Raw genomic sequence first — 72,089 nt, forward strand, 5'->3', positions numbered from 1 at the left:
GTGCATGAGAAAGAGATCTTTTTTTTTTTTTTACCCCTTGAAATTAGTAAAAAAATTGAAATTTTGACATTGAATAAAGTGGAATCAGTGAGGGATGTGCACGAGTTATAAATAATGCAACAATAAAGTGCGTTATTAAAAGGCTCTCGATTTGAATTATGCTTTGGAGTGGTCCTTTACACCACTTTTTACCTTTTCCTTTTTAGAGTTTGATGGTTTTGTGGACTGTTTTCCAATGGCCAACATAGGTCCTATCGTACCCAACGGTTGGCTTGAATTGGGTTTGGGAAGAGGATTATAACTTTACCTATTTTACTTTACAAAATATTTTACATTTATCAAGTGTTCATTACTTTAGCTGCAGATTCATAATTTTTACTAAAAAGTTTAAAATATGAAGTAGGATGGGTGGGGGATATTAACATCTATTATATATATAAAAAGATAGTTTGATGTATTAAAACTTTTGCTATGCGCAATATTCGGGGAAATTTATTATATTATGTATATATTAAAATAATTTAAATAATATAATTTTTTGCCGAATTGAATTCTAATGAACCCCTGAGCCTTTATTAGCTCGGCCTGTGCATTACTCTATTTACTTTGTTGGCGTTTGGACATGCGATGTGACGTCGCGATATGAAATCATGAGATGAAATCAGCATTTGGACATGCGCTTTCACGCTGATTTCATCTCATGATTTCATATCATGAGATGAAATCTCAAATTCTCCAAAAATCATGATTTGAAAATTTTCAAATACAAAAATTGACCCACAAATTTATATTTTATAAAAACAACCCCACATTTATATCTACTTATCATTTGTTTCATATGTAAATAAAATTAATTACTATTTTACCATTTAATTCACCAAAGTCATTATTTTTTATCAAATTTATTTACCAATCAATTTTTTTACTACTTCATTCAAATCAACGTTTAATAAAAAAATATTAAAAACTAATACACTACAACTTATGTTTAATTCTATTTTTTGTTGAATTAATTAAGGTTTGATAAATAAATGCTATATTTTTTTTAAGAATAGTTTTCTGATAGAATATTATACGATTTTATAAACTTTTGTTTATTTGGTAATATTGAATAAAGAATTGGGACAATTTTAATAGTTATACAACTTATGAGATTTTTATGTTAATGAGAAAATATACACATAAAAAGTACAAATTGCATGTCCAAACAAAATTTTAAATTTTATCTCATGATTTCAAATTATGATTTCATATCGCATGATCAAGCGAGCCCTTTATATCATTTACAAAATATTTTACTTCTTTTTCTTTTTGAGCCTGACCTGACCTAAGGATCTATTAAATATAAGTCTCTTTACCCCATAATTTTACATTCTATTTTTTCTAGATCTCATTTTTGAATTTGTCCGGGATATGTTTTTATTCTAGTGTGGGTAAGTAAATTCTATGTGTTGAAATACTTTGGATAAAAAGTTAAACAAAGCTCACTAGTATAGATAGTAATTAGTTAATGCATCCATAATTTTAATAATTACACATCTTGATCAAGTTAACTTTAGATACACTGCATTAGTATCTGGATACAATATATTTGCCCCTAATACATTATATCTAGGGAATGTATCTCTTCTCTTTCCTCTCTCACTCGTCTCTCTTCTTTCTTATTCGTCTCTCTCCTTCCTTTACTTCTCTTTACTGTATTTAATAATATATCTATGTTTCACACTTTCATGTATCTGTGTATCCATTATCAAATAGCACTAATGTATTTAGTGTATATTTGTGTATATCAACTTCATACAATATATCCAATATCAGTTTCATGTATACCATTTATATGTGATATTTTCAAGTATATACAATAAAATAATTAGTTTACAACAAGTAAAGTCATATTTTATTTACATAAAAAAATAACCAAAAATCATAAAAAGTATACACTAGGAGAGTCAATGGTTTTTCAAAAATCGACTTAACTGACCAAATCGAATTGAACTGTTTTGAATCGATTTTTAGGTTTCTTTTAGTAAATTGATGGTTTTTATATAAATATGTAACCATGCCGAATAATTGGGTAGATTTTTTTATTTTATAAAAATTAATCGAAAAATATCGAATAATAATGTGTAAAATATATTTTATATATTAAGTTTAGAAATAATAAAATATTAATTTTTTTTGTTTTAGACCCAAGATAATGGAAGTTACTACAAGCGACAACATAACTAACACTCAAAGTCCTAACACTAAAACTTCGTACACTACTGCGATAGCAACTAAATTATTTCTAACATCTACACTGTCGAATAGTAACTAGTAAATTACAAGGTATTACAACGATCTTGGATAATAAGCTACAAGTTATTAGATTATTTTCTTCTCTTATGATTTAAATTTCTCTTATTGGATACATAAATTAAGTAAACTCAATTCTTGAGTTTCATCTTATTGATTTCTTTTCACTCATGTATGCAAATTATATATATTTTTTTGCTTAATATTGTTATACACTACCATAATATAATGGGATAAATCTTTGTTCTTGTTTTCCTGATTCATCACCTTTTACACAACAAAAATGTCTAGAGAGTTTTTGCCAAAGTCATACCTAAGTATACATGTAGCAAGTATACATGGTAGTGTATTCTAAATTTTATGTACATATTTTTTTTAAAATTAAACATTAGCCGAATCATACCGATATCGAATATAAATTGAGATAATGGACCGGTTTTGAAAAGTCTAATTTTGGTTATATAAAATAAAATAACTAGAAAAATGATATGGTATAGATTTTATAAAATAATCGCTCAAACCGTACCATTGACACCTTCAGTATACACTAACTATACATTATGATACACTCAAAAAGCTGAATATAGCTTGCCTATACATGAGATATAGGCTGACTATACATTATGATACACTCAAAAAACTGAGTATAATTTAACAATACATGAATTATACACTTATTATTCAATTTCGGCCAACAAATCTCCTCTAAACAGTCCTAAATTTTAGATATAAAATTCTCTCGATGTTTTAAGTCTTTTGATATATAATTTAATCGAAACGATTCATGTTTACGATACATCAAAATTTAAAGAAAAAGAAGAAAATGAAGAAGGGACGAAGCAGTAACAGTCGTAGAAGAAGACGGCGCAACGCAACCATTTTTTTTGAAAAAAATAGAGCCGAATGACCATTTAGGTAATTTAAATAAAATGGGCTAAAAAGATAATAAGTAAATCTTATGAGTTGACATTTTGCATAATTTATTTTATAAAAATGCATTGATGTATTTAGTGTATTTGTGCATAGTTACCAACTGGTTTAATGTATCTAGTGTATTGGTGCATAATTACATCTATCTTATATCAATTTTGTGATATATCCAATATATATGTGCATAGATAAATAGTTAGAACAAGATGAATATGTAATTATTCGGATACAAGTATATGTGCATAGATTCATGTATCTTGTGTAATTTTGACCTAACTACATACGTAGAAAAAGATGACATATATATATATATATATATTTATATATTACTCAATTGGATAAAATCATAGACCCATTTTTAAGGACTTGTTCCGGAGGCTACTACTGCATGTATTGAGGGAGGTAAACTCCTCCTTTCGCATCAATTAAACATACATAAACCTAAGCATATATATGAATTCAATATTTTTTGGAGTAGGGAATTGAGTTGGATTATGAAATCAATATTAGGCATGGAATTAGAAAGAGGGGGAGATAGTAGAAAATTTTGGAAATCTTAGGGAAAAATACTTTACCACGAACACTTGAAGGAAATTCTCGAGAGCTTGAGACATGTCAAAAGACATTGTTTTTACGGATATTTCACCCGGTATGGGTGGTATCACCAGAATTCAACAAGCTCTTCTAGTATAAAACTAGGAGCACAAAAACTGACAAATTTCAATAAGATAGAAAATCCAGCACCATATGATTTGGGAAGAGGACCGTTTTCTACATTCTCCTCTATAATAGGAGCTACCAGGCTATATATAGGTGAACAAAAAAGGACTGATTAGCCTTCCATGTCAAGACCAAAACAACGGTTCATAGGAGATTAATGTCAATAATGACCTAAGACTAAATAAAGAGGAGTAATGGCAATAAGGAGAAAATGGCTTTTATAAACCAAATGAAGGGCACGAATCTTATAAAGAGAAATAATAAAGATTAATGTCCAATTAATGGCAATTCAAGGTATGGAAATAAATATCAGCCATTAAGGCTATAGAATCAATTGTCTTTTAATTTATAAATAGGCAAAATAATTCTTTTTGAGATATCGAATAATATTTTTTCCAACAGAAAAAGGAGAAAGATAGAGAGAAAGAGGGAGAGAGTGAGGGGAGGAGAGAAGGGAGAAGAAATGAATGATTATGTAATTATTTTAAAGTATAATTTTTATGATAAAAATATTTCTCTAATTAGATAATTTCCCCAAAATTATCCTCTAATCATGCTGCAGGTTGAAGATCCAATAGTGTCGAAAGTAAATACTTGCAAATTTATTAATGCTAAGAATATGTATGGCGACAAAGTATAACGAATACCTACTAAATAGTAATAATAATATATTACATCCTTGTTAAACATTGTGATGATCGGTCGTTATGGATATATCAATGGTGAAGAAATTGGGTTAGAATTCTTTTTTAGGAATGACTTAAAATTTTTGAGACTAGGCTAGATTTAGACGAAATCCGAGTCAGATAAGGTCTAGGGGAATTCGATAATGGATTGGGGATGATTTTTGAGTGTGATTTGATTTTTTTAATAGCCAAGATATTAAGGAGTTTACGGAAATGATTTCGGGTGAGAAGAACTCCCGAAAATTGATTTGGCATGAAAGGAATGGTTTGGAACGTCAAGAATTGAAATTGTGTAGTAAAATAGACTCTTTTATGAGATTTTCAGAGTTGCAGTACTGTGTAATCCGCTATAGGAGGAGGACACCACTATAGCGAATGGCAGACGCTATAGCGAGATGCTTCAAGCGCTATAGCAAAGTCGCTATAGCAGGGTAGGGGCGCTATAGCAGGTAAGTCGGAATTTAGTGCAAAAAATCTCCAAAACTAATCATTATCTGACTATTTCATTTTTGGGAACTGCAAGGTCGACTTAAGGCATTTTTCATAAGTTTTCCACCGTATTCTTAATCTTTTCCAATTGGTAAATTAGATGCTTAAGCATTAGAATCCATAATGATAACCTTGGAGAGGGGTTTTAGCTTGAGATTCATAATTGTGCATGTGTTTGTGATTGTTGATTGGCTCGGGTACCACGCCTGGTATGATTGATTGATGGTTGGATCGGGTACCACGCCGGTACACTAACATTATAGATGATTGGCCCGGGTACCACGTGTGGTATGATTTATTATGGTTAGCTCGGGTACCACTTCTGTAGCATCCTCTTTGGGAGGATGCCACTTATGAAGCAAAAGATAGTTTTTTTATAATCTCAAAGAGTCAACACATTTAGAAAACTTATTTTGAAATTCTATTTCCAAATCAACACCATTGTGGGTCCATAAGATACACAAAACTCAAACTAGTAATTATCATAGAACTATTATCTTCCTTTGTGCATAATGGCAAGTCAATGTATAAACCCAACACATGGCATGACTTGAGTTAAAAGCACACTCCAAAAATAGCAAAACTAGTCACCCTGTTCAAGTTACAAGCATCTGGTTTTGTTTTCACAAGCTTTCAAATTTTCATACTTAAGTGCCACATGTATTCTATACAAGTCCCCAAAATATTTACAAGACTAGATGCATATGCAGATGTGATCTTCACAAGGGCTCCAAAAGTCTACTCCAAATGACCATCTTTACATCTCGTCCCCCACATTACCTATGATAGAAAACAACTATCGCTAAGCATAAAGCTTAGTGGTGTATAAACTTTGGGCTTGGAGCCATTAAATTCTTCAACTCCCTGGTTCGTCGCAGGTGGCTCAATAAGGTAAAAGTAAGCCCAAGTGAACAAGTATATCAAAGTATCGAATACAAACCTAAAAAAGAGTTTCAAATTATCAACATTAATATTCGAAGGCTCAAGTATCAAGAAAGCTTATAATTCAATTCAAAAGAGCTGTCAAATAATCAATATCGCCCAATAGGTATGTCATGCCTTGACACTAAGCACAATCAATATCAGACGGACTGAAGCCCCAAAATCAAGAAAGACTGAAACCCATATCAAGAAGGGTCGTCACCCAATATCAAGAGAATCAAGAACCATGTTGAAAGTGGCTTTCCACTTGTACTCGAGAATGGATGAAACCCCATCGTCAAAAAGAAATATAAATCCAAAGTCAAGATGGGCAAGATCCGAATCGAGAGGAATGCCAATATCGATGACAAGTCATCATAACAAGAAGGACAAAGTCCCAACAAGAATGCAAAATGATCAAGCAATTCGTACAAGTGGACGGTTTAGCGAAAGTCTTGCAATACTTGATCTAATAGTCATACCATAATACAAGACAAGGAGTAAGGAAACAACCCATAAAAATACTTCAAATTTCAGAAAAATAAAATATTCCAAGTTCAAGTTTATACACAAACCTAGGTGTTTTAGCACATAATAAGTTCGACCACAACTTGAGGAGTTCAATTCATCTACGCCATAGACCAACCAAAATCCATTTTATCAAACAGTTCCTCTTAGCTTGTATAAGCGCATATACACCTTAAATACACAATCAAATATCTAATTAAGTTTAAGAGTCTTATCATATCGAAACTAAACATGAAATCAATAAAAATCAGCTCAAACTATCAAAATAGAAATTCTGGACAGCCTACTGTCTTGTATTGTTGCTCATTTTTGAAGGGGTAAATCGGGGAAGTAGGCTTTGTGGTCTCTGTAAAAGTTATATACATGTGTCTTAGGGTCGCATACAATTTTGAATCACTCCTACAACAATTCTGTACAAAAAGATATGCCCAAAATACCAATAGCAGTCCATATAGGATTTCCAAAATAAAATCTGGACAACACCTCCCCTATACTTTATCACCCTTTTTCGAGAAGATAAAAGTAAAACTGAGTTTTAGATCCTAAATGAAAGTTATATCCCTATGAAATAGATTTCTAAAATATCTTAAATTACTCAAAACGAAGCTTTACACAAGGAGTTATACTAATATTACTAACAACTGTCCTATCCAAAAATGGATTTGCAAAACAAGATTTATTCCCCCACTTTCGACAACAACAACGTATCAACAACATCAACAACAATATCATTAACTTCAACTCGAAAGGAAAAACCTTACCTTGCCAAAACTCGACCTCGAAAGCTCTTTAATCACGACTGAAAATTGGTGGTTGCTTGTTACCCTTGCTTGCTGCCCCAATCAGTTTATTTACGTTATTAAACACCTTCATTTGATCGAAAAACACCTTAGATAATTAATTTACGGAGCAAAATCAGAGGGCTTACCTTTTTTCCTTGTTGCTGCCGTAGGTACTCTCTCTTATTCTCTAAGTTTCCTCTCAAACTCTAAATGTAATTTTGCTGAAGAAATGACTTCTTAGTCATCTTAACATACATATATATGCTCCCTTAAAGTGTGACACGTGTCATCCCCTAGGAGTGACACATATCCAACCCCTAGGGCGCCACCTCATCCATGCGCCCAATCTAAAGCTGCCACATGGCAACGTGGGGTCCACCCCAAGTAGGTGTGTCACCTACTTGGTCCAAGTAGCTGCATCACCTACTTGTTTCAAGTAGTTGCTACGCCTCCTTTTCCCTCTTCTGTGGGTTCGTAATCTCGTCTCACTTCAAGAACCTATGTAATCCTTGATACTTAAGCTCGACGTGTACTCAAGTAGCTTAATTATGTAAGACATCCCAATCAATAGATTACGCAAACAGGTTGATTACCACGACCCATTATTTGGCCTCCAACTCCTTCCAAATCCCTCGACCTATTTTCAACCATCGCTACTCACATAGAACTTCATAGATAACATGGATCACATGGCAATCTTTTAGAAGAAAACATAAAAAGAAAATTGGGGTGTTACAACTTCGGCATACTAACAAGTTATATGTGGGTTCCATGAAAGGAATGGTCCGTACATATTATCATCATGTGGGGCAGTTGTTATTCTTTGTTGATTCAAGATAATGAGATTTGAATTGATATTATGTTGTGACTGTTATATATGTGTGTTGACTGGTTTTACTAGATGGTTGAAGTTTGTTTACATTCATGTTTTGGGCTAGCTGCGTGATCATGATACCAGTACACGGTCTTTTTGTGTACTGATACTGCACTTGCTTTTTTCTTGTTGTAAATAAGGCATATTTCGGCGGCTGATCCAAGACCTCAGTTAAGGGACGCGTGACTTCGAATCCAAGGGTGAGCTGTTCTTATCAGGCTGCCATGGATTACTCTTAATTTCTCAGTCCTTTCTTTTTCGGACTTAGACATTCCTATATTATAGTTTATGTTGACTATTTTGGGGTTGCATCCCCTGAATTTGAATTTTTATTTAGAGTTTTGGTACTATGATTTTCAGACTCTAGAGGGTGTTTTCTGCAAATGATTTTATTTAATGATTGAGTTTATGGGAACTCAATTTTTGTTTGTTTTAAACTGATTTTATTTGTTAATTTTGCATGTTTTCTCTTAAATGCTGATGATCGTTCTTGCTCCCTAAGCCTTCCCCTCTTCTGTTGAAATTGAGAATAAATAAGGGTGTTTTTCTGGTGGAAAAAATCATCTAGTTTTTCTAAAAAACCTTACAAGTCATTAGTTGAAAAAAGATTAATCACCAATTAGTAGAAGATCGAAGTTCTGAATTTGTATTTATATTTTCTGTTATAATGTAAGTTTTTGTGATTCGTAATTATGCTTATACTCTGTATATGAATTGGATACTCTAACAAAGTAATATTTTAAAAAATATTTTGAATCCATCTTCAAAATTAAGAGAATTTTTGTCATTTTCTCGATGTAAAGTTATGGGGCTGTGTAGATTGATGAAATTAATGGACTGAACTCCTGAATTGGAACATGATATTAGCTTACGTGATTCATTTACTTACTTTATGCTTCGATTAAGTACAATCCATTTAATTTACCCAATAGACTCTGTATATCATCAAAACCTCATTAAGTCCAACATATAATTACTTGAAAAATAAGTAGACAAATAGATGTCTTTGTGATGACAAATTAATTAATTACTTGAGAAATAAGTATATATCATGGGCAAATCCCTATAGTCCATTGACCATATTTCATGACAATAGATAGATCTCAAATACTTCAGGAGTACTTATCTAATTATGAAACGCTATTATATTCTTGTTTAATTCTATTTGCATATATTTTAGATGAATGTGTGTTTCTTCAAGTTAGGAACTTTCTTCATCGTTTCCCTTTCTTACAAAATGATTTTTATAAATCCAACAGATCTATAATAGTACCATAGTAATGAATAATGATGTTCCACGTAATAATAATAATAAAATACAACCATGTGTTTCAGTAGGAAAGGATAAAGCTAGGAAAAGTCCCAACCGTTTTTAATGATTAAAATTATTGACCTTTAATAAGTTACAATTTCCTAATTGGCTAATGAGTATATGATAATGATGTCCCTTTTATTTTATTTAATATAATATGCGAGCAATTCAGATATAATCTGCCATCATACGCGGAACTTCATTATTATTTTACTCTTTGTTTCTTTGGGGGAAAAAAATCATTGATTAATATCTTGTATTTTGTTGATGTTTTATAAATGATATTACGGTTTGAAAACTAACTCTTCTCCACAATTCAAAATAGCATTCAACGTATTAACATATATATTTTTTCACAAGTTTCCAAAAAAAAAAAAATTAAAAAAAATTACCTAAATACACAACTTATTTTATTATATTTTCTAAAATTCCTTATCATTTGAATAAATTATGAAAACTTCTATTCTCTCTTATTCTCGAATACATCATTAACTTTATGTGATGTATCAGGACATCAGATACATCACTATATGCGATATATCGATATGATACATCACTTTATAAGATGTATCAGGATGTTTTGGGATGTCTGATAGAGTGCATAAAATTAATATTAAATATGATGTATTAGTAATGTTGGGATTAATAATATTGTTGATATTAGTTATACTGGACTATTTCCTATCTTCACTATTTGATTTGTATTAAGGGTAGTTCTAGCTTTACCCAAGCTTATCCATGTATTAATAGTTCACGTATTGCTAATATCCTGGTTTGTTAGTAATTAGTTATACACCTAGGATACTGCAAAAGGTGTATAACTAAAACATTTATTAGCTATACATAGGCTACAAATCCGATCAAATAGAAGATTATATAAATATTGACATAACTAATACATGCATTAAATTCTCTAATACATTCTACCAAATGATCCTTAAGAACCCATAGACTTTAAGTCCTGGATCCGCCGTTGAGAGCAAAACATATTAAAAGAGAAATCAATCTTTTTCCTTTTCCAAAGCTCGAACTCAAGATCAGTAGTTCAGGATGAAGGATTTCTATCCATCCCACAACACAAACTATTGTACTCCTATTTCAATCTATTTTTTTACTTTTTTTTTATAGTTCATTTAAAAATAATATCTATTTCCTTTTTTTCTGGACAACTTTTTTCTTCTAATTTTTCTCGTGGAATGCTTAAGACCACATGATTAGATGTCATTTTGATATATTTTACATATCTTTAGTTTAAAACCACAAAATTCAATAAATTTCGTTACTTTTTTAAATTTCGTACCAAATCAAAATGACCCAAAAAAATTAAATTTGAGAGAGTATACAACAACAACAACAACAACAACCCAGTGAAATCCCACAACGTGGGGTCTGGAGAGGGTAGAGTGTACGCAGACCTTACTCCTACCAAAGTAGGACGGCTGTTTTCGAGAGACCCTCGGCTCAAAAAAGACATAAAAAGGGGGTCAGATAAGGTTAAGAAATTCAAAGCGCTATAGGAAAATAAATAACGAAGGCATCACAGATAAAATAGAGTAATCACAAGTACTGAAAGTAATAAATAGTAACAGAAATAGCAGAAATGAGAGCACAAGGAATTGTAATGTGCTAATGCGCCTACGAATAGGGAAGAATAACGAGACTATGTACTAGCCTTCTACCCTAATGTGGGTCCTCCACACCCTCCTATCTAAGGTCATGTCCTCGGTAAGCTGTAACTGAGTCATGTCCTGTCTAATCACCTCTCCCCAATACTTCTTCGGCCTACCCCTACCTCTTCTGTAACCATCCATGGCCAACCTCTCACACCTCCTCACTGGGTCATCTGTGTCTCTCCTCTTCACATGCCCAAACCATCTCAGTCGCATTTTCCGCATCTTGTCTTCCACCGAGGCCACTCCTACCTTGTCCCGAATAGATCTATTAGTATATATCTCTTCTCACCATATGGATTTTAAATCAAAGAAAACTAGGTTATCTAGAATATCCTTTTATTCCAACATCGGGATATAGAAGCTTCCTCTGCCGGCCTTCCTGGATAAGTTCATATTTTAATCTTAAAAATACAACAGTGAAAGAAACAGGTCACAAGAAGCCAAACATGAAATATCAAATGAAAGACCTAAATAAGTCTTTGAAAGTTACATTATCTACACTTTTTTGTACATTTTTTTTCTTCCCACCTAGTCATTGGATATTTGATTAAATGTGGATTGTGCACTGAAGGGTCTATTCAGGGTGACGCTTCTAATAAGATTTTCTCTAATAATCAGGACTCGAACTTGAGACCTCTAATTAAGAATGGAGCAGTTCAACCACTGCAACGCAACCCATGTTGATTTTTGTACATGATAAGTTGTACGAGGAAAATGAGTGTATATATATGGATCTACTCGATACAATTCTTTAATTATTCAGTGGAGTATATACTTTATAGGATATTTGCATATTAACAATATGAATGCAGGCATTACTATTGCCGCAATAATTTTGGGTTTTGCTGTTTTTTTTTCTTTCTTATCGTGTTTACTCCGTAGCAGGAGTTTACAGCCAAAAAGTGATCAATCTCGAAGCAGAACAAGAGACGGGAATATGGTCGTTTTAGCAGGAGCCGGTGCTGGTGTTGCTGACGTTGCAGCAAACAACACCAGTACGGACGATGAACGTAAGCGTGCTGAGGTAAGTATTGACCTAGGAGCTTCTGCTGAGGCAACTGCTAACGCTTCACAAGGTTGTTGCTGTGGTGGTGGTGGTGATGGTGATGGTGATGGTGGTGGTTGTGGCGGTTGTGGCGGAGATTAATTGCCTTGTCATGATCACCTTGTTATTTTTTAGTGTTTAATTTCACATATATATGGTCACTGAATTTTATATATAACAGTATAGTCTAAATTTTTAAAAATACTTCAGTTATTTTACTGTGTGATAATGAATAAAGTTTGATGAGCATGCATGAAATTAATTACCTTTAATTTGTTCTTTTTTATTTTTAAAAAAATCTTATCTAGTTCATTTTTATATGGTTTACTTTTGGACTATATTTCATTAGTTCAACGAGATGATATTTTGTGTCTCGTGAGTGTAAGTAAAGTTTGTTATAATATATTACTTCCCCTATCCCATTTTACATGACCTTGTTTAATTGAACACTAAGTTAAAATAAAACAAAAAAATAGTACTTTTTAAATTTGTAATCTTCAAAAAAAAAAAAAACTATAAACATTTTTATGGCTATATGTGGATTAGAAGGATAGAACCCTAGACCTTTTCTAACAAAAAGTTTGACTAAACCAATGCATAAGTTTAATTATTATGTAAAAAGTTAATGAATATTAAACAGTCTTTCTCTGTTACTGTTTAAAGCAGGTGACACCCAACGCTTACAAATATTAGATTTATCTTTGATTGAATTAAAGCAACTACAACCTTTTGACAAATGTAAATTTAGTTAGTATATGACTTTTTCATAGGTGATGAATTAATCATTACAAATCCTATTAACCTATTTTATTAAATATAAGAAAAGTGGTATAAGTATTAAATAAATTAACATTTTAGCCCACTAATTAAATTAATTCTCTAAAATTATTTCTCAACTAATTAACCAAAGTTATCGAAAGGTCCAAAATTTTCAACTTAAATTTACGAAAAAAATCTTTTATCAAAGAAAAGAAACTCGTTCTCAAAATGACCTAATGGGTAATTACTGGAGGATTGTAGAGAAAAAATGAATAAATTATCATCAAAATATGATCTTGAAATGAATGGCCTTCAATTCATGGACTTGTCTTCCATGCATTTATGGCTTTTACTATTTCAACTGTCGCAGACGATTAGAGATGATTATTATCTTTCTTTATAAATCTTCTTTGTATACTCATGGTTGGTGTGTGGAAACACAGAGAGATATACTTTTCCACCTAAAATATATAGTGCTTGTGCTGGATTTTCATTTTTGTCTATTTTTGTGCTCCTAATTTATGTTAGAAGAGCTTGTTGAATTATGAAGATATATAAATTAGGAGAGCTTGTTGAATTCGGAAGATACATCTATACCTCAAGCTATAAGAAACCTCTGCAACTATATTACTTGGTCATGAATTTAAGGATTGCATTTAATTAAGAAAGATGGATACACCCTTTGTTATTATCATAGTATTTGGTTCTTTTCGTTTTCTTGTATTATGTCTTCTTATGTTATTCTTCCCATACCGTGAAGGAACAAAAGATGGCAACATGGTTGTTTTAACGGGAGCTGGTGCTGCTGCAACGCCCATTGCAGCAAACAGCACCGACACTGACTATGAACGTAAGCGTGTTGAACTCGTCCAATCCGTTTAAGTTTGGGCGGGTCATAACTTGTTAGTTCAATCTGTTTTAGTCCTATTCATTTCATCTCATTAAAAATTGAATTGATATATTATCTAAAAGGTCATTTACTTAATTAATAAAATATATAAGATTAATTACGAATTTTAGTACATATTTTAGCTTTACAAAATATTACTTTTTAAATTAGATGATTTTTTTTATGTAAATACATATATAATGCATTTTTAACACAATAAAAGAAATAAATATAAACAATAATTGTAATACATTTTGAATTCAATATATTATATATATTATATTCATGTTTCAATACATGTTGTGAATATATAGCTAAAATATTTTTAATACAATAATATATTCCGTTAATAAGAGAAAAAATAAAAAAAATTATAATAGATTCTGAATTCAATATATTGTAATATAGACATATTTCAACCCACCTGGTAAATATATAACTAAAATATTTTTAATACAATAATATATTTTAGCACCGTTAATAAAAGAAAAAATTAAAAATAATTATAATATTTTTTTAATTCAATATATTATACATATTATAGGCATGTTTCAATATACGTGGTGAAATAACTAAAATATTTTTAATACAAATATATTATAAGTATAATGTGTGAATTTCAAACATTCTAGTACTATTCAAATTAATTTACATTGTTAGAAATGTATTATTTTTGATGAAATAACAACAATCGAATTCATAATAATGTATAATATTGAATTCGAATTGTAATACACTTTAAATTCAATATATTATACATATTATAGACATATTTCAATGCACATGCTGAATATATAACTAAAATATTTTTAATACAATAATATAATATGTGAATAAGAGAAAAAAATAAAAAATAATTATAATGAATTTTGAATTCAATATATTATAATTAAAATGTGGTAAATATATAATTAAAATATTTTTAATATAAATGTATTATAAGTATTATGTGTGAATTTCAAATATTTCGGTACTATTTAAATTAGTTTTAAATTATGTTAATTAATTATTATTTTTTAAAAAGGGAGAAAGAGAAAGAGAAAGAGAGAGAAAAACTAAAATGGAAAAAAAGAAGAAGAAAGGTGTGAGAGAGAGAGAGAGAGGGGGAGGGGGTAATGGGTGGTGTTGTTTATTAATTAAGATAAATATGTTATAGAACGTAATAAAAAAAGTATCCTAAAAAGGGTAATTATTAATTTAAAAGAGTTCGTTTATGCAAAAATTTCTTATCTAAATTGACTCATATTTTTTCTGGTTATTTCATATGTTATATATAGTAATAAAAAAAAAATTAATTAGGTATTAAAATTTCGCGTGGTGATGTATGGAGATTATTTTTCAAGTTAATTTTGTGTGCGTTCTTTGAACTTTATTTACTATTTTATCACTAGTGATGGAAAAGTAAATCCATATTTTGGTAACTCGTTCAACCCGCCCATATTTTAATGAATTGGGTGTGTGAGTTTTTAGATGTTACATCACTAAAGTTCAAAAGTTATAAATTAATAGAGTTCAGAAAGTATAATTAAATGAATAAAGTTTAGAAAGCATTGTCAAAATAACAAGTTATGTAATGATAATACCTTGAATTCTTAAGAAGGACATTAATGAAAGCTTTTGATCATCATCATTAGAAAGAAAGAGAATCACTTTGTGTGAAATGCAAAACTTCGCGTTGATTTGTATTGCATCAATGTATATATATACAGAAGAAGAGGAAGACTATCTAATTGAATCTGAATGTAGCTATCTAACAAACTAACTATGCAACAGACTAACTAACTGATCTCTTAACAAATTCTGCCAGCTATACAATTATATACATTATAAGTTTAATACCCCTCCTCCCCCCTCAAGTTGGTGGTGAGGACAACACTGCCAACTTGTCAAGAGTAGAGGAGTGTTTGATCCCAGTCAAGGCTTTGGTTAATATGTCAGCCAGTTGATTATGTGTAGCAATGTGATGCAATGAAAAAAGCCTTTATTGTAGGATGTGCCTTACATAATGACAATCCACTTCAATGTGTTTAGTCCTCTCATGGAACACATGGTTCTTGGCTATGTGCAATGTAGATTGACAATCACAAAACACTGAGATTGGCTTTGAATAAGCGACATTCAACTCATCAAGTAGTCTACTTAACCAAACTAACTCTCCTACTACTTTTCTGAGGGATCTATACTTAGCTTCTGTAGAGGACAATGAAATGATCTCTTGTTTCTTTGATTTCCAACTGACTAGACTCCCTCCAAGTAGCACCAAAAATCCACTTATAGACTTTCTAAAGTCAGGGCATAAAGCCTAGTCAAAATCACAGTACCTTTAATAGTAAAGTCTGCATCTTTAGAGAGGAACATACCTAAAGTAGGATCGGACTTCAGATATCTAAGAAGATGAATAGCAGCTTGTAGATGTGGCTTCCTTGGGTCTTGCATGAATTGACTTGTGTGTTGTACACTGAATGCAATGTCGAGTCTTGTGTTAGTGAGAAAATTAAGTTTCCCCATCAATTTTCTATAATAGGTACTGTCACTTAGTGCAGTGTCCTTATGTGCTCTTAGTTTGACATTGGGATCAAGAGGGAAAGTCAAAGGACTAAGATGCAGACAATCATATTCCTTGAGAAGATTAAGAACAAATTTTCTCTAGGAAATGACAATTCCTTCCTGTGTGTAGAAGACTTCCATTCCTAGAAAATAGTTGAGCAATCCTAGGTCCTTAATTCGAAACCTGTTGTCCAAATATGTCTTCAAATCTTCTATCTCAACAGTGTTTTCCCTTATGAGGACTATATCATCAACATAAACAACTACATAGACTGATGAAGCTCTTTTCCTTTTGTAAAACAAGGAATAATCATACATGGAATGGGTGTAACCTCTAGAACAAAGAGTTTCAGTGAGTTTAGCATACCGCTACCTACTTGCTTGTTTAAGTTCATAGAGAGACTTGTTCAACTTGCATACCAAATTAGAGCTGGGACTACAAGTTCAGGTGGTACCTTCATGTATACTTCCTCATGTAAGTCTCCATGTAGAAATACATTATTCACATCTAACTGGTACATGATCCAACCTTGTTTGACTGCTTTGATAAGTAAAGCTTTGACTATAGTCATCTTTACCACAGAAGAGAATGTTTCAATATAATCAATACCTGCCTACTGAGTATAAAATTTAACAAGAAGTCTGGCCTTCAATCTTTCAATGCCCCCATTTGCCTCTTGTTTCACCTTGTATATTCATTTACACCTAATAACTTTCTTTCCAGTAGGTAATGGAATCAAATCCTAAGTGTGGTTGGTATGTAAAGCATCAAATTCTTGTGTCATATCTAGTTGCCAAGCAGGATCAATAGCTACCTCCTTATATGAGGATAGTTCCCTGTCAATGCAAACATTCCTAACAAAGTCTTGACCAGTTGGATTAAGAGCAGTGTGAGTTAAGTAGTGATGATTTGAGAAGAGAGCTCTTAGTGAGGTAGAGGAGTTTATGGTTTGGGATCTAAGTGATTTAAGGTTTGGTATTGAATGGACATAATCAGTAATATGAGGTAGGATTTTATGTGATCTGATGGACCTCCTGGGTTCAATTTGGTGAGGGGCATGATCTTGGTTAATAGGTACAATGTCAGGTGGTGGTGTAGGTGCATCATTTGAAGGGGAAACAACATGTGGTGAGGGTGAATGGACCAAGGTTCAAGAGGCAAATTGCATGGGACATTTGGTCTCTCTGAATTAGTTGAAATGCTCTGATACCATGTCAAAATAACAAATTATGTAATGATACCAACTTGAATTCTTAAGAAGGACACTAATGGAAGCTTTTGATCATCATCATCATCAGAAAGAAGGAGAATCACTTTGTGTGAAATGCAAAGCTTAGCTTTCATTTGTATTGCATCAATGTATATATATACAGAAGAAGAGGAAGACTATCTAACTGAATTTGAATGTAACTATCTAACAAACTAACTGTGCAGCAGACTAACTAACCGCCTAATAACTAACTGATCTCCTAACAAACTCTGTCCGTTGTACAATTATATACATTATAAGTTTAGTAAGTATAATTAAAACTAACCCCGGAGAGAAGAATAGAGAGGAGCTTCATCCGTAAAATTAGATATTTTATATTTTTTTAAATTGATATAATATTATTTGCTAGAACTCATATTACAAGAAAATTAAATGGTGCATTTGATTGAATGTCAAAATTATTTACTTAGAAGGAACTAAGGATCGATTCTATACATATCCCCCCCCCCCTCTTTTTAGTGTTGCACCCATAAAGTAGATGTTGTAACAAATTATTTAATCCTACAATATACGAAAAAGACGATAGTGTATATCATTATGTAATATTCTTTATGATTATTATAGATTTTCGGTTTCTAGAGTCGAGTTTAAAGAGAGTAACCACTACAGTAGTCGATCTTTATTGGTGTATTATTTCATTTAAACATCTTCGATCGTTGTTGCTCGAATCCCCATTTTTATGTGAATTTCTTACCGCATAGGAGTAGAAAAAGTGAAGAAAAAAAAACTGAAAAAGAATCATTAATTATCAAAATGGAGAAAACTTCAGTTTTTGAAAGTCTTTAATTCTCAACAATTCGAGCTGAAAACATGTGTGATGTTTCGTGTCCCTAACACGTACTTATAGGCACATTTTCGACAACATAGGATGCCTAATTAATTAGTCGAACCTAAAATAGATATATAAAATGATGTTTAATAAAAAATAGTGTCAAGTTTGGGGTTCGTTGATGTATTTGTCAAGATGTTTCTTCTCTTTAATTTATGCAATAGCATGGCAGAATTTCATCCTAGGTCCTACGATATTTGATGGACTGATAGGTCAACCATGTAATTTATCTCTCAAGTTGAATGAACTTGACCTGCTCCTTTAATTGTCAACACAACCTGACCTCTAAATCAAAATAATCAAATCTGCGTATGAATGATCAATTGCTCGGGGGGTATTAATGTTAGCAAACAGATCACCATTTATGTAGAGCAGTAGCAGAGTTGGGATTTTGAGTTTTAAGTTTTAGTATGACAAACTCAAAATATTATGTTAGTAATTGTGTTCTAAATATTATACATATTTGATGAATTTATTAATAAACTACACAATTGGATCAAAGCTACTATGTTTGGCCAAACTCAAACTCATATCTGTACTTTCATTTCAACATTTTGCATATCCGCGCAATTTACGCAACATCTCATGTTCAAGGAAGGACAACTTTATCATAACAATTTCGGGCCAACCTTAAACAATCTAGCCAATGCAGAATCTGGGAATTGGGATCCCTCTCTATAACAACATCTGAAACAGTAATCTGAAGATTACCTCTATAGCTAGTGATCTTACCACGAACTCGAGCAATAACCCCAAGCTGAGTTTGGGAAGCAAAATCGGCTGCCATTTGGGCAATTAGTCGAACATGTGATGGGCAACGACGGGAGAAGTGACGCGAACTTTCCTGGTTGAGCCACAGGATACATGGTATGCAGCCGGTGCCATCGTCAATATCGAATTTGATAAATCTATTGGGCTTAAAGTCTCTGCTTACGACGATACCCACTGTCTCTGCGCGCGATAGGCGTCTCCCCTTGCGAGAAAAAATGGTGGGTTCGTGGTTGATTGGTTTGAGAGAGAGAAAATCGAAGGCTAAGAGCTTGACGTGTGTGTTGACAAGCTGTAGAGATTCCATCAATGGAGTTTTTCTTTTCGACTGAGCCGTCTCCTCTAGTGAAGATGGAGTTTTTACCCTAACTGCTACTCCCACTGTTCCCTTGTATGCTAAAATCCAATTTTGTATTTGGAAACAATTAATTTTTAACCCTTTTATTTTATCGTTGTTAATATTATTTTATAATTAACACAAATGTTTTTATAGTCATAGAAATATCTTGACATTCAATGATAGGTACACATGAAATTGAAATTGGTGATTTCCCATGGTAATATATCCCTTTATACCCCAAACCCATATTATGAATGTACTGCTGATGTTTACAGTCTATTCAGCTAGGACCTTAAACACTACATGGTAATGTCATCTTGGACAACCTTAGGTGATGTCTATTGCTTGGATTGTCATGGCACAACTGGCTTTTTTGCTTGTCGTTGGGCACTATTGTCTGTCATGTTCGGGATAACCACAAAGCTTATACCATTATGATTCATGCTGCTGTTACAATTTACACGGCTGATGTTTCGAAGGTTGTATAATGGGGGGTCTCAAAACAGGTATCAAAGAGTTGTGTCAAGATCTACAACAAATCAGTGTCATTTTTTTAACCCGTGCAATAATCAAACAAATCCTATGAAAACCGGGGCTGAATGCAGCTGTAAACTGGGTTATTCAATTCAATATAACGCTTCACTCTCATATGATGTCTAGCGAGTACACATTCCAAGAACCAATCAACACACAAAGAATGTATGGTTGCAGAAATTCTGTACAAAAAGTAGTCCATCACTTCAACTTCAACCTCAACCAGAACTGCTGAGAGCAGCCATCTCAGTAATCAGTATCAATACAACCAAATATCTTACAACAGTTGTGTTAATTTCTACTAGAATCGCATAGAGAATCTACTGAATTAAAACTACAGTTAGGTCCACAGAGATTTCTGTCACTGTGTGCGCAACTAAGACGAGGTCTTCTTCCGAAATAGCTTGCTGATGTCTTCTGTAACAATGTTGCTCCTGCACAAGTTAATTGAAGCATCTATTAGCCATCATAATTTAAAACATCTGCTACTAGCAGAAAATAAAAAAATATGGCTCCTTAGTAGGTTTTAGGAACATTATATTAAAGGACGATTACGTCATATAATCCACAAGTGCTTTATACAGCTTTTGGCATTAGAAAGACTATCGGTTAGGTCAGCAGTCAGCTATACGATAATTTCTGAGCACTTTGCTCTCTTTAGATGGTGTGATGCAAATCCAACTTAAGACATGACGCCAAAGGAAACTTAAGATGTCATCTAATTCCTAAACTTTTCATTTCTCTCCACTATTCTTTTTGATGAATTCCCTCACTGTTTAACCCTTGATTTTCATCTTTCTACGCTCTTTTCATGCTCAAACCTATTGTAAGGAATTGCCTACCATAAACCTCCTATAATTCACCAATTCCTATGTTTAATTGGCCCCCAGTTTGTGCAACTTTGACCATGGAAACAACTGCATGGCTTTCTTACCTTTTGTGTTTAAGTGGGAGACAACAATGTTGTATCCAAGGGTTACTCTAATGTATAACCATGCAGGAGAGCAATTTAAGGGTCATCTACCATAAATTCATCCTTCCTTCTGGCTAATCTATAACCATGTAAGAGCAGTAATTTCATGGGTCCTCTACCAAAATTTCATCTTTCCCCTTCTGTTTTCTTTCTGTTTGCATTTCTCTCATTTGCTAATTTTGCCAGCTTCTATGCTACGTTTTCCTACCATAGGGTCCAGATTTTCACTTCAATTTCTCTGCGGATATGCTGCTATTCTGCTTCGGTTTCATTACTCTAATCTAGTTATACCAGAGGAAACAAACATTTCCCCATGACTGCACCTATTCGCCAGTTACACTTCTCTCTCCCCCCTCTCCCTTCTGTATTTGTTTGCCGTTTCTTCCAGTGGATGCCGGGAAAGTCAAAATCACATGCAACATTTGATTAAGTTGTGCTTCAGAAAGTTAACAGTACCTTTTATAAAATAAAAAAAAGCATCAGAAAGTCTCTGACTTGAAATTGTTTCTGCTGCTAGAATACCTCGCGATCGTAAATGAAGCATACATACTGAAATTTCATTACTTGCTTACACCAAATATGCATGCCAACTATCCTGGTGGAAATTGTATTCCTGAAGTATAAAACTTATTCTTGTTTCTGCGGAACGTTAAAGGGCCTTTTTATTCATCTTCTTCCAAAAAATTACAGCTGATTCGAGGGGATTGTACATGTTAACAACATCCCTTTTCAAGTTCGAAGGATGCTAAAACAATCCTTGATACAAAAGGAGACGGAGAGAATACACGAGACTTGAATGTAGCATACAACAGGTCCTATACTTTGAAGGAATAAAATTCCTCCAAAAAAGCCCCTACTGCTAATTACGGGACTATACATTCCTATTGGGGTTGAAATATGAAATCAGTTGTTCTTTAAAATGTGCACAAAGGCCATTGCAGAAAATAGACCTCCTATGTGAGCCTGCATTAGATTTTAGTTGCAATGATAGATTGGTGTTTTCCGTTTTTACCAAATACAAAGAATTGAGGAGTGTTCTCCTTATTTTAGCTAAGATGCACAGAATTTATGCCACAATACAAAAAAAGTTCATTTGCGATGCTAATAAAATGAAGTAGCTAAAAAACCTGAATGCCTAGACAGATAAGGGTAATAATTATAGAAAAATATTATAAAGGACAGAATACCTCAGATTATAAAGGAATGTGAAAGACATCTAAATACCTCAGATTATAATTGTTATTACTATAATTATTTCTCTTTTTGATAATTAACCCAAGCATTAAACAAGTTGAATTTCCATTATTGACATGGTTGAAATGAAATAAATAGAAGTTGGCCCAGTAACTTTGTTACATATGAGAGAAAAAACTTTCCTTATTGGACATTATACACAAGCAACCCAATAAGAAAATTGGACATTCAACTTCAGGAGGATTTGGCAAAACATAATAAGAAAAAACAACAAACAGAACATATAGTGATACATGATACGATTTGCATAAATAGATGAACTTAATACAGAGCATGCAATGAGACTCAACATTTCAGTACAACTGACCTTCCGGTAAGTTGAGGTGGGAGCAGAAGACCACCTTCTGTTTCAGGGACATTCTTCATGTGAGGCAAAGTTCCTTTAGGAATCTTACTGCGTGGAAAAGTGGACGCTGAAACATTTATATCCCGCTTCCGTGTTGCATTTTCAGCCATGGCTGCTGCAACTCGGGAAGAATGGTCAGTATTGTGTCCAAGATGGCCTCGCATTGTAGGTGAATTTAATAGAAGTGATGCATCAGGGAGTTTCAGTTCGGAGGACTCCGATAAACTTGACAAGTGTTCTTTATTTAATGACGAACCAATCTTCCTGCATATGCAAATGAAATATAATTGAAGCATTGTTGTAGGACAAATTTGCAAATTGAAGAATTGCCATAGTATAAATTTGCAATTCATCATTCTACGACTAAAAGTTCCTCCTTTAGATGCATATCATCTAGTTTACACTTTTCACTAGATCATAAAATGTGAAGAAATAAGATCATATGATTCAACTAATCATCAACAGCAGCATGCTTATATTTATAGTTGAGCTGCATGAGTCAGATCTTCAGATTATTTTCCCCTTTCAAACAATGCAAATTTATTAATGATTGCATAATCCAACAACATAGAAGTCAAAAGCTTTATAGCACACTACTGGACTGACCAGTTTCCAGTATTCACTTAGGATATTCTCAGCCAACAGAAGCCATTCTTTTTAACACAGTAATCTACACTTCACAATAACCTTCAAAGTCCTTTTAGGTATTCAAACTTCAAATTCTATTAACTAGCAAATCCCATGCTAACAAACTTATCAAGAAAAAAAAAGGCCCCGCACTACCAGTTGCCCTAAGCACATTTTACACAGAAATGTAAAAGAAGAATTCCAGACAAATTGCAGCAAGCTTATTATTTTATCAAACCCTGTATCATACTCTCTCCACCTTCTATGGGAGATGTGAGGCATGTGGGACAATTCTCATATTAGCTTTATTCCAGAAAATGCAGAAATAGGGGATTGTTTTAGCAGCAGGGGATGCGGAATGGTAATCCAGGAAATGCGCCTTGTATAAAATAAAGGGCCAGAATCATTTTCTTTTCCCAGTCCTTCCTTCTTCTTTCCCTTCCCAGACATCCCTGCCTGTACTCATCCCCTTTGGCCTGGCAAATTGGCAGTCCCTCCCCTTAGTAATCATTCAATTAAGAAATGCTCCATTATCTAAATGCATTTTCCTTTATGGTAGCTCTGCAGGCATTAAAAAACACAAATTCACAGGGACAATTACTATAAGATGAAACAAGAACAGTTTCTTATTCCAACCAGTGTCAATCTCTTGCTGCTTCAATTCACCGGAAATGAAACACTTGTTCTATTAGTTCACAAATGTATTCTTTTTCATAGATCATCACGTATAAAAAGTTCACTTTTTTTTTGGTTCTCCAATTTCCACCCCCTTTATTATCGAACCATAATCCAAGTCCTAGAACACTACAAAAAAATATCTTGACCCATCAGGCAAAACAACTAAAACCCACAAATTATCTCTCAAAATCCAAGTCTTAGAACACAACAAAAAAATCTTGACCCATTAGTCAAAACAACTAAAACCCACAAATTATCTCTCAAAATCCATGTCCTAGATCACCACAAAATAAAAAATCATGACCCATTAGGCAAGACAACTAAAACCTACAAATTATCTCTCAAATAGGGATGCTTAATTTCTTTCGTGCGTAGAACAGTGGGGAGGAACACGAAACAAGTCAAAGAATAAAACCCTAGTGGAGACCCAAATAGAAAAATGAAGTGAATGCAAAGGATAATTCCATAAACAAAAGAAAGTTACTGGTTTTGCGGTTGAGGAAGATGGAGATTGTCGTTTCTGGTTGGTAATGGATCCAAAGGGGTGGGTAAGGGTTCCTCCGCTTTGTTCAGTTGTTTATCTTGTTCATGAAGCTCTTCTTCTTCTTCGTCGGACGATGCATAGTCCACCAAAGACATTTTTATTTCTTCGTCTCCTTCTGGAAACTCCTCTTTAGACTCCTTCTGTCGCTCCCTTACAGGGGATTAAGGTCTGTTTCACCAAGGACTCGAACAAGGATAAAACACCCAATTAAGTTTTGATTGTTGGTTTGGAGGGTCGCTATCATATTCATGTTTTTTGAAGCAATATTTTTTTTGTGTGATAAGTCGTTTGGAATGAGTTATTTTTAAGTAAAAAATAGGATCCAAATAAATCTAATTATTTATTGAGGTTTATTTTAAGCACAAAATGAATTTAAGTTGGCTAGTCAAATATTAAAAAAAAAAAAAAGTGTCAATTTATCCGGTGCTCACCCGAAACCAACAGGTTGTAAAAAATTTCATTTAATAATACTCTATTAATTTCTCTTCTCATTTGTAATATTATGTTTTTTTAAAATTTATTCACAATAACTGTTTTATAAATAGATATATAATATAAAGTATTTATAATTTGATCATTTAATTTTTTTTTGCTATTATACTCTTTTAACAAGGTTCGTGGTTAAGTTCTTTTGAAACTTGCTTGTTTCTACCAAAAAAGGAAAAAACATTTTCTTGGAAGAAAATTTATGGGCACTTACAAAAATTCTTGATATTACACACCACAGAGAAAGTTACGTGATTTATTTTTTGTAAGGATTAATTCAATAACTTTCCACACTTTGATTATACGTTCGATATTCAGCTATTCAATTAACTTGCACGTTCTTTTTCTCTTTATATAATTGTAGAACGTAAAAGTTATATACTGTTAAAAATGTTTAAACAAGTTGCAATTTTTGAGTTAAAAGAAGAATTTGATCCAATTTTGGAATGACCAATATCCCAGAACTCACTCTTCGATATATTTCTTTTTGTAAGTACCCGGAAATGTCCTTGAAGAGCTTGAAAAAGAGCAAAAAGGAGAATTTTAAAGCAATAAATAAAGTGAAAGATTGAATAAATAAAAGAACATGATACAACAACAATTCTCATACTTCAAGATAGCACGTTCTGATAACCAATTGTCTAAGACCATATTACAAAATTGACTGAACATACAACACCTAATTTCATAGGCAACTTCACTGCCAAAGAAAGAATTACGATGGTCGAATAGTATGTGATGGTGGTGTGCAAAGGTCCCTTAATCAAGGCTACTGTCCAAGTAATGAAGGTCTGTAGATGGCATGACTTTGTGCAATTTCAATACGATCACGTGGATCATTCATAGTTTCATCTCTCAAGGCCTGAAGAATCGCCTCTGATGAAACCTCCCTGTAGTTTCAACGCAACAACAGTTCGATTAATTTCTAACTTATGAAAGAACTGCAAACATAAGGGGGGAAGCAGGGAAAGAATTTTATGTACCTCATTATCAGTATTTTGTACAATGTCTTCAATAAAGGACAAAGTTCAACAGGAGCTACATGTTTGTTTTCATCAGGATGAAAAATATTTAAACTGGACTGACTGAGTAGCTCATAGAAGGCTTTTACTGCTGAAACTCCCTGCACAAATTGATACAGGTTAGCATTAGCATGTGATTCCACGCAGTCATAAAACTCTCTTGCAGCTCTAGTTGGAGAACGATATGCTCCATGAACTAAACCACTAAAGATATATTCAGATGGTATGCAGCTCAAGTTTTGTAATGTTATAGAGAGAGCAATTTCAAGGTGCATGTCGGATCCTCAAAAACCTATCAACATGATTTCAAATAACTGATTTGAAATCAATGTACAAATGGGCCTCTTGGAATGATAGAACTTTTCTATACTAGCTTATATAGGAAAGTGTAGGCACCCCCAATTATTAAAACATTAGCTCCTATTAATATGTAACAGAAGTTACAAGCGGTAAATTATCATTAGAAATCTATTTTCAGCCACATGATCATAGCTAGTCAGTGTATGCTAAGTATTCTAGAATGTACCTGTATCATCCCCTTTCCCTTGATGCTGTCACCCATATCAAGGTTTATTTCCCCTTTGGCTAACTTTTGGCCATACCAAGCATTACGACCTTTCAACAGGGTCACATATGTATCAGCCAGAAGTGGACCTGCAAGCTTCTCGGGTCCTTCAGCCAGGAGATGTGTAATGAATATCATCTCAGATGTACAATGTGCAAAGTATACTGACTTGCTCGTGGCACTTTCATTAGTAAGAGCTGCTACCATACCTATCGAGTAGAAAATAGTGTCAATGTGTGGTTTCATATGTAACTAAGCAACTAAGAGTCTAACACCTAATGCAAATCTCTCAATTCTGGTTTTTTAATAAAGATCAAACTCCTTACTTCAAAAAAATAAAAAAGGATCAAACTACTGTGTCATACTGCCATAACAAAGGGGGCATAGGGCATTTATAATGTTATTCACGATATCATGCAGGATATTGCAGTATTATAAAAGTTTCAGCCACACTGTGGATGCCTTGACATCCTTAATATATTTACTAATGAGAATTCTCTGGGAAATTCTCAACAACAACAACAACAACAACCCAGTAAAATCCCACATCGTAGGGTCTGGTATGCAGACCTTACTCCTACCAAGGTGCGACGGCTGTTTCCGTGAAACCCTCAGCTCAATAAAAGAATAAAAAGAGGTCAGATAAGATTAGGAAATTCAAAGCGCTATGGGATAGCTAATGACGAAAGCGTCACAGATAAAATAGAGTAATCAAAGTATAGAAAGTAATATATAATAACAAAAATAACAGAAATCAGAGCACAAGAAATCGTAATGCACTATTGCGCCTACAAATAGAAAAGAATAACGAGACTATGTACTAGCCTTCTACCCTATTGTGGGTTCTCCACACCCTCCTATCTAGGGTCATGTCCTCCGTAAGTTGTAACTGCGTCATGTCCTATCTAATCACCTCTCCCCAATACTTCTTCGGCCTACCCCTACCTCTTCTGTAACCATCCATGGCCAACCTCTCACACCTCCGCAATGGGGCACCTGTGTCTCTCCTCTTCACATGCCCAAACCATCTCAGTCGCATTTCTCGCATCTTGTCTTCCACCGAGGCCACTCTCACCTTGTCCCGAATAGCCTCATTTCTAATCTTGTCGCTCCTGGTGTGCCCACACATCCATCTCAACATTCTCATCTCGGCAACTTTCATCATTTGAGTGTGAGAGGTTTTAACTGGCCAACACTCCGCCCCATATAGCATAGCCGGTCTAACCACCACTTTGTAGAACTTGCCCTTAAGTTGTGGTGACACCTTCTTATCACATAGCACTCCGGAATCGAGCCTCCATTTCGTCCACCATGCCCTAATACGATGTGTGACATCATCATCAATCTCCCTGCTGCATTGCATGATAGACCCAAGGTACTTGAAACTACTTCTCTTTTGGATGGCCTGGGCACCAAGCCTAACTTCCACGCCAACCTCCTGAGGTGTCCCACTGAACTTGCACTCTAGTACTCTATCTTGGTCCTACTCAGCTTAAACCCTTTAGACTCCAAAGTATGTCTCCAATCCTCCAGCTTAGCATTAACACTGCTACGAGTCTCATCGATCCGGACTATGTCATCCGCGAAAAGCATACACCATGACACCTCACCTTGAATTTGTCGCGTCAATCCATCGTCAAGGCAAATAAAAATAGACTAAGAGCTGATCCTTGATGCAACTCCATCACAACTGAAAAGTGCTCTAAGTCCTCTCCTACTGTCCTTACCATCCTCATATATGTCGTTGAGCACCCTAATGTACGCCACAGGTACACCTTTAGCCTCCAAACATCTCCATAGTATCTCTCGTGGAACTTTATCATAAGGCTTTTTTAGATCGATGAATACCATATGTAAATCCCTCTTCCTCTCCCTATACTGCTCCACCAATCTCCTCATAAGATGGATGGCCTCTGTAGTTGAGCGTCCCGGCATAAATTCGAACTGGTTCTCTGAAATCGACACACCTCTCCTCACCCTCATCTCCACCACTCTTTCTCACACTTTCATAGTATGGCTTAGGAGCTTGATACCTCTATAGTTGTTGCAGCTCTGAATATCCCTCTTGTTTTTGTATAAAGGGGTCATTACGCTCGACCTCCACTCTTCGGGCATCATTGTCATCTCAAAGATGACATTAAATAACCTAGTCAGTCACTCCAAACCTATCGAGCTCGTGCTCTTCCAAAATTTCCCAGGGATCTCGTCGAGACCGGTTGCTCTTCCGCAGTGCATCCTACGCACAACACCCTTAACCTCTTCGACCGCAATACTCCTACAACATGCAAAATCGTGATGCCTCGCTATATGTTTCAAATCTCCCAACACAATCTCTCTGTCCCCTTCTTCATTCAAGAGTTTATGGGAGTATGACTGTCATCTCTGTTTAATGAGAGTCATCTACAAATACTTTTTCATGCTCGTCATTAATGCACTTCACTTGATCCACATCGTGTGCCCTCCTCTCCCGCGCTCTGGCTAGTCTGAACAATTTCCTATCCCCACTTTTCTCTTCTAGTTCAGCGTAAAGGCGTTCAAAAGCTGCTATTTTTGCTGTCGAAACCGCCGACATCGCCTCCTTCCTCGCTATCTTATAAAGTTCTTTATTCGTCCACTTCTCCACCTCATCCGTGCTTTCTATCAACTTTGCGTACGCCATTTTCTTTGCTTCCACCTTACCTTGCACTTCTCCATTCACCACCAGTCCCCTCGATGCCGACTACGACTACCTGTCGAGACTCCCAACACTTCCCTTGCTACAGCCCTAATACAACTGGCCGTCCTATTCCACATACTGGTCGCATCCTCACTACTATACCAAGCCCCCATGTCCTTCAATTTCTCTTTCATCTCCAGGGCACTAGCCGTGGTCAAACTCCCCCATCTGATCATAGGTCGATCATCCCTGACCCTCTTCTTCCTCGTCATCCTGATCCCTATATCCATCACCAAGAGCTTATGTCGGATTGTAAGATTGTCTATCGAAATGACCTTACAGTCTTTGCACAGACCTTTATCATCCTTCCTAAGGAGTAACAAGTCTATCTGAGTTTTAGCCACCGAACTACGGAAGGTTACCAAGTGGTCCTCTTTTTTTGGGAAACTCGAGTTGGCTATCACCAACCCAAAAGCTCTTGCGAATTCCAAAAGTAAAACTCCTCCTCCATTTCTGTCCCCGAAGCTAAAGCCTCCATGCACATCATCATACCCTCCCGAAGTAGACCCGATGTGTCCATTGAAATCCCCTCCCACGAACAGCTTCTCAGTTGGCGGTATGCTTCCCACTAACTCATCCAAACCCTCCCAAAAACGCCTCTTCTCCTCGCCTAGGCCCGCTTGCGGCACATAAGCACAAATTATGTTCAAAGTGATCCCTTCAATGACCACCTTAATCGACATCATCCTATCAGTGATTCTCCTAACCTCCACCACCTGGTCCCATAAATCACTGTCTACTAAAATGCCTACCCCATTCTTATACTTCGATCTATCAGAGAACCAAAGCTTATACCCGTCTACCTCCTTAGCTTTAGAACCTACCCATTTGGTCTTTTGGACACAAGCTATATTAATTTTTCTCTTCTTAAGAATCTTAACTAGCTCTATGGACTTTCCCGTTAACGTGCCAATGTTCCAAGAACCTACTCTCAGTCTAGACGCTCCTTTAACCCACTTACCCCTCCTTACCCTCGTCCCCGTCCCTGAGTGAGAACATGACCCTAGTCTACCATCACTATCCAAAGCCATGAAAACACGTAAGAACTAATAAATTATTCACAAGTCTAAAGTTAGCAAAATGCAACGACAAGTGTATGAACAAAGAATATATGGAAACCGGAGGTACCAACTCCGGTTGAAATGAACCTGATTATCGCCAAAAAACACTTTTACCGCCAAAAAAAACACTGTTCACGCTAGTAAACATTGTTCACACCGGAAGCCGAAAAACCACTGGACGACGCCGGCACTCAATAGATCTAGGCCAGATCTCAAGAACTAAAAACCCAAAAAGGGTTTGGAGCCAAAAAAGCATCCAACAGCTCCAGCTTAAAATCTGTAGGGAAGATGACGTTTCAATGGTGTATTCCGGTGAAATCAATGATTCCGTGAAGCACCGTAGACGTTTGAGAAAACTTCGAACTTGTACGGGTCGCACTCGAAGCCCGTCGGAGCTGAAATGCTCATGTCAGTTTAAGTATTTGACTAAAGATGTCACAATGCTTAAACTGTGGGAAGCTGCAATTTATCACCACCACAATGCTGAAAGAGCCCAAGCTCCAAAATAAAGGATGGAAACAAACAGCGATAGGGGATTAAGGAGATGATCCGAGTGCAAACTCAGTCGAACTCAGGCACAACTCAATAAGCCAATTCTACAAAATCTATGCACTATAATTTTTTTAAAAGATATAAGCAAAGTAAAACATTGCACCAGAAAGAGAAGATTGTACCAGCTCCAATGGCATATACATTCTTTAGACCACCCATGACCTCATGAGTTACCAAGTCACCATTGTCCCATACAATAAAATGTGGCTGCCTCAAAAATCTCGCTAGTGCTTTCCGCCATTTCTCAGCTCCACATATCCGAGCATTGGCATATTCTCTATTATAAATCTCTGATGCAATATTAGGTCCACCAAGATACAAGATGTTTTCAATTGGAACTCCAGCTGCAAGTAATAGGTGTCACATGAGTAATAAGTAACAGCAATAAAGAACTTAACGAACACATACATATTGCAAAAAATAGAACAAGAAAAAAAAGAAATGTGAAATATAGGTGGATAAATTCACGAATGGTAAACGAAGAGCAATTAACTCATTGTGGATTGGAATCTGTACCAGTTGACATTTGACATGAATGGATTTTGAAGTTCAAATTCAACCATATACGTCATAGCCTTGTCACTTTAGCTATCAACAGTACAAAATAGTAGAAGAACCAAAGTGACTTGATCAGGTTACAAAAAATAATATCTGCATACCTGAAGACTTCAATATACAATTATATATTTATATACACATACAGGAAGTAAAGAGAGATTAATATATTTCAACACTAAATCTAACTGGATATTAATGAGAGAAAACAACACAATCAAACAAATCCCACAAAAGGGGTCTGGGGAGAGAAGACAACACATCATTGGGAAAAAGGGGAAAATGTGCATACCAGTATGAACATATGATCTAAAAAGCAGTTAGAGCAGAATCTAAACCTTCGAAACTCTTCCATTAGGATCATATATATACCCCCATACAGATTTTGACTCAGAAATAAACATATCTGCTCTTTAGGTGAACTAAAGGCATGAATCATGTCTAATAAAGGTCAAGAACTCTTTTTTATTTTATTTTCCATAACTGAGACATCTTTGAGGGCCAGTGGCGTACAGTTCGAAACTCGGTAATAATGGATCTGCCCCTCTCCACTTAAATATCCGATTTTGTCTGTGACAAAATTCGAACCCATGCCATATGCACTAACACTCTGGAGGCATAAGTCAAGAATCTTACAAAAGGTTATACTAACCAACAATTATTAAGCATCCGTTCTTTTTTCCCCAAAGGTGTTGCTGAAAGGGGAACTGCTCTTAATGCTTGCAGTACTTAGCAAAGTCACTTGAAATAATCATTTTATCCCAAAAATAAAAAACATAACAGACATTCCATATTACTCATTCTGCTGCCACATATGGATGAACAGTTTTTCTTTGACTATTTATAATTATGACCAGGACAACTATATTGACTCATCAAACCTGAATAAATAATGCAATGGAAAAGTAAAAAAGTACAAGTCTGGAAGAGTAACTCAACGGTATGGAAAAAAAAGTCTCTTACTTGCTTTGTTAATCATTTGTGTTGGGGTAACAATGCGGGGTTCAGGCCCTAGTTCAGCCTCTATTCCCTTTGCCAAGGATATAATGACTGGAACAGTAACACGTTCCTTCCAATACCGACTAATTTCTTGAAATACATTCCTGGTTTCTGTTGATGGCAAACCATTAATGACAATATCAGCATCCCACATAGCCTCCTGCAAATTGGTGACTACCTTTAAAGGACAAAGGGGTGTGTCAATCATATTCAAACAAAAGCCATCTTTCAAAATCTCATCGGCATGTAGTGTCCTATCACCTAATCTTGCCTCAACATACTTTAAATATGCACATCGTCTTATCAGCCTCCTTAACACATCTTCCCTAGAATTGATGACCTCGAATAAATGCTCTGCAGTAGCTTTATCAACGTCTCTTCCAGCTCTCCTCCATATTCTAATCTGCACCTTCTCTCGAAGATTACCATACGCGTCCTGCAACATTGCTACAAAAACACTACCCCATGCTCCTGCTCCAACACCCACAATTCTCAATGGATCACCATCCGCTTTACCAAAAATTTGACGTAGCTCATCAACCTTCTCCTCCACAGAAGAACCATTAGTACTTTGAATCAACCCATTCGGGTAAGGATGACTCGGTACTTCTTCCGTAGATCCAACCATCTTAGTTTCTATCAAATTTTCAAACTATTCCCAATATACCAACAAATCAATCTATCAATCAATTGCAAATACACAAAACTTCAGCTCTTCTCAACATTTAAAAGCATAATGCATAAACAAGAAACTGTAATGTTCCACCAATTTCGCTAATAATCAAACTTAACAAAGCTGAGATTTCAAGTACAAGATCTAGCACTCATCTGGATCAGCCCCTAATTTCATAATTACATCAAAATACCCAAAATGAAGAAAAGCATACAGCTTTATACCTGGGTTTTCAAGAAAAGCGAGATAACCTAATCAAAATGAAATCTTTAGCCCCCCTGAGCTCAATTGTGTGTTACTGAAGTATTCAAGAATTATAACAAGACCAATAAATCGATGAATTTTTCACATGGGTATCATCTGAAAACATTGATTGTTTTAGGTAGAAGGAATATGGATAGTAGATCATAGTAAAAAGAGGCAAACTTTGAAACCTCCGTCTAGCACCAAGACAACTTAGGTAAACAACCCTTTATAAATGTTCAACCAAAACTGACCCAAAAGAAGCTTGCCGCGTGTGCGGCTATAGCCTTCGTGGGATACGTTCGATGATTTCTAGAAATGAGTAGGCAATTTTTTTTGATTGTGTAAAAAACATGGATTTGGGAAGAGGCAAGTGTGAATGCCAATTTTCTGTTCATTAGCTATCCCGAAGACTATCATTGATTAATAAATTGCGGCCTTTGCCTATTTTTTTGGGGGGTGGGGGTGGGGGTGGGGGTGGGGGTGAGTGGGTGGGTGGGTGGGTATGCTGAATGTGAACTAAAATAGGTGTTTAGTTTATAGTTAATAAAAAAAAATATTGTTATAAAAATAATTAAATTATAAGAAGAATAAACGAAAGACAAGAAAAGAAGATATAAAGGGAAGAGAGAATTATTTTGATTTCAGTGTGCTGAATTGCACACCTTCGTTAGCTATTTATAGCCAAAATTCAGTAAGCCAAATTTGACTAAAAGAAAGGTTAGGGAAAAAGTGGGGGTAGGGGAAGGGGACATCCATTTACAACACTCCTCATTTGATGTCCATATAAAACAAAAATAAATTTTAGTGAAAGAACAAATATATATAGTTATTCTCAATATGCATTGATTGATGTCTCATTAAAAACCTTGCTAGAAAAATCAGTGGGACAAAATCTAGACTAAGGAAAAAAGAGTGCAGTACGTATTATACTCCCCCTGATGAAGACATCATTTAATATCTCGAAGATGATGCATTCTAATCTTGTATCTCAATTTCTCAAAGGTTGAAGTTGGCAATGCCTTAGTGAACATAGCTGCTAAATTATCACTTGAATGAACTTGTTGAACATCTATTTCACATTTCTTTTGAAGATCATGGGTAAAGAAGAATTTCGGTAAAATGTGTTTTGTTCTGTCTCATTTAATGTATTCTCTCTTTAATTGAGCTATACATACAGCATTGTCTTCGTACAATATTTTGGAGTGTCTCTTGTCAAAGAAAGGTCATATGTTTTTTGAATGTGTTGAGTTATTGATCTTAACCAAATGCATTCTCGATTTGCTTCATGAAAGACTATTATCTCTGCATGATTTGAAGAAGTGCCAACCATAATTTGCTTTGTTAAACGTCATGATATAACTGTACCACCACATGTAAATAAGTAGCATGTCTACGATCGATTTTTATGGAGATCAGACAAATATTCTGTATCTGCATAACCAATCAATTCTGACGTGGATTCATTTGAGTAAACCAATTCCATATCTGCGGTCCTTCGGAGGAATCTCAATACATGCTTAATTCCATTACAGTGTCTTCGCGTTGGGGAAGAACTAAATCTCGCTAGCAAGTTTATTGAGAAAGTTATATCTGGTCTAGAATTGTTGGCAAGATACATTAATACACCAATTGCACTAAGATATGATATTCAGCACCAACAAGCTCTTCATCATTTTTATGGGGTCATGGATCTTTATTAATATCAAGAGATCTCACAATCATTGGGGTACTCAGTGGACGTGTTTTATCCATGTAAAATCTCTTTAAAATATTTTTTGTATATGTTGATTGATGGATAAATATCTCATTTGCAAAATGTTCAATTTGTAGACCAAGATAAAATTTTGTCTTTCCGAGGTCTTTCATTTCAAATTCTTTTTTCAGACATTTTACTGCCTTTGAAAGTTCTTCAGGAGTTCCGATAATATTCAAATCATCAACATATACGACTATTATGACAAATTCAGATCCAGGCCTTTTCATAAAGACACAAGGGAAAATTGGATCATTTTTATATTCTTCTTTTAGCAAATATTCGCTAAGACGATTGTACCATATTCACCCTAATTGTTTCAGCCCATATAAAGATTTTTGAAATTTTATTGAACAAGTTTCCTGGGAATCTTTATGTGACACCCCGGAAATTGTTTCGCAAAGACTCGAATATTTTTCACGTGTGAGTAGGCTCGGACCAGAGGACTTGTAATTCTACACATGAGTTAGGATTAATTCCTAAGTATTTAAAGTGTGTTAGATGTGTTTAGGGGTCATAAGGGATCTGTAACACCAAGTCGAGTCCAAAGAACTCCAATCGATTAAGTTTTCGAATGAGTTAGTATAAGGGTCAACTTCAAACGGCCATATCTCCTAGGATATAAAGAACTGGGTGGACCACGACCTACCAAATTAAAGGTATTTGAGTCTTCTTTCCAACACCACCAAGATTGTAATTTTTGGAGTTCGCAGTCAAAATATATGACTATCCTAAGATGAACTAGCATAGTAGAGATTTTCAGGCCTGGGTTGCAATTGCTGGAAAATTGGGCTTGGCGCCGCAGTGGCGCGATGCGCCACTATCGCGCCAGAAATATGCCTCAGTAGTTTGGGCTTTGGCGCGGCGCGCCACAAAAAGGTGTGCAGGGTTTTTCAAGACAATTTCCAGAACCCAAAAAATATTGGCCTTGGCGCTGTAAGGGCGCGACACGCCACTATCGCGCCAGAAACATGCCTCAGTAGTTTGGTCTCTGGCGCGGCGCCACTGCGAGGTGTGCAGGTTTTTAGGCTTAATCAGCCTAGCGATGCTCCACTATCGCGCCAGGTGCATTTTTGTCTATTTTTCAGAACTTTTGAGAAGGGGCAATTTGGAAACTTACCCAAATTATATATGTATCACCCTAGACTATTTTAAGATCATATTTTCAGCCCCCACTCTCTCTCTAAAAGCCCTAGGAGCCCCTCTCTCTCTCTCTCTCTTGTTCTTCTTCTTCTCCATTTTCAACAAAAAGAGTTTCAAGAGCTTCAAGAATTCAAGCCTTCCATTGAAGACCTAACATCAAGGTTTCTTCAAAGTCTTCAAACAAGGTATGTAAGGCTAACCTAAAATATGGATTGAGTTCTTCCATATGCCCATAGATGTGTTGGTTAGGAGTTGTAAAAGAGTTGCACCTTTTAGAAAGGTTTTCTTGAAAGTTTTCCCTAAACTAAGGAATGTTTTTAGATACAAATGGTTGATTGATGTTTTTAATGATTTGAGTTACTAAATAGTTATCTTTGATATTATTGATTATAAATGTATCTTTGTATATAGATGTTGACGATATTTTTGAGTTGAGTTTTGTTGAGAGTATGGATTCATGTTTCATTCACATGAACCCAAGATGAGATTTCTTTGGTTATAATTTGTCTTGAGTTGAGGTGGATGGTTTTGTGTATATATGTATTGATTGGAATGAAAAGAATGAATTGGATAGTTAAGAATGTCCCTTTGTTTCTATAATTTGAACATACGACTAAAATGAAAATTTGCGGAGTAGATGTTTGATAATGATGTGATTATAATAGTTGACAATGATGTGATGATAATATTTGATGGTGACGTGAATGACGATGTTTTGATGATGGTGTGAGTGATGATGTGAATAGTGATTATTTAATATGTGTAGAATAATTGATGAAGAGGTATGTTGATGAGGATGTTATGTGATGAAGTGGATTGAAGTCTAATGTGATTATGTGATATGTGAATTGCATAAATTGAGTTGATTGGAGTCTTATGAATATTTTGGAAAAACAAATGATCTTTTGAGAAGGAGTTTTAAATAAATTATTTGTGAACCTTTTTGCATAAACTATTTACACGTTATTTTGAGTCTAAAGAATTATTAGTTTCATCTTTGATTTAGAAAGGAGTTTAAGTATGAGTTGAGTATGAGGAGCCTTCAAATGAGTTGAGTATTTTTACATTAAAGTATATATTTTGAGTTTGAGTTGAGGGGTTGAAATTATGTTTTAATGTACATAATATTTTTTGCATTCATCGAGTTGAGATTGTATAAATTTTAAAGAGAAGAGTTTGATGATTTGAGATGAGTCGATTTGAAAGAAGGTCCAATAAAGCCGGATTTGAGTTGAGATTTGAAAAGAGTCCAATGAGATTTGCCACTACGACTTGATTGTTGAGTTGAAATGAAATAGAGTTGATGAGTTGGCAATATGCTAAATGAAACTAGCCGTGAGGGCTTGTTTGAGATGATTGGGTGGAGTTTTATGAGCATAGAGTCATAGGAGGAGTATCGAGCACCGAAGCAGGTGAGAGTATAGTCCATACTTGAACCCAAAAACTACGCCGCCAACGTAGGTAAGGATGGAACCGTTAAAGTCGGATGCTTCCCGTGGGATCGAACCGTTAAAGTCGGATGTTTCCCATTTTTATTGTCCTGAAATGATAGGACTTGACTAATCGATGGTATCCATGATTAGGGAGGCGTTCATGCCCTGGCAAGGTATGGATGGATGTGGTAACAACGTCTGATTGTTGTACTATCACTGGCTCATAATTGATGGTTGTCGTATAAGAGAAACTCCCATTTAGGTCTTGATAGTGCTCCGAGTCAGTTGAGTTGAGTGACATGTGATTTGGTCCCGTCTAAACCATTTTTTATTAGACTTAGGACACTTGAGTGAGTTGTTACATATTTATTGAGTTGAGTCCTTTGAGTTGAATTGTAAAACGTTGCATAATTTAATTTGCATATTTACTAAGTTGAGTCCTTTGAGCTGATTATTGAGTTGAATGTTGAGTTGATTGTATATGGTCGGATTGGATTGGATGAATTATGATTGGATTGAATAGAATGGTATGTGACTAGATTGGATTTGATTATTGAGTTGAACGTTGAGTTGAGTGTATATAATCGGATTGGGTTAGATGAATTGTGATTAGATTGGATTGGATCGGATTATACACGATTGAAAGGGATCGAATTGTAAATAATTTGATTGAACTGTATTATACATAATTGAATTGGATTGTATGGTATATGATTGGTCTCTGTCTAAACTGTATTGTTACTTTATATTTACGACGCCTTATTTGAGTCTCTCTTATCTTTCTGATTTGAGATATGTGGACCGATGTTATTCTTCCTTGAGGTATGTTCCATTCTGTCATTTTACATACTCATACATTTCACGTACTGACGTTCATTTGGACCTGCATCGTTTTATGATGCAGAGATAGGTTTAAGAGATCGTCAATAGGAGCATCATTGGGGATCTATTTACACTCAGCGTATTGGTGAGTCCTCCCCTACTTTCGGAGGACACCGCTTATGAAATTTTGCGTCGAGTTAGCCTTTTCATTTTGAGTTGAGGTAGACATGAACATGTCATTGGCACCAATTAGATAGTAATGATAAAGGCTTCATAAACTAGATAGTGAAGGGTCGATTGAGTATTTCTTTCCTTAAATTATTCTTGTCAAACTATTTTTAATGACAAATATTAGAGTTGAATTGTTGGCCCATGGCCTTTATTCTTTGAGTTAGATTGATGTTTTGAGTTGCCCACTAAATTATTCTTTATTTTTAAACTTTTCGCTGATTGAAATAATGGACGGATGTGTGATCAGTCTATGTGGTTCACTTGGGAGCCAGAAATGGGTTTTTGAGTGCCGGTTATGTCTAGGGTACCCTCTCGGGGCGTGACAAACATGGTATCAGAGCACAGAGTTTAAGTGTCCTAGGGAGTCTATAAAGCCGTGTCTAGTAGAGTCTTGTTTACGGGTGTGTTGTGCACCACACTTATAATCAGGAGGCTATAGGACATTAAGAATTTGTTTCCCTTCTTTCATATTCTGAGTTCGTGCGATAGAGTTTAACTCTATAAATATTCCCTTCTAATTTGTGCGTTGCTCAAATCCATTTGACTACCCCTCATACTCAAGGCAGTCGAAACGGTAGATATGAGATTCTTGTTGATGAGTTAAGATAAAGTCTTGAGGAAGGGAAGGGACGGCACAAGGCTTGAGAGGAGCCAATTACTGTGCTTAACTCTATTAATCTGGAAGGATGTACTCTCATTCGTATGGATCGTGCATTGAGTCAGAGCTAGATGTATCCTAGAATTTTATCCCTACATCTTGATTCGAATGTCACCTTCGAGGGGGAAGTTGCGTGTCTAAGTGATAAGTGTCACCATCCGATGGAGTGTGATCCGAGGCATGGAGAGCTATGGTTGATAGGATGATTGTAAAGTTAGAAAGAGGGAGTTAGAGGAGTATAACTATAGTGAGAATGATAGTTGATTGAGTCCTGTAACTAGGGTGAAGTATCTATAAGGTGAGTAACGAGATGTAGAGAATGATTGTGATAGTGCTAGTTTTAAGGCTTGATTGAGTAGGCTTGACATGACATATGCAAGAGATTAGGATATTAACTCATGAGGAGTACGTGTCATAGAAAGAGGGGTATGTGACCCTCAAATGTAAATAATGAGTTAGTGCTAAGTTATTTTGTAAGAAGAGGCTTAAAATGTGCATATGAGATAGTATAGAGTTATATGAGGTTCTAAATTTATGAGTTGCTTTGGGTGACTAGTTAGTATTATTTAGTTGATGCCTTTGAGCTAAGGGGGGAGATGATAGGGTAATGAACCAAAATAAGTCTTGAGTTTTCGATAGTGATGAGTTGACCAAGATGATAGTAGATGGAGTTGAGTGAGAGTAGACGAGGAAGAGTGAGTGTTTCCCGATTGTGATAGTTGTGTTGTACTTGTCTAGTTGAGGATAAATGTGTGGAGGAGGAGTGAGATGAGACCTTGTGATGAGCAATAGATAGGTAAGAGTATGTTATTGTGTCTCCGAGAAAGAGCTCATACGATGATGAGGGTATAAGTGTTAAAGTAAGTTCGAGAACTCTTAGATATGAGTGGGGTAGTTAGAGTGATAAGCTTGAGTATATGGTTGTCACTGTGAGAGTGATGGTAGTAGACTAATGATTGCATCTGGGGGAAAGATTAGAGGTACGTAAAGGGTGTTATGAGGCTTGGAAAGGAGAGGAAGTTCGGACACCGATATATTGACCTCATGATATGGTGAAGAGGATTGGAAATGTCGCTCGTGAATTGGAATTTGACGGTTGAATATGTAGATGTTTGAATGATTCGGTTGATGGAGTTTCGATGTTCTATTCGTGACAAATGATGAGAATGATGAAGGTGATATAAATAGGCTGTAACGACATCCATCAGATGCATGCCAAGTTTTTTATGAACTGCCAGATTTATAAGATACTTGATAGTGATTGCATCCACCACAGGAGAATATGTTTTCATGTAATCAATGTCAGAAGTTTTTTAATTTTAGGGAATTTTTGTACGTTGAGAAATAGTAGAAAAATAATATAATAAGTTCTTTAACACTATAAAATTTACATAAAAGTTTGGTACAAAGAGGCCGTTTGGATTGACTTATAAGCTGTTTTCAGTTTTTTTGGGGTGTTTGGCTGGCCAACTTAAAGTCATTTTGTGCTTAAAATAAGCACAATAAATAGTTGGGTTTGTTTGGATGAACTTATTTTAAGCAGTTTATAAGTTGAAAAGAACTTATAAGTCAAAAAAAAAGTTAGCCTACACCTATTGTTTTTTAAAACTTATAAGCAGTTTTCAACTTATAAGCTGCTTAAAAATAAATCAATCCAAACAGCTAAAAATCTATATAGATGTTTTATAAGATGTGACTAAAAGTACAAATAAAGCGACGAATATTCAATGAATGAGGCGTCCTGCTTTATATATATAGGCAACATACTTTGTGAGATCCCATATACTTTCTCTACTTTTAGTATTTTATACAATCTTCATACATTTAAATGAAAGCGGCTCCCCTCGTACCAAAGATAGTTAGGGCCTGTTTTGATGGACTTATTTTAAATAACTTATAAGTTGAAAACTGTTTATAAGTTAAAAAAAATAGGCGCAACCCAACTTATTTTTTTTGACTTATAAGGTATTTTCAATTTATAAGTTGCTTAAAATAAGTCCATCAAAACAAACCCAATTATTTATTGCGGTTTATTTTAAGAAAAAAATAATTTTAATTTAGCCGACCAAATACTCAAAAAAATTAAAAACGACTTATAAGTAACTTATAAGTCAATCCAAACGGGCTTTTAGTTTTGCTTCTACGATTTATAGCACTTAGGATCGTTTGGTTTGGATATAAGTTATGATGAAATTAATTATATTGGGATAAGTTATGTTGGAAGTAGTTTTTATTGTTTGTTTGGTTGATCATATTCAAAGTTATATTCATTGCATAATTTTTAAGAATACCTTGTTTGTTTACAAAAATACATTCCACCTTATTTGCTTCTTTTTTTTAACATTTTCTTTTCAACCTTTAGTTATTCATTCTTAAAAAATAAAATTTATCTTATTTAATTTAAATATTTTTGTGTACGCATTTCCATAATTGTGCCGTGTGTTTTTAAAATTAAACTTTCACCTTATTTAACTTAAAAATAAAATTTCCATTTTTAAGTTTATTAAAGTAAAACAATTATTATTTAAATCATATAGATTTTAATTGATATATAAAATATAATTTTTAAGTGTGTAATAAGCTATTTAGTTAAAAATATCTAATTTAGTAGTGGAGTGAACATCTTAAGACTATTACCGAAGAAACATCTTGAGAGAATTCAAAATATAAATAAACATAAGAATTAGATAAATAAATTCACCTTATAATATATTCATAAATAGAAATAATATTTATAAAATATAATTTTTTAGTATACAAATATATTATCATAAAAATAACGATTAGTTAAGATTGTGAATGTTGTTAAAATTATGTTAATATACATGAATGTAAAAAATAGTGTATAAAAGAGAGTTTAATGGGGTATTTTTGTTATTTTATATATTTTATGACATGATAAGTTATCCTGGATTACTAGTCCACCCTCGGGGAGAAATAACTTATCCTAGTACTAAATGTTAATCCTGAAATAAGTTATTCCAGCCTTTGCAATCAAACAGTAAATGAAAGAGCACTAAAAAATTATCTCGGGATTAACTCCTCTTATCCATTACACCAAATGACCCCTTATGGTGGTAGAGATTAAATTCTCTAAATTTTATCGAACAAGATAAAAAAAATTCTAAATTTTGTTTTGTTAAATTAAGTCGTAGCAAAGGAATGTTGGCGCATAAATTTTCGTTAAATGAGAAACTAGGCTAAAAATAAACACCACTCATTTAAAGGCAAAAATTAAAGGGAAAACTATACTTATTGGACAAAAAAATAAGCCAATTATCCGCTCATAGCCCACCCTTAATTAACTCCGTTTATGTCATTTCGTCCCAAACAAATTACCTCACGTGCCCCATTTTTAGCCTAAGCTTAATTCGCCTTTATGATATATTATGATTGTATCATTCAGTATTTGTGTAATTTTTCTTTAATGTTTGTTAGTTGGTCAATGATATCATAACAACATGCAATATATTGTTATGGTATCATTGAGGATTTTAAAAGTGTCTCATGAATGATTGAGGAATGACTTGGTGAAATGATGGTTGTTTCTCAATTATATCATGATAATATATAATTATACTATGGTAGTATCATTCATGTACTATTGAATGACTCAGAAAAACCTTTATGATACCATCATAGTAGATATATACTATCATAGTATCATTCAGTATTTGTGCAAGTTTTCCTGAATGTCTAGTTGTTCCTTAATGATATCATAACAATATGTCATATACTATGATGGTATAACTTAGTATTTATGTAATTTTTCCTGAATGTTTGTTAGTTCCTCGGTGATACCATAACAATATGCAATATATTGTTATAATTTCATTGGGAATTTTAGAAGTATCTCATTAAGGACTGATGATTGACTTGGTGAAATCATGGTTGTTTCTCAATTATATCATTTTAATATAATGATAATATATGATTATATTATGGTAATATCATTTATGTACCATTGAATGATTTAGCAAAACCTTTATGATACCATCATAGTAGATATATACAACGAAAAAGGGTCAAATATTATCATGATCCAACCCATTGGGCCGTGCGGACACCCACTCTATGACCTAAGTAGGAGAACCCTTAACCCCCTTATAACAAGACATTGCGGAATTTAAGTCAAAATTTGAGTAATTAACCCGATGTTTATAAAAATATATAGTAATACACTTGTACAAAAATAATAACAAATAAAACCTCCCCTGGATACTAGTCTAAACAGGTACAAAAGCTTCTAAGAGTAGTAATAAAATAAAGGGAAAATTACCCAGCTTCCACCATAAAGAAGGAAAATAAAAGCTGTTGGAGGATCGTGTTCGTCTTCACCTAAGAGACATAACTGGCTCTGCAACCAGACTATACCAAGTGGCATAGCAAGAGTAGTATCAATACAAACAACACGTACGGGTAGGCATCATCGTTCAATCTGATACTCAGCGCATAATATATGAACAGAAAAATAAGAGACATCATAATAATTAAACTTTATCATTTTATCGATCCCTATCCAATAAATACACTCCTCACTCTTACCCTTGAAATATTCACCACTCTACACTTCAGAGTGCCACTACCCTCTCTACTTACAACTTAAGCCTTGTGGTTTATAGGCCCACCTCGCTTCCGTTCATTCATCTAACAGTCTCTATCTAACAACCTTAACCACTCAATGAGTTCCCCCAACCAACACTGGTATTAGTCTAACTATCTCACAACCTAAAGCATAGCCCTCCTACAACCACACTTTCTAACTTCACCGGTTTTAGATAACCACTATAACTACCACAATTAATCGTGTAAATCTCAATAACAACACTCTCTGTCAATAAAAACCTCCACTCCTAAGCCTATAAATATAGATTACGTTTATAGCACATATGTTACATCAAGGCCTAATACAACCCATCCTCTTACCCACCAATAAATTTGTTCAAGCTCACAATTCTTTATAACTAACACACCTCAACTCAAGAGTTCGTTTATAGGTTCTTAATCCATGGCGCACTTGCCACTAACCTTTTATTACATGGAATTACAGCTATCATCAGGTCCTCTCATAGAACCATCCACACATACACATACTTGTCCCTCTTAGAGGACCTAATCCAGTCACATTTCTGTTGGAACGTGACACTCGATTCAAGAATGTGTTAGAATGTGACATCCGATCCAAAATATGTGTCGGAACGTGATACCTGATCCAAATATGTGTCAGAATGTGACACCCAATCCATCTATGTGTTGAAACGTAATACTCGATCTAGTTATGCAAACTAATCATAAAATACCAACAATAGATCATATTATATCAACAGAAAAGGTTCATCACAAGGCAAGCCAACAAGTAATCATTTATATAAAAACTAGCCTATTTCCCGTATTGGTACCCATTTAGGCACATCATGACTAACGCAATTATACCCTTAAGACAATTTCAGGAACCAAACCAACACCCACACTACCAAACCCTTAGGATTTATCTTCAAACATCTACTTGTTTATATACATCTGTATATAAAACTAAGTACGTTATAAGATAACTGTATGTATATAATAATATCACCATAATTACACTTCTCCAATCCTTACAATACCTTTTTACCCAGGTCACATTCAAATTAGACCCTAACCCAATCGAAGAAGCTCGTGACCCATGACCCGCAGCTTAATTATATGATTTCTCATTAAAATTCCTTATATACTATACAATAGGTATAGATTTACTACTCAGAAAAGAGAAGCCTAGCCTACCTAGGCGCCAAGAAGCAGTGGAGAGATAATACTACTGAAATTATTGGTTCCATATGTCCTATGGGCAAGACCGGATTGAATTCTACTGGTTGAAGCCTTCCCACTGCTGATATTTCCTCCCTTCTTCTTCTCAAGTCAAGAGCATCCCTTTTGGAGGGTTTTGAAACCCTCACCTCTAACTTACACTTGGGAGAAATGGGGGAATAAGAAATTCGCGACTTAAATTCTGATCCACGACTTCCCGCTCTGCCGCCCATATTCTCGCTTTGGCAACGCCGTTGAGACGGGACCATCCTGCTCTGGCGGGATGGTTGGACCCAGTCGAATAAAATCCTTGTTGATTTCCTTTTTAATCTTAATTAACAATGAGTCTTGTCATTACAAATATACCCTGTAGTATTTGAAATAGTTTAAATATATCTTTAGTTATACTTTCGGGCTAAATATACTCCTCATGATATGCTTTCGGTTCAAATATACTCTTCTTATTATACTTTGGTACAAATTCACACTTAATTTTATTTGAAAAGCTCAAAATTAAATAACTCATTTCTAATTTTAAATATCTGATTTTTTTAGGAATAAATAAAATTTTCCAAGTACTAATTTGTTTTTTTCTTAGAAATGACAATACAATACTAATACATGAAATTTCTAAGTATTAATTTTGGACTTTTTTCTTCATAAATGATAAGACAGAAAATGTTGCAAAATAATTTTGCAACATTTTCTATCTTATCATTTTGTAAAAAAAAGGACTCAAATTAGAATTTAGAAATTTCATGTATTAGTACCTAAAATTATGCAATGCATTTTGTATTGTCATTCTAAGAAAAAAAAACTCAAATTAATACATGAAAATTTAATTTATTCCTAAAAAAATCAGATATTTAAAATTGGAAATGAATTCTTTAATTTTGAGCTTTTCAAGTGTTATTCCGTTAAGATTAAGGGTGAATTTGTACCAAAGTATAATGAGAGGGGTATATTTGAACAAAAAATATAGCAGGAATAGTATATTTAGCCCGAAAGTATAACGAGGGATATACTTAAATTATTTTCAATAGTACAGGGGTATATTTGACCCATTTTCCATATATACTATGATAGTATCATTCAATATTTGTGCAAGTTTTTCTGAATGTCTAGTTGTTTCTTAATGATACCATAATAGTATGCCATATACTGTTATAGTATCATTAAGAATTGAGGATTGACTTTGTGAAATAGTGGTTGTTCCTCAATTATACCATTTCAATATCATGATAATACATGAATATTTGTGCTAATATCATTCACGTACCATTAAATGACTTAGAAAAACCTTTATGATACAATTTTTCTTGAATGTCTGGTTATTCCTCAATGTACTATAATATTATACTCTAGACTTCTTCTTCTTCAACTCAATGTAGACTTTCACGCCCATATAATTAGATTCAATGACGGAAATTCGAGTGCAATTGCGTACTTGATCTCGATGTTTCAGAAGCAACAATTTTAAGTTGATTTGAGATTTGTGCAACTAAATTTTCGTAATTGAAAATAGATTCTACTATTATTGCCTCAACATGAGAACTGATGTACTGTTGCTCTGAATTTCAACTTCCATGATATTGTAGGAAAATCACAAATTCCTCCGTTGATAAACTGTTGTAGAATCGAGTGTTGATTTGAATTGAAAAAATAATTATATTGGAGAAGTGACCAGAGTTTTCCTTTTTTGAATTGTTGAAAGAAGGAAAGTTGTCTATTTTGGTGGGTATTAATTATAAGGGGATATTTGTCTCTAATTATTTTAGAGCTATGAGACATAGACTTAATTTTCCCATGATTAAAAATCACCCTCAAAATAGTAATTTGTGCAAAAACTTTGTGAAGATGAACTTTGTTAATAGTACCTTGTGGTCATGGACCTAAGATTTGAATAGTTTGGGCTTTCTCTTCAATTGTTAGCTAAATATGGGAATCAAGTTGGACCACCAAAAGTGGGTTAAGCCCAAGAAACTCAGCTGGTCATCATGAATACAACTTATCTTTGGTTAATTCACTCAAATTCCTTTGAGCTTTTTGTGTCCATATTATAGAATTATGTGTCAAATTACCCAACGTGAAACAAACAAAAAGTATTTGATTCTCAACAACATCATAACATTTTGTTTCATTTCAGTCCAATTCTAATGGTAGTGTCGGACCAAAGACAAATATAAAAAGACAATGCCAAAAGGATCATATTAGAAGAAAAAATTTTCAAGGTCGATGAAGTAAGAATCCACATAAAAAGTGTGTTTGGTATGAAGGAAAATGTGTTGTTGGAAAATACATGAGTGTCTTGTTTTTTGTGTGTGTGTTTAGTACATAAGCAAATAAATATTGTCCCAAAAGCATTTAGATGTATAGAATTTAGAAAAACACTATGGGAGATGAGGAGTGATAGACCAATGCGGCGGAGAGTGGAAATTTGGTTGTGGCGGGGGTGGGATGGTCAAAGAGTTGGAAGGAGATAATGAACTTGTGAGGTTATTTATGAAACTCTTTTCCACCACTTTCATAGGGGAAGCCATTTTTCTCATTTTTAAGAAACTTATTTTTTTAACCAATTAAATACGAGAAAATTGAAAAACATTTCCACAGTACCATACACACCCAAAGTCCAATGAGATGGGCTTACATCCCTTCGAGGCATATATGTTTGTATGCATAAGATTATACGTTTTGTTCTTCAAATGAACTGGTCTTATTTGTTCTTTAGCAATTGAACTTTATGCTTATTGAAATATAAGTTCTTTAAAAAGTGAAAGTCATGCCTAAATATAATTTGTGAAATATTCTCGTATGAAATTTATATCCAGTGAAAAAAGAAATTTGTTAGGGTGTGAATTAAAGACCAGAACAAAATAGGAGCAAAATTGTTTGATCAGATCGGAGTGGGCCATGTTGTGACATGGGCCGTTGAAGAGGCCCGGTAATTGATAAATTTGCAGTGTTACTTACTAATATGGAAAACCATCTAATTACACAAACATTCCAATCATATAATGTTCACTCTCTTCTAACATTATATGGTATTAAGAGTTCATTTTTATGGTGAACCATTGAATTTGTTCAATCATGTTCATCAATATATACTAGTCAACACTGTTTCTGGGGTGGTGCCCAATTTGGGAATATCTGATGTTATTGTTATTTAACAAGTATGTATATACTGGATGGAATATTCCAGAGGAGTGGAACTTCTAGCTGCTTATCATTGAATATACGGATTGTCATGTTAGATAACCAAGTCTAGTGACGATAAATGGACGGATTAAATCGAATTTGAACGGATTGATATAATCGATCTCACTCTATTTGAATAGTGCATTAGTAAAAAATGGCAGAGCAAGGAATTCCTTTTATAGGATTAGTTGGATGATTAGTTAGTTAGTTAGAATTTGTTAGTTTGTTACATTGGAATGTGTGCTACATGTGAAGTAGCTGCATATGTATGTATGTGAATGATACACATGAAATAAACCACTTTTTTATTTCCCAAATTTATCTTTATCAGTTTCAAAGCTTAGTTCTTTTCTCTATTCTCTCTTTGTTCAATGTTCATCAAGTTCATCAATGGAGAATGAAGAATTCTTCATAGATGTTACATCTCGCACCTTTGTGTATTCGGAAAGAGGAAAAAAAATATTTTTGACTTGCAAAGAATGAGGTTGTGAATTATTTTATTTATTTCAATTAGTACCGGTGTGATGTTCATGGAAAAAAAAGAGTGGTGTGGAAATACGGAGGAAGGCCGAGGGCAAAAATTGGAAAATTTTGAAAAAAAAACTAGTTTTGTGAATTACTAGTAAGACTTATAGTTGAGCTTTAAAAAATATAATAATAAGGAATAAGAGAAATTAGGGCCCAATACATGATATGGCCCAAGCCTTGAAAATTTAGTTCATTAATTATATTGGCCCATCATCTATTTAGTATATGTGTCTCTAGAAGTTTCAAGACTCCCAAAGAGAGCTAAGTCATCTTCCAAGAGAAGAAGAGACCGATACTAGAGGAAGAAAAGGGGAAAAATTCCAAGTTTTTCAACTTTGATTCAAAAATCTTGTCTTCTTGAATTCTTGTCAAGTTCGAGGCCCTCTTCAACGTGGTATAATTAATTGAGCGAGAAAATTTCGTTTGTGGCAAGTCGAAAATTGAAGAAAAGGTAAGAATTCTATCTTTTTATGTTATGGAAGAAGTTTATGTGTTGTAGCTAGTGGAATTAAGTGGAAATCATGTAATTATGATTTATGTGGGTGTGTGACCATGTGGGTGTGTGTGGTCATGTGGTGTGATGGTTGGGAGAAGAGGAATTGAATTTTATTTAGCTTGTTAGTTGTGTCGTTATGACGGTTATGGTGTAATTAAAAGTTGAACGATTCGAGACGGCCTTGAAATTGGTTACAAGTTGTTATAAAAAATTAGGTGATTTGGGTATAGTTTTATGAAATCATGGAAGTGAAATTTTAATATAGGAATTATTGTTATTTTTAATGAATTTGGAAGAAGACAATGCAATTTGGTAGTTTCGTTACATTCGTACAAGTTTTGGGTGAATTATGATTTTGGTGGAATTCTTACATATTGTATGGCATAATGTTAGCTTCTTTCGAATTATGATTACGTGGTCTTGAACTAGTAAATGAATATGAAATATTGATATTAGTTTGAAGGTGAGGTGGAGTAGAACTTGTGGCCTTATGTGACAAAAGAGAAGAAGAAGAAAGATTTTTAGTGTAAATTGTGCTTTGTAGTAATTATTGATATTGTTGGTATGCTTGTGGGTGTTGTTGTTGATATTCTAGCCGAGTTAAATTCTCGGGGATGTTGAATTTATAGGGAAGGTGCTGCCCAAATTTTTGTAGGCAAGTAAAGGAAAAAAAATTGAACTCTTAAAGGCTTATAATTTATATTTGGTAATTGTGACCATTTATAGATTTTGGAAGAAATGGGATTTAAATTTGAGTGAGTGTAAGAAGTGGATAAGGTATGTAAAACTCTTCTTTTTCTTGTTTTGGCATATCCTAAGTGTAGTAGGTTGTAATTTGAATCTCGGGAAAAACTCTACTCATGAGAATCCAAGCTTAAATTTCCTAGAAATCCATTCAGTGAAATTGAATTAAAAATTCATGTATGTTGAAAAGAAACATGCAAATATCCGTAACTTCTACTTATATGACTGCATCATCCTACAACCTTGATAGATGACTCCATAGGGACAAATGTTTGAAATATATGTACGTCACCTCGGCTTGGCCGGAGGTGGGCCCACTAGCTCCGAAATTCACCTAGTTGTCCTATCTAGTTTATTCTGATATAACATAAAGGGATAACTTTTGCCTATGAGTTTTCCTACAAAACTTAAATAAAATAATAATATCCTGATCGTCCCCTTATGTTCTAATACCTATTTTGGGACTGTAAACATAATTTCAGAAATATTTGATATATATATATATATATATATATATATATATATATATATATATATATATATATATATATATATGCTGCATTAGTTTCTCACTACTCCTCTCGTGCATACTACTATGATATCGTTTGCCGAAATTTGGGTCGACTTTGTAATTGTGCGCCCTATAATATACTCGGCAGTATGATGTGTTACGGGTCCCGAGACCTCGCCATAAGGCTGGGTACCGTCTATGGTGACATGATGTGACATGGCATATGATATGTTCTGATGATATGACATGCTGTAATGATACAATATGTTTGGGGTTGGTACGGAGATTTAAAACTTTTTAGAGTATGATGTGTTATGGCACCAACGTCAAGGTGGTGACCACGTTCCTACGCCTTATGCATGATTTTATTTTCATTATGTATATATGTTTTTAGTACAGATTTTGATGTTCTGGTTTGGTATATGCTCCTTGTACCCTCCCTTTCAGTTACGATTTATATTCTTTACACGTGTGCTTTACATATTCAGTACATATTTCGTACTGACCCCCTTTCTTCGGGGGCTGCGTTACATGCCCACATGTATAAACGTTCTGGATCCGTCGGCGTAAGCTGAACACCTTCTACTACTACAGAGTGCTACATTAACTCGGAGCCGCCTTTTGGTATATGCCTTTTTGATGTACACACTCTTATGTATTTGAATATTTAGGTACGGTGGGGCCTTGTCCCGTCATATGTTTTCGTTATGCTTTGGTAGAGGCCTGTAGACATAGGTGTGGGTGATGGGTCGTGTATGTTCGTTCGTGTATGAATTGTGTCTTAATGCGGCCCCTTTTGTTATAATGGCCAAAACGACCCATATGTTTGTATATATGTACATATACGGTGACGCACCCTCTGTTGCCCCTTTTTGGTTTGATAAATTATTTTCTGCACACGCGGCTACTGAAATTAAGGATAGCCTGCTATTCTGATTGAGACAAAAATTAAATTGGAATTATTTTATAATATGATGATTTGGTATGTAAGTTCGTTTCGGTGTCCTAATAGGGCACCAGTCGCAGCCCATGGGGCTGAGTCGTGACAATAAATCCTATATATTTCAACATGGTATAAGAGCCATAAGGCTTCTATTTTCTTTCCGCAAATCATCATTTGTCAAAATCAGAATTACTTTTCTTTATTTCTGTAATTTCTTCTCAGATTTCCTTCCTTTCATTTCTACAATTTTCTTCTTCGTCGTCGAGTGTTGAAATTGGTAATATCGATAAATAATGAATCAAAATCGTGATCAGGAAACTCCAATTCAAATTCCAATTCCAAATCCAGCTTATGATCCTATAATTATTCACAATGTCTTCTATATGAATCTATCTGAAAGTGCTGGATCTTCTATTGTTCCAGTAGTTTTTGATGAATCCGGTTATCTCTCTTGGAGACGGGGAGTTCTTAGAGCATTGTCAGTGAAAAATAAAATAAGTTTTATTAATGGAAAGATTGAGAAGCCAAGTCTAGATTTAGTAGATTTTGCACAGTGGGAGAGATGCGATGACATGGTGGCTTTATGGCTTCTGAACTCATTATCGAATGATCTTCGAGACAACTTACAATATGTCAACAATGTCAAGAAACTTTGGAATGAATTAGCAGACAGGTATGATCAAGCTAATGGAGAGAAATTGTATCAGTTATAGCGAGAAATCAATGAACTCACCTAGGAGAACTTGGATGTTACTGGTTATTGCACCAAAATGCAAAAACTCTAGGAAGAACTTAGCACTCTAGACATGAGTTCTCAGTGCACATGTTTATGTATCTGTAGAGGCAAGACAAAGATGCATAAAGCTGAGCAAGATAGAAGACTTATTCAGTTCCTAATGGGACTGAATGAAGTGTACACTGCAGTTAGGGAAACATCCTAATAGTGAATCCTCCACCTATCATGGCACAAGCTTTCTCTATCCTAGTACAAGAGAAAAAACAAAGAGAAGTCAAACCTTATAGCAAGTTCAATCTAGAACCCGCCTCACTTTATATGAATGTTACTAGGACTAGCACCAATTTTAGGACCAACTATGCTTCATCTAAGAGCAGTGGAAACAATAGACCTCCAAAAAAGTTTAATTTATTCTGTGAATACTGTAGAAAATCTGGACACATAAAGGATAAATGCTATAAACTCTATGGTTTTCCTCCAGATTTTAATTTCACTAAAGGAAAGAATGTAGGAATAGCATCCATTGCCCATGGCGTTCCTGAAGACATGCACAAGGGAAAAGGTCATGAAGTGAGTGAGGAAAGACATGGTCATGAGAAAATCCAAATCATTGCCAAATAATAATTTGACCAATTGGTGAACCTACTAGAGCACATTCAAGTCCAAGGAGGAAATAGCACTGGAAAAACAGTAAGAGAAGTTGTGAACAATATCATAGGCGAAGTTGTAAACTTTGTAGGTATTCTAGCTTATTACTCTTCAATCATTGATATTGGTAATTTTTCATGCAAATGTTTTAATCTATTTGTTGATTCTTGAATTATAGATTCAGGAGCTTCAAATCATATGACATTCAACAAAAAACTACTCACTAACATCAGACCACTACCTTACCCTTTCTTAGTTGTCTTACCAAATGGCTATAGAGTAAAAGTGACAAAAATTGGTGACGCATGTTTAAATTTTTCACTAACTTTGTACAGAGTTTTGTTTGTGCCTAATTTCAAGTTCAATTTGATTTCAGTTCACTGCTTAGCTTCACACCTTCAAGGTGTTGTTAGTTTCAATTCTTTTTCCTATTTGATGCAGGGTCCTTCACTAAGGAGCCTTCTGGAGATTGGTAGAACACAAAATGGACTTTATTTCTTTTGCTCAAGATGTCACACTTTCTATCATACCTCTACTATCACAAGAAATGAATCACATAACTTTGTGTCTGTTCCTTCTAGCTTACCTGTTGTTTCAGCCATTTCAAATTCTACATCATGTAATACTTTGTTTGATGATTCTAGTTTGCCTTGTAATGAAAGTACTCTACACACACACACCCCATTCCACATGTAAGATCCAAATGCTCAAATAATAAGATTGTGATTCATTGTTCTAACTCTACTTCTGCATCTTTTAATATGAATGGTTCTATTTGTTCTAATCCTCTCATATCATGCATGTCTCATAGAAACAATGTAGATCACTTGTGGCATAATAGACTGGGCTATGTGCTCTTTGTGAAAAAAAAGGAATTTCCTCTATTCCTATATCCTTTTCACCCAAGCAACCTTTTGACTGTATTGTTTGCCCCATTGCCAGACAAACAAGAGCCCCATTTCCAACAAAAACAACTACCTCCAGCAACAAATCTTTTGAACTACTTCATCTAGATTTGTGGGGACCTTATCATGTGTCTACTCATGACAATTATAAGTACTTCTTAACCACTGTTGATGACTTCAGCAGATCAACATGGACTCAACTACTCAGCTGCAAAAGCAATACTCTTCATGCTACAAAAACTTTTCTGTCCCTTGTAGAAAACCAGATCAATGTCCATGTTTAGTCTATCAAAACTGACAATGGATCAGAGTTCACCAACAATGAAACAAAAATATATTTTCAAGATAAAGGGATAATACATCAAAAATCTTATCCATACACACCACAACAAAATAGTGTAGTGGAGAGAAAACACAAGCATCTCCTTGAAGTTGATAGAGCACAATTATACCAATAAAAAATTCTAATTATTTTTAGGAAGAGTGTATTTTAACAACAACCTACCTAATAAACCAATTGCCAAACTTAGTTCTCCACAATAAAACTCCATTTGAAGTTTTATATGGAAAACAACCCACATACTCTCATCTTAAATCCTTTGGATGCCATGTTTTCCTACACTCAAAAGCCACAAAGATAAATTTGATCCAAGATCAACACCCCACATCTTTATAGAACATCCTTTCAATACAAAGGGTTACAAAGTTCTAGACTTGAGCGCCAAGAGAATATATGTTTCTAGAGATGCGTCCTTTTATGAAAATAATTTTCTTTTTACTATTTGTGATTCTAATTCTAGTCTTACCACTGTCCTACAGCAGTTAACTGCTAATTCACATATGTTGAACTCTACTCACAGTACTTTTGACAAATCTTATATGTTGGATGATGACACCACCACTAATGTCACGGGCACCTCCCTGCCTGTACCTGATACTAATCCTATGCAACCTTCTTCTCCAACCACCGATTCAGCATCACTACATGAACAAGTACCTAATACTATACCTATGCCACTTTTTCCTTCAACCATAGATTCTACCACTAATCCAACTCAACATCCCAACTTAGGAGATCTACCGAACTACATACCATTCCTACTTACTTAAAAGAATACAAGTATTCCTTACCTCAAATCTCAAATTCATCATCTCAACCTTCAACCTCATCCTCTCACCTTGCTTATCCTCACCATCACTTATCCCTTACAAGTTTTAACCAAGATAGTCAGCAACTTATTAAAAATATTTGTCATGATATTGAGCCATGTTCATATGAGGAGGCAGTACTGAATCCTGCATGGCAAACAACAATGACCTTAGAATTTGAGGCTATACATGCTAACAATACTTGGGATCTTGTTAAGTTACCTGCAGGGAAAAAACAATAGGATACAAGTGGGTGTATAGAATCAAGCACAAAGTTGATGGTATAGTGGAGAGGTATAAGGCCAGACTTGTTGTCAAGGGATACACTCAACAAGCTGGTATTGACTACAATGAAATTTTTTTCCTATAGTAAAACTGACCTCTATCAGAGCTTTAATTAGTATAGCTGTGAAGAAGGGTTGGGACATGCACCAACTGGATGTCAACAATGCATTTTTGCATGGAGATTTGTATGAGAAAGTCTATATAAACACCCCTTAAGGCCTCATGGTGTAGGATTCCAGTCTGGTTTGTAGACTCAAAAAGTCATTGTATGGACTCAAGCAAACAAGTAGGCAATGGTATGACAAGTTAGCCCAAGTGCTCTTCTCAAGGGGCTATTCTCATTCAAACAGTGATTATTCTTTGTTCTATAGAAAAATTGGTCCTTCTCTAGTGTTTGTTGTTGTTTATGTTGATGATGTAATCATAACAGGAATTGATGTTGCTGAGATCAAGTGTTTGAAAGGTTTCCTTCATGAACAATTCAAAATAAAGGATTTAGAAAAGCTTCACTACTTTCTGTGGTTGGAGATACTCTATAAAGACACTGGGGTTCTAATTTCTTAAAGGAAATTCACCACAGATCTGTTAAAAGAATTTGATTGTTCCTCATATAAACCAGTTATGTCACCTCTTGAATCTACGGTCAAGCTCAAAGCTAATGAAGGGACCTTGTTGAAAGATCCTATACATTACAGGAAGTTGGTTGGCAAGTTGAATTTTTTGATTAACACTAGGTTGGACATAGCTTTCAGTGTTCAACATCTCAGTCAATTCCTACAATCTCCTATAGAACCACATCTCAAGGCTACTTATCATGTCCTAAGGTATCTCAAAAATAATCCTTGCCTGGGAATATTTCTATCTAACAACACCAACTACAACATAACTGCCTACTGTGACTCAGATTGGGATACCTGTCCAGAATCTAGAAGATCAGTAAGTGGCTACGTTGTCCTAATGGGAGACAACCCTATTAGTTGGAAATCCCAAAATCAAACAACCATCTCTTTTTCATCAACAGAAGCCGAGTATAGTGTTGTTATAAGGTAGTAGGGGAGCTAGTATGGCTAGAAAGGTTGCTTGCTGAATTGAATGCACCTTGCACCTTGTATGTTTCTGTTTTCTGTAATAGTCAAGCAGTTGTACACATTGCAAAGAATCTTGTGTTTCACGAAAGGACAAATCACATTAAGGTGGATTGTCATTTTGTTAGGGAGAAGCTACAAAAAGGCCTTATAGTACTTCACCACATATCAATTGGTGAGCAATTAGTTGATGTCTTAACTAAGCCCTTATCAAGTGCTACACATTCTGCTATGTTACGCAAGTTGGCTGTGAGTTACTCACCTCCAACTTAAAGGGGGGGTGTTGATATGAAGAGTTATTAATTTAAGTATGCTGAGCTAGAAGATTAGTTATAAGTTAGTTAGAGATTAGTTGGATGATCAGTTAGTTATAATTAGATAGTTTGTTACATTGGAATGTGTGCTACATGTGAAGTAGCTGCATTTGTATATATGTGAATGATACACATGAAATAAACCACTTTTTCATTTCCCAAATTTATCTTTATCAGTTTCAGAGCTTAGTTCTTTTCTCTGTTCTCTCTTTGTTCAATGTTCATCAAGTTCATCAATGGAGAATGAAGAATTCTTCATAGATCCTCTATAATTCAACAGGATTAAAAACTTCTTTAGGTTCAGGGGATTCAACAGCTTATATATATAGTCAAAAAGGTCCATTTCTTTTTCTTGTTTGTACTGTGCAATTATTTCGGCGTAAGGGGATCCAATTGACCCCCCTTGCCTAAAACTAGCAATGCCCTGTCAATGAGGATGGATATAAGTGAGTATCCCACCTTGTTTGACATTGAGGCATGGTTGTTGTCGTCATCATAAATCAAACCTTGACTTCATTGACCCTAAGCATTTTCGTTCTACTTAAATTATACCTACAAAGTTGTGAACTTATTTCAGATGATTCTAACTATTTTTTGAAGAATCAGTTGAAGCTTTGGTGGTTCTGATCAGAACAAAAGTCTTTATTCCTTATAACCATTCCTTTTTGGTTGAACAAGGGGAATATAACTGTTAGTAAACAGAAGCTAGCATTATGAAACTGTTGAGGTAAATGTCAACATAGTTACAACATTTAAATTGGTACGGATTCTTGAAAAAAGTCTATGTTGCAGGTCAGCCCTTTTCTTTTCCTAAGTTGTATAACTGCGCAAGAGATAATCATGGGACAAAAACCAGAAGTGACAAACTATGACATAAAAAGTAATAATGTTACAAAAAGTTTATGGCTCTTTTGGGACAACAACAACATCATAGGTTTGTGATTTTCTTCTCTTGCTTTCTTGTGGTTATAACTAATCAAGCTTTCAACTTTTGATAATTTAGAAAATGCAAATATTTCTCGATATCGGTCCTCTTATGCTATAGTTTTCGGATATGATGAGCATGGTCCGAAGCAATTACTTTTTAGCCTTTAATGTCATACAGAGTCTTTTTAATTTCAAATCATATCTTATATCACATGATTCACGAAGTGACATCTTCCCCCTTTCCGCGATGTTATTATCTTCCATTTGACATCAGCCAACAAATTAACTAAAGATGAAGAGCAAACAAATGAAGTTAAATAGTTCAATGGATAATTGGATACGATGACACTTTTAACCAAATTACTCTATTCTTTTTAACTTGTAACGTATCATAAGCATCGTTATGTCATCTTGTGATCGTGCTTCTCAAGCTATTTCTATATAATGAAATCATGCAGGTTAAAGTCCTGTTTGAAATCTGTTGAAATGACTGTCACAGTCTCACAGAATTAAGCACTTTGATATTATAGTGCTAATCAATGTTGATTTTTGGCTAGAATTTTCGCGGTTATTGAATTGTGCTGCAGAAATTACATTCTTAATTGTTTCAGAGCACTTGGAAATCAAGACAGGAGATACAATACAATGAGTATTAATTAAAGAATTTCATACATTGAGTCAATATTTTTTTCCTTTTGCATCTTGATACATTACTTCTGGTGCTTAATAATTCTATTTTCTTGAAGAGATACTGGAGAGCTAGCCTTGTCTTAAACTTACATGTGCAGACAAAGGCATAAGAAATATATGAAGTTCATAGCTATTCACATTTTACATTGGCTACAAGTATTCATTTTCTATTCGATCGTGCCGCATATTTACCAAAGGTAGAATTAGCCGTTGCTATCAGTTTCAAATAACAACATTTGTTATGAAACTGATACTGCTTTTTGGAAGATTTTCTGTCCAGGAGCAAGCATAGCTAAAGGGTCATAAACAGATTTCCTCTGTACAAAAATTTCCCATTTTGGACCAAAATGGATCCTCCATTGTTCCTGTGTTGTGTAATGAGGCAAATATTGCTTAACTCCAAGGTGTGACACCTCACAGAAGTCTAAAATTCTTTTGTTCTGAGTTAAGACATGTTGTAGACTGTCAGTGCCATTGGATGAGGGATTTGCATGGGATAAAAAGGCCACAAGATATATAATATCTTCATCTGGACAAACAAATGAAGTTCTGTTATCCACCCTGAAAAATAAAAACAAAAGTAAACATGTCAATTGATTGTACAACAAGAAGTAGATTTATTTCTTATACACGCGGAACGTTATGTAAAAAGGAAATTACTTTGATTTATGAATTGGATAGACAAGAACAGGTCCATTGTTGGTATCACTTAGGATGTTGCCAAAAACTTCATTAGCAAAGGGTTGTATTTTGCTTTTAGGGACTAGAAGGTTGAGCCATGGATGTGGAAGATCCCAAAGTCCTTTCGATCGAAGTATTCTCTCTGATGCATGAACTCTGTCTAGAAAATCTACGTATGGAACTTCTGACATAAATAATGTTGATGGTATATAACTTAGTTGGGATAACAACTCCTCAATTTCCTGTATAAAAACAACAAGCATTTATATGAGAATTGTCTCACAAAAAAAATTAGCCCTTTTTTCAAGTTATGATGAACATGTCTTACCTGGTTTATTGTATCGGCTTTTTCGGGGTATAAATTTTTTGTTATTTCAAGGCAATAGAGTGTTTTTCCATCTGATACAAAGTGGCTGGCCTGAACAGGATCTTGAAGGTCAAAAGATGTTCTCCAGTTATTTATTAGACCTGTTTTGTTCTTAATCACAAGTCCTTCTATATAATCGAATGTTTTCGATGCAGTTATCAAATGCTCTTGATCTCTAGAAAATGTGGAGAAATCAGAGTACAACAGTCTTATCCATTTCACCTGTTGATTAAAACAAAAACAAATGTTCAATAAAATTCGAAAACATGAATAGCTTCATATTCTTGAACTCTATGGTATCTTTTTTTTTTTTAAGTACCATTTTCGGGGCTCGTTCGAGAGAGATTCTTGCTCTAGTTATTATGCCAAACTGACCAAGTCCTCCAAGAACAGCATGGAAGAGGTCAGCATTCTGTTCTTGTGAACAAATTACGACTTCTCCTTTTCCTGCAATGAATTCATTCATTTCAAGACATGTCAAATTATTGTTGTCAATATTTGGTGAAAGTAATAGTCAGATTCCCAACTTGTACTATTGAGAATTGTTTGTAGCTTGTTATTTTAGTCTTCAATAACTAATATACCATATTTAGCTTAATTGCTAGTCTTAGAATATTATTACATATTTAGCTTAATTGCTAGTCGTAGAATTATTCTAGTCGCATTGAAAATCAATTAGTTTCAAAAAAAATAATTCAAACCTGTAACGACTTCCAGCTGGCGGACATTAGTGATTTGAGGGCCGTGAAGAAATGCCTGTCCACTGATGCCAGCATTAGACAAAGTACCTCCAACAGTAAGATGGAGATAATCAGTCCAAGATTTTGGTGCTAATCCATATTTCAATGTCTCATTCAATATGTTTATCCACAATTCACCAGCTGAGACATCAACATAAGGGAATTGTGATCCCCTGTAGTAGACTTTCATTTCTTGATCCTGTTGTAGTGATTCCATGTTGATTATAACTCCTCCACGAGCTTGCGCCTGGCCTTGAAGGGAGTGACCATGGCCTCTTGCTGCCACGGTCAGTTCTGAGGCCGGGCCCATTTGCCAGACATGTCTTACTATTTCTGAAATATCAGTAACGGATTTCGGATGTACTACTGCTAAAGGATGAGAATGAATTTGATTCCCGAAATCTCGGGATGCAAATTCGTTGTTTTCAAAACTGATATGGCCTTGTAAATGAAGAGCCTTCAATGAAGACAGGACACTAGAGAAACAAACGTCTGGCTTGATAATTATCCATATTAGGACAAAAATTGTAAAGCTTCTTAAGAACAAAACGTTCTTTTTTCCAGTTAATACAAAGCTATGGCACGTCATCTCTTTAATAAAATGTGAAAATGGAAGATTTTATTTATTTTTTGCTTGAAGAGCAAAAGGGTGAAGAGTTGAGGAGGAAATTTATAGATTTATATGAATGGCAGAGTCAACTTATATTGAGTGGTAAAGAAACCGTATGAAGACTGTCTACTTTAAGTGGAAGAATTTGAAGGATTTTTCTATTTAGTTCCCTTTTGTTTGGGTGTCTTTAGTTAGTTGTATATAAAGACTATATAAAGCCAGCCATCACATATGCCAAGTTGAATAGAAAAAGTCATTTGAAAAGAAAGATTTCCTCAATCTTTGAACTTTTCTTAACAGTTCCTTTTTTTCAATTTTTCCATCAAACAAATTATTTTAACATTTATGATTAAGGATAAGTTTTTCCATTTATAAGGAAAGTAACAGAATATGGAAGGCTAATTTTTATCTTATTTGCTCAATATCTTTGGTTACTTACTAGTGGCATTTTCTTGAATACCCGTTTGTTGTTGAAAGGCAAACATTGCGTATCTGTATTCAGATTGAATGAAAGGGACATTGCACAAGGGATGGATGGATCTAATGGGTCCACACGTAGAGGCGAATCTAGGAGGGGGCAAGGGTAATCATCCGAATCCTATCGACAAAAAATACATTGTATACATAAAATATTTTTACCTTTTAATGTATATATAGATTTTGAATCTTTTAAACACAAGATTAAATGCTGGCTTAATGGTTAAGAAGTTTTAAGGTTAATCTTAGGCACTATAATTTTATTTTTCGAAAAAAAAATCCTTAATACGTGACTATCAACCAGATACGTTAATTTCCAAGAAAATGCATGTTTTTTGTATATCAAAGGGAAAAAAAAGGTCGAGTATGATTTTATTTTTTTGTGTGTTTGGGACCTCTTAAAAGGGGCTCAGTGGTCATGTGCTCTAAAGGAAACACAAAAAAGAAATGTTCTTTTTGCTGCAAATACATGTAGTATTTGATGCCTTAGTACCCAACAAATGGACAAACAGAGAATCATTCATTCGATTTTTGTTTGTAGATTTGCTTCCCAAAAAAATAAGTAAAAATTTTGTACTAGATAAACTCAATCCTTTTTTTCTGTTTGGGTGATTTGTTTATGACCCAATGGTTTTTATGCTCATCTTTACTTTTAAATGGATGGTCAGAGAATCAAAACCAGATAATTGCAATAAGAATATGGATTCTTTTTTTTGCCTTTTAAAACACATTTATTGCTTTTATGAACTCAGGCCAGCAGCAGGGTTAGATTCAGAGATATGGTTGTTATATTTTGGGGGATTATTCTGTCCATAAAATTGTAGGCCAATGATATGTATGGAAGATCCGTGAAGCTATATCATCATTTCAATCTTGAATAAATTAAGCTACTAGGATTATTATGTATATAAATTTCGAAAGCCAAGTGGACATGCATATATATAGTCACCTTTATGTGCTTATATTTGTGCTCCTGAAAGATAACAGATACGGGTGAATGATAGTTTAATGGTGTATGTAACCTAATTTCTAAATTTAATCATATTTTTTTTATTATGAGATGGAATATGCATTGGCAAGAAGTTTCATAGTTTATTGAGTATAATTATGTTTTAACTTCTTATTTTGGCTCGAAAATGAAAAATAGCTCGAAAATATCATTCCAAAAATTTATTATACTAATAAATCTTTCACCAACAAAATAACGCAAGGTTAAAAACAATATCAAAACTGCTAATTGCTTTTCATCATTTTTTCAATCAGCTACCAACACAATTGAATTGTTTATATATGTGGGACTACTAAAGTAAAAATAAAAAATAAAAAATGATTCATAATTTGTATTATAATAAAAAGCATGTTAACCTAAAAAGAGACCTCATCAATGTAGATCTCCATCAAAATCCAGTTTGCATATAATAATAATTAAAAAAGAGAGTATAAGATTGTTACTATAATCCAAAATAGATTGCTCTCAATATCTTGAGATTATGGGAATAGTAAGATCTCTATCAATTGAGTGTGAGATGGATGAGAAGTAGCTAGTAGATAAATAACCTAATCCTATCAATAATTATAGTACTTATTAGTAGAATAAACCTAATCCTTAGTGCAATTTTTGCTTTATAGAAGAGGAAAACCGACCATTAATAAAGAAATCATAAAGCTATTAAAAAGGGTTTAAAAGAGAGTGTTTAATTACATGAAAACATTCTTTATAACACGTATTGCTCGAGTCCCACCTATGGTCATTTGATGATTTGGTCATTTGGTTTGAGTATAGAAATAATTGATCTTACCATAAAGTATAGTAGTATACGATAATTGATGGTATCAAATACTATACAAGAATTTATATATTAATTTATACAGAATAGAATACAAAAATAGAAAAATAAGTATTAGTAATTCTGAAATTGAACTATTTAAAGGCAAAATGCATGTTGAGATAATTAGGTAAGGTAAAACCTACTTCAACCATCACTACAAAGTCTTAGCGCCTAAACAAAGGGCTAAACATAGTTAAAACAATGGGCTACCAAGAACTAGAGTTGGAAACAGAATGCCTACTTATTATCAAGCTAACTCAGTATGAGGTCATGCAAAATCATCCTCTTAGAGCTATTATAGAAGACTGCATATATCTGTTGAATGTCAATAAGGTCTTTATTAAATACATTTGGAAAGGGGTGAACCAATATGCCATCTTTTCCGACAAACGAAAGGCATAATCATGACAAAGATTTGATAATTTTGAAAAATGCACTTAAAATATGAAATTTCTTTTCTTGACAGGCCTAAACGACATTGTTTTTGAAAGATTATAAACTTTCTTAGTCTCTTTCATTATACCAAAAATATATATTAATTACCACATAATAATTCTTTTATTATAACCACAACATAAGTAATTTCTATGTGGCTATATTGCTAATTCTTGCGTAATTTACTTCTAAAACCCAAACTACTCCAATTACGAAGCTTTTTCCACAAGTCAAACTCACCAATTCTAATTTTGTTTAATGAACTTTTATTAAATCCATGTTACAAGAATAAATAGGGTCGACATAAATAAGAAAAAAATTGTTATTTCTTAGGTACTCTTGGTACATCTGACAAGTCTTCAACGTGAAAGACAACTGTAAAAAAAATAAAAATCTATTGATTTGTTAAAATGAATAAATAAAAGAAAGAAATTTATTTTTAGTTTGTTGAAGTTATAAAAGATAACCGGCAATACTCGAGATGACACGAAGACAAGGGTTGTCACATCAGCATGATTTAAGGCATGTCATAGGTTCATTCCCAGCCATATTTAAGTAGTTTAACGTGTCATTTTATACAATTTTAAATTAGAAGTTTTATATAAATGTACAATAATTATAATATCATAAATGTAAAATTCATTACATTGCTTCAGGCCACACATTATCTTTACATTTCATGAAATCATCAAATTAATGTCGTAACATTTCATCAAATCACAAATACGGTTACATTGCATCAAAATAACATAAACCTACCAACTGCTTCAAACCACAAAATGTCTTTATATTCCATCAAATTACCTAATATCATTAAATTTTATCAATCCTAAACATGTAAGTTTTTTTAAAAAAAAATTAAGAATGATTGTGGGTTGAAAGAATTTATCTTGTAAAATGCAAACTTTTAATAATCTTTAATTTATGTTAATTGGAAATAGTATTATTTAAATTTAAGATTTCACGCTTTAATTTTATATTTCAGAGAAAATAGGAATATGAACAACTAGGAACATGAACAACCATACATGATACAACGCTGTAGTTTAAAGCAATATAGTGGATTTTTGTTTTTGTTTCATGACTTTATAGTTATTATATTTTTAACTAGAAAAAAAAACTAGAACTCTAATTATATTGTAAAAAATAATATGTTAAGTTGCTTAAAACGACTCAAAATATGCTCTATGTGATGTTTTAATTAGTAGGAAATTTCACAACAATTTAATCAAATTGCTTCATAAGTAATTGTAAAATTACGGTTAGAATTAAACTGGATCAAATACGTCCTTAATATATGCATTAGATCTAAATATGTCTTTACTAACCTTTTACGCATGATCGATTTAGCTTCATATGTAATAAAAACATTTTTACAATGGCGGCAGCGGAGTTGAGATAAACTATTAACTAAAGATAAAGTTATAAAATTTCACATATTTGCCTTTTTCATTAATTTAGCTTCATTTAATATTTATGTCCTTTAATTTTGAATGTGCATAAGTAAGAATTTAAATTTGTATAAAATTGAATAAATAAACACATTCGTCTCATATGACATGCATTCTAAATGACAATTTTGTGTCCTACATAGCATTCTATGTGTATTTTGCCACGTAGAACATGTGTCTACTTGTTTAATTTTATAGAAACTTATGTGTATTTGTACATATTCAAAATTGAAGAACATAAATGTCAATTGCATCCAAATTAAACGACATATTTATATATTATGCCAATTTACCCAATTGTAGAGAAACTACTCTTTCCTCAATTTCTATTTATATGTCACCATTTAAAATTTTACATTTCTTACGAAACTAGGTATGTTTACCATTGTATCCTTATTTAGTATTTTTCTGAAGTTAGTTTTCAATAAATAAATAAAAATTAATTTATTTTAATTAATAAAATTGACCAATGAACATGAATTAATCATTTAATTTTCTTATGTTGATCAAATTCTTACTTTCAAGGCTAATAACTCTCAAGGATAAAATAGGAAGAATAATGTTATTTATGTATTGATTTTGTGAAATGACAAGTACTCCTCCATCCAACAATATTTGTCTACTTTTGATTTTGCACACTTCTAAGAAATCATAAATAAAAGGATAATTTTATCATATCACCATTTGAATATAATAAATATAATGTTTTGAAAAACGTAAGGAAAATGATTATAATTAATGATGAAGGTAAATTAGAAACTAAGTCTAAAATTATCCCTTGATTTCATAAATTGGATAAGTATTGTTGGACATCTCATAATAGTATAGTAGATGAGTAAAGATAAACAGAGAGGGTATTTAAAAATATCTACTTTTAATAAAGACGATATATAAATAGGAACGGAGTAAATATTTTATTATCGGGAAATGACACGAAAGTTTTGCCACATCAGAGTAATGATGATTGTTGGCATTGGGTGAATTCGAAAATCGAGAAATGGACGAATGATAGCGCAACTAGTAGGCAATCGACCACTAAGCCGGCCGTGTTTTGTTCGGTAGCCACGTTAGGGCCGTCAATACACTTCCTATTACTTGTCATCATCATAGCCACATCACAACATTTAAAGATATGCCTGTCCAATCCTTGTTGCTATGACACCAATATCATTTTTTTAACATTTAATTACTTTTAACATGTCCCAAAACCTATGTGCTTACAAGTAATCAATCTTTTCTTATCATGTTCCCCCAGCTCCACTTTCATTCCACCTTTGTCTTCTTCCTAATTTTATCAACATATATTCTCCCAAACTGTCATTGCCTTTTCATTTTTTTTTTCCGATCAGTGACCCTAAAATTGACATTAATTTTTACTTAGACATTTTAATTAAATTTTATTTATTTTAGATTCTTTAAGTAAGACTTCGATGTGTTATTTTGACACTTTGTGCTGACTTGAAACATTGCGTGTGCTGCACCTATTTTAAACGAATGAAAAACATTTTTTTTTAAAAAAATATATTGTTTTTTTATTGTTGTTCTTCTACTTCATTTCTGCCATCATTTCTTCTTCTTTTTCTTTTTCATTTCTTCTTCTTCTTCATTGCGTGTTCTTCTTTTACAAATTCCTTTTACAAAACACAATCTTTCTCCATTTTCTTCAACACCCATTTGCCCAAAATCCATAAATTCCCCTCCCCCAATCTCTTCAGACGATTCAAGAATCGTTGATAGACTTGTTCACGTATGAGAAGAAGATTTGGTGGGGTGGGGGAGGAATTGAAATTGGGGTGGGTGGGGTTGGAGAAGATGACGGTGGGGTGGGTGAGGTTAATAGTTGTTAATTTTTATTTATTTTTTTGAATAAAAAAATGCCATGTGTCATCAAATTATTAGTCATTTTTTTCTATTCAAAAGTCATTATTTGATAATTATTTTTGATATATATATATATGCCACGTGTCTTTATTTAATTTATTATTTTTGATACGTCAGGCGAGTGCATTATACACACTTAATATATTTTGGTTATTCAGCACAAAGTGTCAAAATGACACATCGGAGCCTTATTTGAGGTGTCTAAAATAAACAAAGCCTAGTTGAGGTGTCTAAGTGAAAGTTGATGCCAACTTTATGGGGCCACCTATGGATTTCGCCTTTTTTTTTATGATCAGCTGACGTATAATTTGAAATTCGTTTACCTTTTATGGTAACACTATCTCGATATTTATCTTTCTTTTCCATCTATATGTCTTAACGAAGGGGATCCTAGAAATAAATGTTGGGTGGTATGCCGTGTGTCGAAGTGTTCTTGAATTTTATGTTAGGATTCTTTGGAGTTATATCATCTATTGCAATATTAATAATAACATATAGAAAACTGACATGGTCGGTTAGTGTAAGATAAAAAGAGAATTGGGAAAAGAAGGATTAGTGATTCTCTACCTCAAAAACTATTGCCTAATTTTATCATCAGAAAGGTGAAAGGGGAAACAGAAAGAGCACTAGTCAATTATATATCTGTTTTACTTTCTTAGTGCAATAATTAAGGTAAAAAATTCTAATAACAATCGTCCTCTAAAATTTCTATTGAATAATTTTGTTCTAATCCTTTTTTATTATCCCTTCATGAAGAATAAGTGGGCGTCATTGCTTACCAAAGTGTTTACTATTGTTCTTGAAAGATTGGCGAAAATAGATTTTGACATAATTCAATAATTTTAATTAAAATATTATATTTATTTTAAGAAATTCATATAAGAAAAATTGATTCATATCCAAGTAGGGTCAAGATAATTTGACAAATCAAATCTCTTTTATCCATAATAAAAATATAATGGATTTAGCTCAATTCTGAAAGGAGGCTCATGAGATAGAGCATTATTTAATATTAATAAGGAGATATCAATATCATTTCCTCAATCAATATAAGATAATTTAAGAGAAATTTTTATATATAATGATAGTTTCATTCCTAATTATGAAATATAGTCTCAAAATCTAATATATGCTTGATTATTTATTTGTGCTTATATTCATTTCATCTTATTATTTATTGTGATTTATTTCATTCTCAAGATTGGTCTAACTCATATATTTTAAAACTATTTTCATAAATTTAATTATACTCTTTCATGAATATTTCATCTGTTCCTTTTTACTTGTCAAATTTTGACTTGACACACCTATTAAGAAAACAATGATTGGTATAGTGAGTTTAATATTTTACCCCCACTAATTGATAGAGTTTTAAACATATTTACTCATTATATTTTTCAAAGACATTAACTCAATGCTAATAAATTGAGGGTATAATAGGAAGAAAAAATTTGTCTTTTCTTGATTTGTCAAAATAAACAAATGAAAAGGGAAATCAAATTAAAATTTTTTTGACAAGTAAATAGAAACGAAGGAAGTAAACACCAACACTAATTAAAGGGTTCATCAAACCAAATGATTTAGCTTTGCATTTCCGAAAAATAGTTACGTAATTCAATATTCTCGTACCTTTTCGAGGATATTATTCAAAGTTTCAAACCTATATAATCATGTTTATCAATAAATTGATAAGCCCTAAGTCTCCTCCCATACCAATAATAGTTCAACTCCAAACATTATAAGTGGTATCTAATGAGTTTGAACATCCTAAGTGATTGATTATTAATTTGTGCGCGTTATTATTATTCTTAGCTGTTGCTTTGAATTAACTAATGAAATCTCTTTGAAAAGTAAAATTGAATTCTTTTGATATATAAAATTATGTATTGTCTCACCGTTCATGGTGCTCACTAGACAAGTTATGCATTAGTCGCTGTTATTTTTAGGTACAACACCATTGTGTTTCTTTTTTTTTTGTGTATTCACTGCGTCAAAAATGATATTTAGCGGCAATTAATTAATGGTAATAGCTTAATTGCCACTAAGAATGTCTTTTTAGAGGCAATTACCATTTTTTTGTAAATGTCGCTAAAGCCTATAACGACATTGGATCTAATGACAATTAACTAATGCCGATAAAAAATTTAACACTCTTTATTAATGTACATATTTATTGCCGCTAAAAATTGTTTTTGTTGTATTGATTCAAGTTAGGAAGTCGATTCTTTATGTATTAATGCATGTATCTTAACACCGTCATTATGAAATAATGAAAATAGAAATAACTATTTTAGCCAAATGGACCCTTTAAATATTGTATGTTATTTATAATGTAGGCAAATCTCTTTACTTATTCTTGAAATTAATTATGACTTATATGTGAAAGGTTTGTAACAACTGATTAATTATGAGTACATGTTTATTTTATATTTTAAAAAACATACACTAATTCTCTATCCACGCCTTGTCTGCTAAGTCTTTTCACTTTAAAAAAAATAGAAAATGAATTTAACGTTTTGAGTAACAATCTCTTACTTCAATTGTTTTTAATTTTTGGAGTAAAATATACCGATTATTTTATTTAGTTTCAGAGTTATCATCTGGTAGGCTCATTATTTATCCTTGTAGGTCCACGTCCAAGTCCACGTATGAGTTCAAAATTGAATTAATGTGAATGAGAGGGTTGAATCGTATAATTTTAAGAGATTAAAAACTAGCTGCTTAAAATGTGTGTGTGCTCTATGTAACAATTTAAATTTTTATAGAAGGTCAAATTACATATACTTTAACATGATATCAGAGCAGGTAAAGAGGTTTTGTGTTGGAGTTCAATCCACACCAAATAATAAAAAATGTTTTTGCCATTAACATGATCAGACTCGCAGGTGAAAAATGCATAGAAGACAATTATATAAATAAAAGCATTCTCTCTAGAATAGTTTAAACTTTTAGACGAAATGATTATACACCTCAGCAAACATACAATTTATTATCTTAATAGTTTAACTTTTGATGCTCATATCGGAATGTTACATTTTCGACCATCAAATTATTATATAAATAAATAAAAAATAACCGTTATGAGGTACGCTTGGTACTACACTCACATTTATATGTTGGAAAACAAGTTCATTTCTCAAATGACTTTGTCACTCAACTAATAGTTATTATTTAAAAAATCACTTTTTAATAAAAAAAAATTGAAATCAATAAAAGAAATATGACTTTATAAAATAATAATTATAAATTGAGTCAACATTTGAAAAATCAACCCCGTTGGGAAACCTATACATTAGCAATTTAACATAAATAATATCTTTGATATGACATTAGTTTGCTAAGCATAAAAAAATCACGTTGTTTAAACTTCTTCAATTTTTTTTTTAAATTCTTATTTATCTGTGAAAACTTGGTGCATATATACGAACCTTCCATTTGACTAAGCTAATTAGAGACAAAAAGGTAGCAATCTAAAGCCTCCATCCTGTCTGTGTAGTGCTCTTTTCTTTTTATACGTATAGTTGACTCATAGTCAACCACTATTAAACCATAGGACTTAATTACCTCACATTTTGAATCCTCAACTTTATAATATAAATAAAACATTAATTAAGGAGCATGCTAATATAATACTCCCTCTATTTTATATTAAGTTAATTTGTGAGAGGAATGCATATATATTAAGAAAAATATTAAAAAATATAATTTAAATCATATTTTTCATTATTGCCTTTTGGTTATTCTCAAGTTATTCTTAAAAATAGAGCAATTTATCTCCTAAATAATGTAAAAATTCATTAAAGAGAAGGAGAAATATAAAAAAAAATTCAAACGTTTATCTTGAACTTTAAACAATTTAATTATATTAAACAATAAAAAAAGACCTAAAAATTTAATTAATATGAAATAGAGAAAGTACTAAAATATATTTTGTATACCAACAAAATAGAAACCGTCGGTAACATTTGCAGAAATTAATTAAGTTGGATTGTTAGGCAGCAAACAACTACCAAAAAATCTAAACACTGATTGACATAATATTGTTTAGGTAATAATATTATTTAATTGTCCCAATTATAAGTTCAATGGAACGCTACTGATTGGCTTGATATTTCAACAGTCACGTCTAGAGAAACCTAGATCTATAGGATGAAAAACAAAATTATTAGTACATGCATGAAAAGGAAGGCTGATTAAAACCATTTGGTAATATATTTGAGTGAACTATTAGTCAACAATGAAGGCTTTAAATGGTGGGCACTTGTTGATTCTCAGCCATCAAAGATACCATATAATGTAACATATTCTCTCTAGTAATTAATATATTCCTCTTAGATATGCTTTCAGGTTTTTTTCCTTTAATTCTTGTCTATTAAAGTTGCCACGACCTATTTTATGGCCATAACGGGCACCCTAAAAGATTAGATCCCTAACACGAACAATCGCACGAATATAATTCCTGATGTTTATCTAGAGTGTATTTATAAATTATTCTTATGTATGCCCAATTATACATAAAATGTAATAAGTAAAGAATACACAAAAAATTTACATGACAGTTTCCGTGATATACACTCAATTAACTAAAAGGAATTTTGCATATATCTATATTTTATAGCTTATTAATCTAGCTACATTAATTAATAAGAGATGAGAATAATTTTTTTAAAATTTTGCAGAGTATTATGTCTTGTCATTTCTAAGCAAAAAGATTCAAATTAGTACTAAGAAATTTCATGTATTAGTATTTTAAATTTTGCAGCATATTTTGTATTGTCATTTCTAAAAGAAAAAAACTTAAATTAGTACTTAAAAATTTCATGTATTCCTAAAGAAATCAGATATTTAAAATAGGGAATGAGTAATTTAGTTTTGAGCTTCCATGTGTTTCTCCGTTAAAATTAAGGACAAATTTGTGCCAAAGTATAATGAGAAGGGTATATTTAAACTGAAAATATAATGGAAAGAATATATTTGAACCAAAAAATATAACGAAAGATATATTTAAACTATTTATGATAGTATATGGGTATATTTGACCCTTTTCCGTTTATATAATATGCATGTGAAGTTTCTATCACTTACAATTAGCTTCTTTTTTTTTTGGTTTTCCACCCGATGTTCGGTATTCATATTGGAGTTCGAC

The 72,089-nt window shown here is 33.5% G+C and overlaps 4 protein-coding genes and 1 long non-coding RNA gene across 5 annotated transcripts; 1 reads left to right on the top strand and 4 right to left on the bottom strand.

Moving 5' to 3' along the window:
- Positions 1-18,965: 18,965 nt before the first annotated feature.
- LOC129884869 (CST complex subunit STN1-like) lies at positions 18,966-19,810 on the bottom strand. Its single transcript, XM_055959143.1, has one exon. The coding sequence runs from the start codon at positions 19,623-19,625 to the stop codon at positions 19,140-19,142; it is 486 nt and encodes a 161-aa protein (XP_055815118.1). The 5' UTR covers positions 19,626-19,810; the 3' UTR covers positions 18,966-19,139.
- A 450-nt stretch (positions 19,811-20,260) lies between these two features.
- Positions 20,261-24,841, bottom strand: LOC129887023 (uncharacterized). The gene is made up of 3 exons (XM_055961962.1): positions 24,555-24,841; positions 22,727-23,029; positions 20,261-20,626 (listed from the first exon to the last, which is right to left on the bottom strand). Exons 1-3 carry the CDS (start codon positions 24,707-24,709, stop codon positions 20,569-20,571), a joined length of 516 nt encoding a protein of 171 aa, XP_055817937.1. The 5' UTR covers positions 24,710-24,841; the 3' UTR covers positions 20,261-20,568.
- An 815-nt stretch (positions 24,842-25,656) lies between these two features.
- On the bottom strand, positions 25,657-33,865 carry LOC129887024 (probable glycerol-3-phosphate dehydrogenase [NAD(+)] 1, cytosolic). The gene is made up of 5 exons (XM_055961964.1): positions 32,535-33,865; positions 31,139-31,360; positions 26,649-26,896; positions 26,084-26,223; positions 25,657-25,990 (listed from the first exon to the last, which is right to left on the bottom strand). Exons 1-5 carry the CDS (start codon positions 33,196-33,198, stop codon positions 25,870-25,872), a joined length of 1,395 nt encoding a protein of 464 aa, XP_055817939.1. The 5' UTR covers positions 33,199-33,865; the 3' UTR covers positions 25,657-25,869.
- A 23,018-nt stretch (positions 33,866-56,883) lies between these two features.
- On the top strand, positions 56,884-57,878 carry LOC129887026 (uncharacterized). Its single transcript, XR_008766278.1, has 2 exons — positions 56,884-57,582; positions 57,648-57,878. It is a non-coding gene; the product is annotated as an uncharacterized LOC129887026 (long non-coding RNA).
- Positions 57,879-58,434: 556 nt separating this feature from the next.
- LOC129887025 (cytokinin dehydrogenase 6-like) lies at positions 58,435-61,015 on the bottom strand. The gene is made up of 5 exons (XM_055961965.1): positions 60,222-61,015; positions 59,840-59,967; positions 59,482-59,742; positions 59,133-59,395; positions 58,435-59,033 (listed from the first exon to the last, which is right to left on the bottom strand). Exons 1-5 carry the CDS (start codon positions 60,847-60,849, stop codon positions 58,712-58,714), a joined length of 1,602 nt encoding a protein of 533 aa, XP_055817940.1. The 5' UTR covers positions 60,850-61,015; the 3' UTR covers positions 58,435-58,711.
- Between the last annotated feature and the right edge of the window lie 11,074 nt (positions 61,016-72,089).

This window comes from Solanum dulcamara, chromosome 4, assembly GCF_947179165.1.
Source record: "Solanum dulcamara chromosome 4, daSolDulc1.2, whole genome shotgun sequence".
Classification (NCBI taxonomy): Eukaryota; Viridiplantae; Streptophyta; class Magnoliopsida; order Solanales; family Solanaceae; genus Solanum; species Solanum dulcamara.

Bases quoted from the DNA above. Each gene is read 5' to 3' on its own strand.
- LOC129887023 (XM_055961962.1), bottom strand. From the start codon at position 24,709: ATGTCTTTGGTGGACTATGCATCGTCCGACGAAGAAGAAGAAGAGCTT. The intron at 23,030-24,554 runs GTAACTTTCTTT...TTGCATATGCAG, and splicing joins CTTCCTCAACCGCAAAACCA to GAAGATTGGTTCGTCATTAA. The intron at 20,627-22,726 runs GTCAGTTGTACT...TAACTTGTGCAG, and splicing joins CCACCTCAACTTACCGGAAG to GAGCAACATTGTTACAGAAG.
- LOC129887025 (XM_055961965.1), bottom strand. From the start codon at position 60,849: ATGACGTGCCATAGCTTTGTATTAACTGGAAAAAAGAACGTTTTGTTC. The intron at 59,968-60,221 runs GTTTGAATTATT...AATTCATTGCAG, and splicing joins CCAGCTGGAAGTCGTTACAG to GAAAAGGAGAAGTCGTAATT. The intron at 59,743-59,839 runs GTACTTAAAAAA...TTTAATCAACAG, and splicing joins TCGAACGAGCCCCGAAAATG to GTGAAATGGATAAGACTGTT.
- LOC129884869 (XM_055959143.1), bottom strand. From the start codon at position 19,625: ATGGAATCTCTACAGCTTGTCAACACACACGTCAAGCTCTTAGCCTTC.
- LOC129887024 (XM_055961964.1), bottom strand. From the start codon at position 33,198: ATGGTTGGATCTACGGAAGAAGTACCGAGTCATCCTTACCCGAATGGG. The intron at 26,224-26,648 runs GTACATTCTAGA...CAATTTGTGCAG, and splicing joins AGGGAAAGGGGATGATACAG to GGAGTTTCAGCAGTAAAAGC. The intron at 25,991-26,083 runs GTACATAAAATT...TTGAAACTACAG, and splicing joins TACAAAATACTGATAATGAG to GGAGGTTTCATCAGAGGCGA.